This window comes from Olea europaea, chromosome 20 (assembly GCF_002742605.1).
Source record: "Olea europaea var. sylvestris chromosome 20, O_europaea_v1, whole genome shotgun sequence".
NCBI classification, from domain to species: domain Eukaryota; kingdom Viridiplantae; phylum Streptophyta; class Magnoliopsida; order Lamiales; family Oleaceae; genus Olea; species Olea europaea.
The window spans coordinates 19,974,958-20,043,391 of record NC_036256.1 but is presented as its reverse complement, the minus strand read 5'-3'; the positions used below and the strand labels follow the sequence as shown (position 1 = coordinate 20,043,391).

General features: G+C 33.6%; 7 protein-coding genes and 2 long non-coding RNA genes across 14 annotated transcripts; 2 read left to right on the top strand and 7 right to left on the bottom strand.

Annotated features, from left to right (window-relative positions):
• Positions 1-8,449: 8,449 nt before the first annotated feature.
• Positions 8,450-10,580, top strand: LOC111369182 (CBL-interacting serine/threonine-protein kinase 3-like). Its single transcript, XM_022990657.1, has 5 exons — positions 8,450-8,458; positions 8,726-8,839; positions 8,979-9,035; positions 9,128-9,202; positions 10,105-10,580. The coding sequence occupies exons 1-5, from the start codon at positions 8,450-8,452 to the stop codon at positions 10,315-10,317; spliced, it is 468 nt and encodes a 155-aa protein (XP_022846425.1). The 3' UTR covers positions 10,318-10,580.
• A 174-nt stretch (positions 10,581-10,754) lies between these two features.
• Positions 10,755-13,992, bottom strand: LOC111369967. Of its 3 annotated transcripts, XM_022991706.1 has the most exons (6): positions 13,693-13,990; positions 12,855-12,939; positions 12,273-12,313; positions 11,539-11,598; positions 11,336-11,427; positions 10,755-10,933 (listed from the first exon to the last, which is right to left on the bottom strand). In XM_022991706.1, exons 1-5 carry the CDS (start codon positions 13,756-13,758, stop codon positions 11,359-11,361), a joined length of 321 nt encoding a protein of 106 aa, XP_022847474.1. In that variant the 5' UTR covers positions 13,759-13,990; the 3' UTR covers positions 10,755-10,933; positions 11,336-11,358. The 3 variants fall into 3 exon arrangements, with proteins under 3 accessions (XP_022847474.1, XP_022847475.1, XP_022847473.1); XM_022991707.1 differs by lacking the exon at positions 10,755-10,933 and having other exon boundaries at positions 11,146-11,427; positions 12,273-12,310; positions 13,693-13,992; XM_022991705.1 differs by lacking the exon at positions 10,755-10,933 and having other exon boundaries at positions 11,156-11,427; positions 13,693-13,988.
• A 4,009-nt stretch (positions 13,993-18,001) lies between these two features.
• Positions 18,002-24,633, bottom strand: LOC111369966 (GDP-mannose transporter GONST1-like). 2 transcript variants are annotated; one of them, XM_022991703.1, is made up of 10 exons: positions 24,395-24,615; positions 23,280-23,445; positions 21,675-21,908; positions 21,426-21,565; positions 21,017-21,146; positions 20,306-20,404; positions 19,085-19,239; positions 18,665-18,781; positions 18,372-18,469; positions 18,002-18,292 (listed from the first exon to the last, which is right to left on the bottom strand). In XM_022991703.1, exons 3-10 carry the CDS (start codon positions 21,894-21,896, stop codon positions 18,234-18,236), a joined length of 1,020 nt encoding a protein of 339 aa, XP_022847471.1. In that variant the 5' UTR covers positions 21,897-21,908; positions 23,280-23,445; positions 24,395-24,615; the 3' UTR covers positions 18,002-18,233. The 2 variants fall into 2 exon arrangements, with proteins under 2 accessions (XP_022847471.1, XP_022847470.1); XM_022991702.1 differs by lacking the exon at positions 23,280-23,445 and having other exon boundaries at positions 24,395-24,633.
• A 5,419-nt stretch (positions 24,634-30,052) lies between these two features.
• On the bottom strand, positions 30,053-30,680 carry LOC111369260. The gene is made up of 3 exons (XR_002698094.1): positions 30,594-30,680; positions 30,343-30,406; positions 30,053-30,259 (listed from the first exon to the last, which is right to left on the bottom strand). It is a non-coding gene; the product is annotated as an uncharacterized LOC111369260 (long non-coding RNA).
• Positions 30,681-32,386: 1,706 nt separating this feature from the next.
• Positions 32,387-34,413, bottom strand: LOC111369965. Its single transcript, XM_022991701.1, has 2 exons — positions 34,165-34,413; positions 32,387-34,058 (listed from the first exon to the last, which is right to left on the bottom strand). Exon 2 carries the CDS (start codon positions 33,992-33,994, stop codon positions 32,711-32,713), a length of 1,284 nt encoding a protein of 427 aa, XP_022847469.1. The 5' UTR covers positions 33,995-34,058; positions 34,165-34,413; the 3' UTR covers positions 32,387-32,710.
• Positions 34,414-35,328: 915 nt separating this feature from the next.
• LOC111369963 lies at positions 35,329-38,664 on the bottom strand. Of its 2 annotated transcripts, XM_022991699.1 has the most exons (4): positions 38,343-38,660; positions 37,505-37,671; positions 36,634-36,738; positions 35,329-35,966 (listed from the first exon to the last, which is right to left on the bottom strand). In XM_022991699.1, the coding sequence occupies exons 1-4, from the start codon at positions 38,424-38,426 to the stop codon at positions 35,534-35,536; spliced, it is 789 nt and encodes a 262-aa protein (XP_022847467.1). In that variant the 5' UTR covers positions 38,427-38,660; the 3' UTR covers positions 35,329-35,533. The 2 variants fall into 2 exon arrangements, with proteins under 2 accessions (XP_022847467.1, XP_022847468.1); XM_022991700.1 differs by lacking the exon at positions 36,634-36,738 and having other exon boundaries at positions 38,343-38,664.
• Positions 38,665-41,012: 2,348 nt separating this feature from the next.
• Positions 41,013-43,602, top strand: LOC111369962 (reactive oxygen species modulator 1-like). Its single transcript, XM_022991698.1, has 3 exons — positions 41,013-41,243; positions 42,095-42,132; positions 43,235-43,602. The coding sequence occupies exons 1-3, from the start codon at positions 41,171-41,173 to the stop codon at positions 43,346-43,348; spliced, it is 225 nt and encodes a 74-aa protein (XP_022847466.1). The 5' UTR covers positions 41,013-41,170; the 3' UTR covers positions 43,349-43,602.
• Positions 43,603-45,102: 1,500 nt separating this feature from the next.
• Positions 45,103-48,023, bottom strand: LOC111369961 (protein PATRONUS 2). 2 transcript variants are annotated; one of them, XM_022991696.1, is made up of 5 exons: positions 47,968-48,023; positions 47,381-47,478; positions 46,640-46,984; positions 45,872-45,903; positions 45,103-45,777 (listed from the first exon to the last, which is right to left on the bottom strand). In XM_022991696.1, exons 2-5 carry the CDS (start codon positions 47,445-47,447, stop codon positions 45,589-45,591), a joined length of 633 nt encoding a protein of 210 aa, XP_022847464.1. In that variant the 5' UTR covers positions 47,448-47,478; positions 47,968-48,023; the 3' UTR covers positions 45,103-45,588. The 2 variants fall into 2 exon arrangements, with proteins under 2 accessions (XP_022847464.1, XP_022847465.1); XM_022991697.1 differs by having other exon boundaries at positions 46,640-46,978.
• Positions 48,024-60,568: 12,545 nt separating this feature from the next.
• LOC111369960 lies at positions 60,569-62,519 on the bottom strand. The gene is made up of 4 exons (XR_002698337.1): positions 62,374-62,519; positions 62,205-62,268; positions 61,771-61,828; positions 60,569-60,869 (listed from the first exon to the last, which is right to left on the bottom strand). It is a non-coding gene; the product is annotated as an uncharacterized LOC111369960 (long non-coding RNA).
• Positions 62,520-68,434: the final 5,915 nt, after the last annotated feature.

Here is a 68,434-nt window from a genome sequence, read left to right as displayed (position 1 = left end):
ACTACAAGAATTAAATATAAGAATTTCACCAATCATACATGTCTCAATCAGTACAATTATCTATTTACTGGCAAGAATCAAATATAAGAATTTCACCAACACATAATCAAGCAATTGACTGTAGAAAACACAAAATTCGACAAAAGTAAATCAAATCACCTAACAAGAATCTGGCTTAGAATACATTGTTCAACGGAATATCCAAACAGTAAGTTCTCTTAATGCTTCAGATGAACAGCAGCACTAAGTAAGGCCTATTTGTTGGACATCTAAGAACAAGGAAATTGAAACCACAAGATGAATAAAATCTAGAAACTAAACGCTTAAACTAGTTATAAATATAAACCCCAGACCCTGCAATTTCTTTCAACTCCTGCTCATTGATTTTTGTCTTCATAATTTCAGACTACCAACGACATACCAAATGCTATATAAGCCCCACAAAAGATTACAACAATTCATTTTCTTTTGTCTTCAAAACCCAGAAACTCCATAAAACATACCCCTCATCTGGTTTAGACAAAAATCCGAGTTCTAGTAAATTTTGATGAAAGTTAATGAAATTTGTGATTAAAATTGATAAAATTTGTGGGTTCATGAAATGTGTGGTTGAAAATAAGTTTGAGGAAAATGAGTTTTAGTGAATGGAAGCCTAACAGGGTTAAACTAAAAATAAAAATACGATTGAGTTGCTGATTTTTTCCGTTTGGGGTATTACAAATGGAACTGACCAGGGACAAGCCTTTTTTTCTCCCATGGCTGCTCTTTTCTTTACTTTCTCTTGATTCGCTATATCTTGCAAATCTTCCATCAAGGATTCAAGTGGATACTTGCAGTTTCCATCTGTACAGGAACTTTTTCCCATTGTTGAACTGTCTGCCTCATTAAGTGGATGAACATAGTTGGTAAATTGTGCAGTACTGGTTAATCCATTTCCAGGTGTTGGCATGAATAGGAAATCAGATGGTGGTTGCACTTCACATCTAGTATTTCTCAATGACCTCATAGGGCCCTGCTTGGCTTGTGAAAAGGATTAGACATCATATGTGAACACTTTAGTGAAACAAATGAACTTAGCAACTTAATTGAATAATTTGAACTTAGCATCTTGTTTTAACCATTTTGATTATTCTTGAGTTGCCATGGCTTGATCGTTCCATATTCATAGGATCTATAGCACTTCCAAGTCAATCCTAAAATGAGCATAGAAATGAATTGCATTAGATCATATTGTCTCCACAGTAAAAGATCCAGGATTCTCTCCATCAGAAATAAGAGTGGCCAAAATGCATTGCATGTGGCTGTAAAAGGTCAGGATACTTCTGTAGTATAGGAATTACTGGAATCCGATGACAATATTAAATGAACGTGACAAGAAGGGTAATACAGCTGATCATATAGCCACAAGGAAAAGCCTCTTTTAGGTATCAATTTCTTGATATGCTTTTAGCAAGATAAAACCCAATTCTTCTGGTTTTCGATGGTCTTCATTTATCCTACTATTTCAATGATAGTATTTATTTTAATTTTTATTTTCATTTTTATTTTCATTTTGTTTAGATAGTCCTCCATTACAAATTCACTTATGATATAATTCTCTAGTTCTTGAAAGTAGAGGCCTTCATTTCCCTGGGACCCTATTGTCCACAAATTCCTTAGAGCTGACCTTCGGCATACTAAACCTGTTAGAATTTTAGTTGTTCAAAAAAAATAAATAAATAAATAAAAAATAAAATAAAATAAAATATTTTTGGGTTTAACCATGCAGCCGCATGAGGCCCTCCCGAAACTGGGAGGGCCACTTGCATTATAATCATGCGATTGCATGGTTATAGCCCATGCGTTCGCATGGTTATACAAAGTGATCGTTGGGGATTCGTTTTTTACTGTTTTTCTTTTGAATTTGGTGCCTTTTCAACATGATTTTGCACCATTTTGTGGGAACCCTTCATAGCCTATAAATAGGTGTTCCAATTGCAATGAAAAACACTCTTGAGAAAATTAAGAAATTCACCACAAAATTATTCTCTCAAATTATCACATAATCAATCATATATCTATTTTCACTTGTTCTTTGTGAAAGATACACTTTGCTTTTGGTGTTATTCACACAAAGGCTTGTTTAATCCTACAAACTATTTGCCGGAACTTCTCAAAAGTATTGGAAAGGAGGCAAATAACGTTTGAGGATAGCGTTATCATTTTCGTGTTCAAACCTCTTATTATATCTATATTATTTCCTCTTTGGTATTATCAATTTTCTTCTCTTCATTGCTTTAAAATTTTCAACACATTGAGGTGAGTACCCAACTGTAAACTTCAAGATCTCGTGGGATTAGTCAAGGTGCGAGAAAGTGGACACTCATGGTCATAAAAATTAAAAAAAAAAAAAGAAAAAAAGAAAAGAAGAAGAAGATATCCACTTAACAATGACATTGGCGTCTCGATGATTTCTTACAACATTATATCAAGTGAAAATGTTACAACGACCATCAACCTGTAACACATAAAAATAATGTATAATAATCCGGATTAAACTCTAACTTAATGTAGACTTCAACCAAAAGTCAATTTAATTAATCTTTTTTATTATAAAAAGGATTACAGTATATTAGAGTTTATATAAATATAATTAAAATTTTTAAAAATTTCTAAACAACTGGTTCATGACCGGACTGGGCCTCAAATTTTGTTGAGACGGCAGACGGTAAGCAAGGATAATTATCTAATGTCACTAAAAATTATTTTTAATGATGTTACTGCTACTTCGGGAACATTATTTTTACTTTTGATTATAACACCGTTTTTATTACGAGTAGACATGATCCGATTCGAGCTTGATTTCAATAAAAATATGAATGAGTCGAGTATCATTATAAACTCTATACATGGACCAACATGTGTTCATATTAGACTAGAAACATATTCATTTTTCATTAGTTTTCTCTTATGTTGGAAAATGACTTATAAATGAGGTTATTTTTGGCATAATTTTGAGTGGGATCTGTCATCTGTCCAATGGTTTTGGAAGATTAGGGTGGATTCATGTTCTCCTTCGTGAAAATAAGGAAATCATATATTTACTTATGAAAATGATGCTTGGGTGAATGTGAAAATGAAGCTCAAAGTTGATGAATTAGAACAGGTTTGTGTTGGAGGGAAAATTAATTAAGTTTGTCCCACGTGATAAAGGCAAAGACCACTTTATATATGGCCACGCTTCGAAATGGCGTAAGCATGCGTAGTATAGAGGCCCTCTTCATGTGCATGCATGGAGTTACAATTTTCAGGTCGAATTAACACTTCAGACTTTAAATTTGTGTACAAACGCAATCTGCTTACACAAATATCGGATCGAATGGGCCAAAAATTAGCCCATTAGGATGGTCCACTCCAACTCCTAAAATTCATGTCTCAACTCCCAGCCTGTTAATTTTCCGTTAGAAACTACTTATACATTCAGTTGTCCTTCATTCTAGGCCCACGAAAATTTCGTACTTGTACATTCAATTGTCCTTCATTCTAGACTACGAAATTCCTTTTGCATATTATTTTCAGTTTTGAAATTTTTTTAGTTTTGTCTAAGTCTTGACGGCCATGTACAAATATATAATCAGTTCGTCCTTGTAGAAGTTGTAATACTCAGACTCTACTAATTTTTCGTTATATCCTAGGAGACAAAAACTTAAAATGAAATCTCAAGTACCTACGATGAGATGACAAATCTTTTTTAAGAAAACTATGTTTACATAGGCCTCGATTTGCAAATCCGTTTTCTTTTAGCCACTGTTATTTATGCAGTTTTAATTACTTATTATGTTCTTTTTGAATTTAACAAAACATATTATTCTGAATTTGTTCTAACATTTTTTGCATCTAAAAAATTTGTGTGTGGAATACATCTCACTGTTTAAACAAGAGATAGTCTTTATTTTAAATAGTCAACTCTTAACATCATGTCCAAGATACTCTTACAACTAACATTTTAATTTAAAGAGTGAGTTTAGCTCTCTAAATTTTCATTCTTTATAATTAAATGCATTCAAAGTATTTCAAATTTCAATATAAGAAAATAATCTATAGTAAAACTACTTAAAATAGAATATAGAGAAAAAAGTAAGCCCTTGTTTGAGCCACATTATTTTTATAAGAATAAATTTTTAAATAGTGTATTGATGAAAAATGAGTGGCTAAAAAATAACGAAAAATTTTGAATTTGCAGATAATATTATTTTATTGAAGAATGTGGATTGAAAATATATCAAATCACTGTTTAAGAATGTATTTTTTGAAAGAATTTGAATTAAACATGGCCTAAATTTTTTGGGAGTAACAAAATTAGTGTTAAATATAAAGAACTTGTTGAAATATTTCAAAATTTTAACTCTCTAAATTTATAGTTGCTTTCCAAATGATAGAATATGATTTTAAAAAATAGAAAATCCTTTAGAGATGCTCTAAAATGTTGTGTAAAAAGTTTATTCATTTCACTTTCGCACCGTATGTCACATGATAAAATGTTTATTTAAAAAAAATAAAAATCAATTCATCAATTAATGTCATTTAATGGTGCTGCCAAATACATATAACTGTTCGAGTGAATTCCCGCAAGCGTACGGGTTCGTTGACAAGTAATAATTGTGATAAGTAAAGTATCGTCCCACAGGGAATAAGGATTAATTCTAGGATATTTGATAAATTTGAATTCGTGTTTGTGACTAAAACTATCGAATGAATAGTTAACGGATTTTTAAAACTAAAATTTATAAAAGTAATGGAGGTTGATTTAAAACTCGAATATGAGAATGTATTGGATTTCAGACGCCATTGAGTAACGCTTAGTTCTAATTCTCAACTAGTGTTAATTATCTCAATTTATGCAATTGCGACGATCGATAATTCCACAATTATTTATTATTCTTTTCCAAGATATAATAAACCTATGTTTACCACGAGACGATCCTATTCCTAGTTCGAATTCATATGGTAAACATGCATTGACATTTAGGATTATCATATAAGATCGCACACGCCACAAATATTATTCCTAATGTTTATTGCGCGTGTGTCCCAATAATAGTGTTCTACCTATCGTGAGTTTTCCAACACTACGAATAAGCAACTTATTATCCTAATGGTGCGCTAATATTAGAACAATATAAATAAGCATATTAATGGAATCACAACACGATATTTAAAATAAAAACACGTGTCTCAAATTAGAACTAAAAATAAAACAACTTTGTCATCCATCCAATACAGGAGAAAAATTAGCCTAGCATACTGTTGGAATTAAACAAAGAAAAGTGGAAAGAAATCACCAAAACTCGACAGGACATGATTGACTCCACGAATTTGCTTGACTTTTGCACGTGTATTTTGATTTCTCGAGTCACAGGATCAGCTTCCAACTTTCTGTTTATCAAAATATATATGTAGCAGCCGACAACCCTTTGTTTGAATCCAATAAATGGACTTGAAAATTCTGTCTTTTTTTTTTTTTCAATCCACTTGCTGCCACCAACTTTATATATATATATTTCAATCAATTTACCATTAATTCTCCTCCCTTCTCTGCCTCTTTCTGTGGGTATGTATGTATATGAATTAAATCACAAGGCTGCCCCTTTTTTTCTTCCTCCTCGCCGTAGTAGTTTCTCTAGGTAAACTTTCCTCCCTCAGCCGTGTGATGTGTATCTGCCACTGCCCAAGTTTATGTATATATCCCAGCAGCCAATTTCTCTTCTTGCTGTAGGTTTGTATGTATATTAGTCAGCAGTAGCCGTTTTTTTTCTCCCCCCAAGCAGCCTTTTTTTTTTGTGAATTCTGGCCAGCGACTTCTTGTGTATATATCTCACCTCTCTTCCCCTCTAATTGGTGTGTAAAATATATATAAATCAGCCCCCACAATCTCCTCCAGCAGCCGCAACTTCTTTGACTCTCCTGTCGGCAGTTTTTTTAATTCCCTCCGCTCTCTAGGTTTTCTTTTTTTCTCCCCCCTTTATGAAAACTAATCTGCATGGTTTTTAATAGTAAAACCTAGGAAATTTTCAGCTTTGGTCCCTGAAGTTTGGAGAAGCATTTAAAATGACCCCCGATAATTAAAATGGCCCACAAGCGCCCAATTCACTTTTCGCCAATTTTTGCTTCTTTCCTTTCCTTCTTCGTCCAAGCACGAGCTTTACCTAAGAAAATTAATACAATAAAATTTAGATTATATTTTGCCAAAAGAACAATAAAATTATATAGTTTAGAGCACCGAATAAGTGTAGAAAATACACTTATCAATAACAAATCTCAATTCTAAACATAATTTATTCATTAGAAAAAAAGTCTACAATTTCTGACCTCCTAACAAGAATGCATTCACTAGACAAAAAGAAATCGATTAACTAAACTCAACTAGATAGGAAAAAATAAATCTATCGATTTTCTTTCTTCTTTTTCCTTAATTTTGTTTAATTTACCATATCATAAACATAAATATACATAAAGAACATTCACAAATACAAAACTGTGGCAAAAGGAAGACAAAAAAGGAAAAAACATATGTATTTTCAAAAATTAATTTGAGAGAATAGAAAATGAATAATTATAAAACACACACATATATAGAATTTGTTTATATCCAATTATCCCTTGACCAATGCACCTCAGCATAAATTCGGACATGCAATTGTTGTCACTGCCTTGCGTTATGTAGGAACTAGCAATTTCTTTAGATGGTTGTCTGTACTGTGTAATTATGTCCACACAAACTTGAGTCAAATGTTTGAATACATACCGAACTTTGAGTGTGGTCACGTTTTACTCATCGAACTTAAAATTGCACCCCATTACTCGTTGAACTTTATGCATTTGCACTCTATTACACACTGGATAACTTCCGTTTCTAACTCGTGCCTATGTGGATGATGGATGATGGAATGTATACGTGGATGTTAACTCTCTCCATGAACAATCATTTTTCACAAAGCATGACTGCTGCTGTTATTGTATAATCTTGTGGTCTTTGCTGTTATTGTATAATCTTGTGGTCTTTACTTGTACTCTGTATTAAAACATGGCTTCTTCTTTTTTTGGCTATGTTAACTGGGTTCTTCTTGGCTATATTAACTAGTTTTTCCTTTGTTCCATGTTCCCTATTCAAAGAAACATTATAGTTTACAGTGGTAAATATACCTTAACATTAATGAAACTAGTAATTAGTTTATTTGTTTTCAGTTTAACATGGACAACTACATTGGTACAGGTTAAAGTTGAACTAAAAATAAAAGAAGATAACCTATGAGATTTGAGGAACTGTAAGGAGAAATTGGGAAAAGGGAAAATTGATCTATGATCGAGTAACAAAGCTTTTTCTAGCATATTAGAGAAGGCACTTGCAGAGAAAAAGAATATTGAAGTAAACTCATTGAACTTTAGAAAAAACAGGAAGTGACAAATGGTGCAGCATGTAGAAGCATATTCATCACTCATACAATATTCATTACTCAGGAAGTGAAAGAAGTTGCAAAATTTAAACCACCACCATCTAGACAATTCGAAGAACAGCAACATCCAAAGAACATTCTCAACCAAACTAATGCAGACATTCAATGAAGATTGTTCCTAGTAAATTAACATGAAATTAAATCCCAAGACTTTTAATCAATTACATAGGTGAATACATTACGAATCCCTTTCCTTTCGTTTTCCATTCTCTTCCGTATCTCCTTTTCCTTAACGGATGGCTATATTGAGGAATATCTCCACGTCCTCTTCTTCTATACCTTCCTTTCTTCAATTGTATGCTTAGGATTAGATGTCCCCAAACAATTACATCTTGATTCACGTTCGCCGCTAACACCACTGGACCAACCGTCATCTTGTAAGGAGTTTTCTTGGCCGTACGAAATCCATCGCCACAATGTAGACGTCATTTCTTTTTTGGGCATTCCCACAATTGGTTCCGTGACTTTCTACCAAACAACAAAATATTATTTCATTTGATTGCACCTGTTGCTTCTATGAAAATGTTCTACTATGATTCGAGGGAATAAATTTGAGAAATTATGAGCATGCTGTCAACCACTAATAACGAATCATCAAGATCAATACCAGCGTACAACCTTCAATTCTCAAACTGCCCGAAATGGATAGCATTTTCATTATACACATTTCAAATCATCCGACCGCAAAAACATTAAAAATCTAAAAAAGATAAAGAAAATATGTTCCCAAGTATGTAGAAAAAATGTTTTGAAATCAGGGGCAAAGCACATTGGTTATGCTGATGAAACTTATCCAACATTCAACGGATTAAAACTGCTAATTTGAATTTCAACACGTCCTATATATTCCTTTATCACGACGGAGTTTTTGTTGCCATGTTAATCTGAAAGACGGTATTCCGGTCCCACATTAGAAGAAGAAGCACACTGTTGGAATTTCATATACAATCTGTGTAATGGACTTTGTCACTTACAAATTGAGATTTCTATAGAATAACCCAGCATATACTCTATGTTAACTAGGTTTCCTATAACCTGAATAATCGATTGCTCTGCAATTTCTGCGACATCTTTGAGAATCGGGCCATAATCAGCATAAAGCATATCCGCACACCTTAAGCTGTTGATAAGGAAATAATAATTTATAATCTGGCTTAGGGAATTTCTCATGTATATACTATAAAAGATGTGTCCCTTAATTATCTGTTGTTTCCCACTCCATTTGGATAAAGCAATTCAAGAGGGAAACGAGGTTCTCATCTAGATGCCTAGCAAATGAGATAGTCAGTAAAATTGAAGAAGCTGCTGAGCCTCTTGGTTTTGATGTTCGAAAGAAGAGCTACAAGGTATTCAATTTTTTTTAGAGCTTTTTGTAACTGTCATTATAAAAATAGATAATGCAATATCTACCTCAGTAAGGATTTGAAAGTGGCAAACATAAAAAAAAAACTAACAAAATGTTGTCTGCACCCTAATTGATCCCAGATGAGGCTAGAAAATGTGAAAGCTGGAAGAAAAGGAAACCTTAATATTGTCACTGAGGTACCATGAATGCCGATCATCTCATGTGTTCGAGTTCAATTGTAGCTACAAGATTTGCAACAATTTCACATTGTGCAATGTGCTTGAATCAGGTTTTCCAAGTTGCACCTTCTCTGCATATGGTTGAGGTTAGAAAGGCAAAGGGAGACACTCTCGAGTTCCACAAGGTATCCAAGTCTGCTTTGATTTTGTTTTATCATTTATCTTTTGGATAAATTTTATAATGAATTGTCATTTGTGTGAATATGGAGATGCCAAAAAAATGCTGGGCGTGCTAGCCTGTTATCTGTGGTGCATCTCTTCTTCAATATATTTTGCTCAGTAGAATAAATCGGAGCAATATGCTTTAGAAATTCAAAGAGTAGAAGAAAATGAGTTGGCATTGAGCTGAAGTTTGGAACTGATTTAGCGAAGAATAGAAACAGGTTTCTGATATATTTCCTTTCTGAGTGATTGTCTTAACTAAAGCTTTCCTTGTATGAGCATATCTTTCACAGTTTGCCACTTCCTACTAGAGAATGACCTAAACATAGAGTTTATTATGGATTTTTATGATCAATCTTGGTTCCATTAGACAAGAGAATTTGAAGAGGATTCCCCGACGGTGACTGGAAGGATTTGAATGAGAAAATTTGGCTTAAGCAAGTCCACTTTGCAAAATTAAAAAATATTTAGAGAACTACTTGTCCCCCGCTCCCACCCACACCTCATCTTACCATGGCTTCTGGTGCGGAGATGGATGATATTCTGCTAAGTTGGCGTCTAGGGACTAAACTAGCTAGGGCAGAACAATTCTTCAAAATATCAACGAAGATGTCCAAGTTTTTGGAACCTCGAGAAGACATGCTCGTGTGGGTGATGATCTCATCTTTCCTTGGTCTTACAAACTTGGAATGCATTGATATCTTTTTCATGGTGCTCGACTGCTCATCATGATATAAGAATGCCTCGATGCCTCGATTTTAGTATAGTGTTCTTTCAACATCCACAAACAGAAAATGTCATCATCTCTGATTAGCAATTCCAACTTTTGCTGGTACCCTTTTGTTTCTGAATTTCGGGTATGCAGTTCTATAAAAAACTTTCGACGAGCCTCGAGGAGTTTGGAAAACTGAAGATGACATGCAGGAATAAAATTAGTTGTTTTACTTCTATAACGAAGAAAATAAGAGTCACTCTCTTCTGTGGACTGATTAAAAATGATGTAAAGGTTCAGGTTCTTCATTCTTTTGTGTATTTTGTTGTCTTTCGTGGGATTTTTCTCTCCCGTGGAAGAATATAATTCAAAGGGATTTTCCGATTATTTCTGGTGATAAATATTGTAATCCATTTCGCAATGTTATAATAAGAAATTCCCACAATTTGTTTAGGCAGAACTCGCTTCTTGATAACAAGTTTTTTTCTGGTTTACAGTGGCTAGAGAAAAATTATTACTAGACAGTATAATTATGAAAAAGTTTATTTTCTTCAATATTGTTTAGTGCTCGACTGTGGTTGAGTTTATCTGCATGAGACAAATTTCAATTTAGAAACAATGTGGTTGAAAAGAAGATGGAGAAAAATATACTTCGAAAAAAATGGGAATCAAACATGCTCCAAATGGAAAAAAAAAAAAAAAAAAAAAAAAAAAAAATTTATCTAGAATAAAATTTTATTTCTGTTGCCTTTTCCAAAAAAAGGGAAAAAAAAAAAATTTTTTAAAAAAAAAAGAAAAAAATTTAAAAAAAAAAAAAAAAAAAACGCTAAAAGAATAAAGATGGGTGGAAGGTTATGATCCTAATGAATCGACAATGGAGGGAATTGTTAGCTATTATCACCACTCAAATTCCTTCATCGTTGTTGCCCCAACTTCGATGATCAACCCTTGAATCATCATTCACCTTATTTATTTTCAATCCCTGCATAAAAGATAGCCTATATTTGATAAGATTCTTCAAAACTCATTTCAACCACGTTCTCTCAATAAAATAATTTTATACGTAAATCCATAAAATTTTCCTACGTTTCAACCATATATTCTCCATGAACAATCATCTTTCACAAAATCTATTCTTAAAAATCTACTTGAAACAAGCACACAGTGCAAAAAAGCAAAAAATATCTATTAGAAAACCCAAAAATAGGAGAAATAAGTGCATAAAACAAATTATATCATAAACATAACATTCTTTTACTGGGGGAAAAACACACCAATGAACACCAAATAATCATTCAAACAGAGGGCAAGATTTCAAAATAATTATGCCGAGCAACTCAAAATCACTATTTCATGGTTCAAAACAAGTCCAGTTGCAACATACATAAAAGTATTGGCAAATAGCAACTATTTTCCAGAAAATCCTGAAGAGTTTATGAATTTCCGAGCAGCATCTAATGTCAGTTCTTCATACACCTGGATCACAGCAAGAGAAATGGATAATTAAAAGGATGAATTAAAGAAACAGAAATGTGATTGAAATGGCTACTTACCAAGCAAAGAAATGTATCGATTAAGTATACTTACAAGTTTATTATAAACCTGTTGAAATGCCTTGCAAAATCTTTCTGCTTCAGTTGGACCCATCTGAAAACAAGGCACGCATAACAAGTTATTTTGCCATTTCCCATATTATTTAGAATTCTACTGCTTTTGCGAGAAGTGGTAAACGGTTGATTTACCCTACACGCAAATCAAACGAAAACCACCTAAACTTCATGTTGATAGAGGCAGCAATAAATCACAGCTCACTAGAAAATAAGTAGAGAAGTTACTTATTCTGAAACTAGTTATGTTATTGTCAATATTTGCAACTTAATTGTAACTTTGACCTACAATTAATACTTTATAACTTATTTAAAATAAGTAAAAAAAGAAAAGAAAATTAAGCCTCGCCAAGCAAGCTCGTAGTGGAAATCTTTCGACAGTTATCCAATAAGTCTAATGCAAGCTCAAACAACCCGGTAGATATGCTTTCAAGGCAATCATGAAATAAAAGGATTTTCAGAAAGCGAAAAGGCAAGCTTGCATTCGAATGAAGATGCAATTAAATTAAAACAATGGATGCAATCTGCTACATGAACCACAGAGAAAAATGTGACATCATAAACATAAAATTCAAAATTGCTTCAGAATATAGACCATAAATCTAAAAATACTTAAAGAAAGCTCATCAATTTCTAATAAACAAGATAGTGAAGAATTTTGTGTCATTTATTATGAAGAACAGTTCTTATAATACACAAACGATGAAAACATACCTTCTCTGTGGCAGCCAACTTTAGTTTGTTCCAGAATGCTTCTGTCCCATCCCATACATCAGCGTAAAATATGATTTTCATTACAAAAAAGAAAAATCCAATTGAACAGCAATGAAAATGACACTGCATAGAAAACTTATCTGGCCCCAATTTTTTTTCCCCAGAATTTACATTGGTTCCAAGAAATGACTTAAATAAATGGAGAAAAGCATCATAGATAGTTCACTCCATCCAGTTATTAGCTATAGCTGAAGGTATTTAAGCGAAAGATTAAATAAGTATTGATTAAAGTGGAATCAACACTACAGTAAGTGAAGTACTCAAAAGAGGGGAGATAAACAGGAAAATACAGTATCATATAACTAATTAAAATAGATACAGTTAAAATCTCCAAGTTATATCAGAAGCCTTAGAAAACTTAACAAAGACAACTTTCCACAGGTATGTTTCTTCTTTGAGATGTTCAAAACATTCAAGAGAGAAAAGATGCGAGCATATATGTATCATCTTAACAGGTTTGTTTCGTGTTTTCAAATGTTCATCTCAAAATGACAAAAGGTCAAGATTGAATTGGCTTTGTACCTCTTTTATCCCCACTATCCCGTGCATCATGCCCCTCAGTTTTTGCAGACCCAGATGTTGATTGTCTCAAAGAATCCGAGTCCATCTGAAATACAACTGGAAAATTAACATTTAGAATCCCAAAAGGTATTGACAAAGATAATGAGGGGGAACACTTATCCACAGCAAGCCATGTACTCTAGGATAGGCCCGTACAGTCCTCCAATAACTTGTCATTATCACATAATTGGGGCATGAATCCCTCATAAGCAAAAGCATTCTAAATAAAGGTCCAAAACATGCTTTGCTAAATTAATTGATTTAGCAATAAAATATATGCTCTAAATTTTATTTATTTATTTTTTCATTTTAAACAGCATTAATCTACATCTCTCCAAGATGTTCTATGCATATATATGCTCTAAAACAATCTTGGGCAAACAAGATTTGCAGAAAATCTCATATGACCGCCTCTATCTTGAACTGGGGACCATAAAACCAAGTTTTCATTTTCATGAGAACTCACTTCGTCATTTAAATGTAATGGTTTATTAACCTAAGGCCTGCTAAATATGGTTTCTTTTTTTCTTTTTTTTTTCTTTTTTTTCCTCCTCTTTAGGGGTGCTATTTTAAGCCAAATGACTTGAACCAAACCTATCGAAATCAACCATCGAAAGAACCAAAAGTAATACAGAATGTGAGAAAAATACAAATGGGTACTGCAAGAACACAATATGTAAACCAAATAAAAACAGATAACTAAAACCCTAAAATCAAAATTTCCGGAAAACAATCTTAGGCGTACAAAATTAATAAATAAAAATGCACATATATATGTCAGTAGGGTTTGGAGGCTTACGTGATAATCGCGAGATCGGACGACAGGAAAGAGCTCGAGACAGCGTCGAAATTCAGATTCATCCATCGGAATTGCTGCTACAATAATATAATTAGAAATTCTGTAGGGAGAATATCAAAAAAGAAGAAGAAACGGTGCAGTAACAATTGAAATCTGATAATTGGGTTGGCACTTCTCTCCAGTTTCTCCTGCAGTCTTCCGATGCTTACGCGCATTCAACGTTACACGATTTATGTAGTCGCAATTGCAAAATTCTAGGGCAAAATAGCGGTCGAGTCGGCCCAAGGTTGGGCTCTTTCGAACCAATCATACTACATAGCCAGTGAGCAAGTGATAGACTTTTATTTCCAAACAATATCTGTCTGTTTTTTTTGGGAAAAATTCATGATCCTGGTATATTATTTACATTAATTCAAAAATTAAGTAGATGGTTTGCAAATTCAAAATTCAGATATACATTTAATTAATTAAAAATATTTATTAAATAAATATAATTACGTTACAGCTATACGATTAATGTTTACAGATTCATAATTATAGGTCATAGATTTATTTACTGATCACATATCATCAAATTAATTAGTCCCAAATTATTTTATGGTCACAAATCAAAATTTTGTAGATTACAGATTATTTTGATGTCACAAATCATTCAAATTACAAGTCACAGTTTATCTATGGGTACATATTTTTAAATTTATTGGTCATAGATTATCGAATTTTAAGGTCATAGATTAATAATTAGTTCAAATAGTTTGGTCACATGCACCAAACACCCCACCACTGATTCCGATTCAACACTAATATTTGTCACAAATCACCACCACATTGTAAGTATTATGCCCTAGGTCCAATCAACTTTGGACATAAATAATTTTGATATATAATTAATGCAATTTAATGTCAGATCTATTATTTAATTAATAGACAATTAAATAAATAATAGAGTCCGTAAATTCAAATCTTTGCAATTTGTTAATCACAAGGAGTTGTGATTGTGAGAAACAAATTATATATGATTGAATTTTAAATTGTTCGTGGTCATAAGTAGTAACGAGATACGGATATCGTTATTACGGATAGACCATCACGTGTGATATTTCTTACTTGTGAAGTAAGTAGCTGATCTCACAATCTAAAGTGTGGTGACACATAAATGAACACGTGGATGTTCTGTTATAGACCAAAACATTGGAGACCCGTCGAGAGATTCCACATGGATAATCTGAGTGTCAGTGGTTAATCTCTAACATTCGGTACTGAAATTAGTCTTTTGACTTGAGATCCTCATGGTACCTTATATGAGGACTGTTATATTTTGGCGGTGTTGGATGTTGCTCTGCAAAGGGCCGCTAATACGACATCGTTCGGGTACGTCAAGAATCGTATGAAGGTTGTGATTGACCGATAAATGATTCGTCACTCTTAGATAATAGGAGATTATGATCTGCGTTTCATTCAATTAAGTCGATGATGAAATCCTTGGTCAATGTATACTCATAAGTCGAAAAAGAGTTTTCGACTTATTTTGACTTAATAGTGAAGTGAAAGATATGATCGATAATCGAGATTGGCACATCTCTATATCTCGTAATTGATCGGATCATATGGGCGAAGGATTTTAGTTTCACGGTAAACGAACGAGTTTGGTTTTGTCATATCACATGACATTCCCCGTCACATGTATTGCCCTGACACATTGCTAGATGTCAATTTGGGACGACGAGTGTGAATTGGTGATAAATTAAAAGGGTGTTTTAATTTATCAATTTTGATTAGATCAAAATAATATTTCATGTCGTTAGGTATCGTGATTGGGAGCCTGATGGGTCACACACAAAAGAGAATTGGAAGATTGCAATTTATTAATTAATTAATTTAACAATCATTGGATGAATTAATTAATTGGGTTGGTTGGTTATAGGCCCGAATTGATTAATTGGATTAATTAATTCACGGACCGAATTTAATTAAATGGATTAATTAAATATTGGATTGAATCAGACCAGACCCGTTTGGGCTTATATAAATAATGGCTAGAGTTTTCAATTCATATGATTTTTCTCATAATTATTCTTGCTAGGACAAGAGGAGAAAATCCTGGTAGCTGCAATCTTATTCTCTGTGTGGATCACCGTTGGAGGCTGGACAATTGGACAGCTGTGGATGACGAATCAATATTGCAAGAAGAAAAAGAAAAGCAAAAGGTTTGCAGAATTCTTCAAAGGTACAATCTTTATCACGATTTCTAAACACAAAGGAATTCTCAATGGGAATCGAAATAATATTAATTTTCCGCTGTGCATATATAAATAGATTCCCAACAGTAGTTGCTGCTTGCACCACAATATCGCAACCTCACCACCACTGCTGTAGCCCAAAATTGGCATCACAATCACCACTACAACCTCACTGCCAAAGCCAACACCACTACCACCAGCAAAACTACTCTACAATCGCCACAAAATCAAATTCACAACAATGCACAGCTCACGACTCACCACACCCACAGTAAATACCCACACTAGAAATTACCACGACTGCCACCACCAAACACAACAACACTCAACCCACCACCTCACCACAGTCTCCACGACCAACACAACCACCACCAAAAACCACTACAGCCACCAAGACCAAAACCAGAACCATAGCCAAAATCACTACCAATCACACCCAATAATACACCACCTCGTAACCTCACCAATACCACTGCTAGCATGAGCACTGTCGCTACCATCACCACCACCGTCGTCCTACCAGATCCCCTCACCACCATTACCCCACAACGTTACCAACACCACCAACATCCACGCTGCACAGAGAAACTACTGCAATGTGACCACCACATCACCATCGAACACCCCATCAGAACCTCCAACCAAAACTGTTGCCAGATCAAAAAAACCAAAAAACCTCCCCAAAAAGTGCAAATTAGAACTGTAGCTTCTCGTTGCTGCAAACGTCGCCTCCCCCACGCAAAACACAATGTCGTCTCCCCACGCTAGGGTCGGCATCGAAGCATCTCCTTTGTCGCCGTTGCAGTGTTTGAATGGGTCGTCGACGTCGAGTATAGAGAAGCCAACGTTGAGAAGAGAGGAGGAGACGAGATTGAAAATGGGTGAAATGATTAGGATTTTTAATTGAATTGGGTTGATTAATTATATATAATACCTAATTTGTGAATAATAAAACTTTATATCTGATTTTTTAATTGTAATTTTTAAAGACCTTGTATTATGTAATTTCTTCCTTTTTTTTCCTGTTTATTTTCCCTATTTGTTCAGCATTATTCCTTTTGAACACAAAAAAAAAATAATAATAATAATAACGTACCATAACCTCGGCTTGAGCTCCGAGTTGAGTTCAATCAAGTCAAGCTGAGTTACAAGTACTTGATCTTTTATTTATTTATTTATTTATTTTGACTTCTTTAATTTAATAAATAGGTAACGTAATAGGCCACACATGGCATGAACTATATTGGATATTTTTTTTCCCTTCGCGCTAGGGACACATGACTAATTCCTGTTTATTTAACGTCAAATTTCACATTTTTCATTCAAAAAGGATCCATGAAGCAAAAGTTTGAAATGTTAGGGACCAACTTGCGAGAAATCAAAGGTGCGAGACTTATCATCTAACTGTTTAAAAGGTTTGTGACCTAAGTGCTATTTACCCTAAAGTTTTTAGTTACGTTTCTACAATTAAAAAAAAAAAAAAAAAAAAAAAGGGGGGAAAAAGGAAAAGGGGGCAAAAAAAAAAATTAAAAAAAAATTCCCCACATCTTGTCAAAATCCTCAAATCACCATCTCTCTCTTTAGAGAAGAAATCACAGACAGTAATCTTCTTGAATTCATTACATAAAAAAAAAAAAAAAAAAAAAAAAAAAAATGGTGACATAGGACAAAGGGTCTAACATCAACATTCAACAAAATATCTCCATCTAGATAGAATGGACGGCTTAAGAAGCTCGATCCTTTTTATACCTCTACCCATCCATCAATATAAAGGGGAGCAACATCTAAACTTTATGTTTCCCTTAACAAAATGATTACTTATAGAGCAATATGAAGGGGACCACCATGGTAACTTTATGCTTAACAAAATGATTACTTATACATAGAGCTAAATTGTTAGATTGATTCGCTTAGCTTTTACAATAGATCATTCACAAGAAAAAATTAAAATGAATATGTTGCGCATTGTCCCGTGTCCCTCGGGGTAGTATATTAGAGAATAACGTTCAACTTATATTAGCATCCACAAGACGGGGATAACTAATGACTTCCATTGATAACTCAAGGAATAAAATTAAACTAAGATCTTATTTATTGTATTATCTAATCGTATTACACTATTGTGCATCAAACATGAACATAAACTTCGTGGGTATAGAGGAAAAAAATTCACCATCTGCCCACTTACAAAAATGAACCCAAAAATTAGAAAGTATGTTTTCTCGAATAAAAGAGGAGAAATATACACAAATAAAATGGCAAAAAAGCTACTGATTTACAGAGCAAGTTACAGTAAGTCCATCAAGATGAAGATCTTTCATGCATTTTTGCTCTTGCGAATAACACTCCTGCCAACAAGCCTACAAAACGCGGGTCAAGTTAACAGAAGATTCGTAGTCTAACAATGCTATTAGGTTCGCAAAATTTATAGAAATTTACCAAAAAAGATACTAGCAGAATTTTCCATGCTAGTCGGGACTTTAAAGAGAAGGATACCAGCAACAGAAAGAGGTATCTTGTTTAACGATCCCACGAGGCTGCAGGAAACAAAAATTAGCAAGAGTATAGAGCATATCCACGAGTAAAAACTCGAAAACATAATGATCAAAGAGATAGAAGCTTAAAAGGGGGATTTCAAGGATCGTCCAAAATCCAAGCCTGTTTGGCGAAGCTTGGAAATGAGTAAATTTTGAATAGAGAAGGCATGTAATCAGATAAACCGGAAATCTCACCTGTAAGTTGTAGCCCCGGTTTGATGAAGAAACCACATGGAAGAAAAACTGATTGCTAAACCCAAGAATCCACTAAGCGTCAATATCAGCCAGAAGGTTGGCGATCTCAAAAGTGGTCTGCGATAGGCAAGATAAGTACACAAAGTTTAATAAACGTATGATCACGACCTATGCACAACACAAGTTCTTATGCTCGACCTAATTAGAAATCAACAACTAAAGCAAAACATAGCACATGGATCTAGCACTACTACATCCGGAGAAAATACGTAGGATTGTTAAATAGGTTGAATCGAATCTTCATGAAGTATACTGGTGCAAATAATTGTATCTTTAAATTAATTGAATAAATGATCTATGCTTAAATATAGGAATTGGCAGTAAATAATCATAAATTATGAAAAGGAAAACAAAACTCACGTTCTTGAAAGATAATCAACCTCATTGAATACAAAAACGAGCAAAATCCCAAGAGGCAGTGAAAGTGCATTGTTTAGGAGGACCATTGAAAACTCATTCAGGTCTCCAGAGATGGTGACTTGCTTAGCAGTATCCATAACCCTGCGCAAAGTCAACTGCATCACAGGAAAATGGTATCTATTTCAAGATTAATCGGCAACTAATTAAGAAGAAATGGTTAATAATGTGTAGAGAATCCATTAGCTAAATAGTCCTAGAAACTTCTCGTTGTGGTTTTTGCAAAGCCTCGTGTATGATCCCTCTTGGTTATTAGTTCCTTCAAAAAGACATTTGCAGCATGTCTATAGCACAGTACTCAACAACACTGCATAGGACAATGGTCAAAAAACAACAACATTGCATAGGACAATGGTCAAAAAATTAATTTCTTTTTCTTCGCTTAGCATTGTACAATGTACATTTAAATGTAGCAAATGTATCATAATTACTGTGTAAAAATAGGATTATCAAATGGGTGTATAAATTGCCTACACATCTGCTTGAAATGCTTTAAAGCAATTTAATTGAAGATTATGTAATATGAACAAGAAGCTGTTCCTGCGGGCTTAGAGTTAGCTTCCTGAAGGATCTTCTTTCTCGCCCAATGAAATTCCATTGCAGCAACTAGCAAGTATTATCGCTCAATGAAAATCCATCAGCTAAATAGTCCTAGAAACTGCTAGTTGTGGTTTGTTGGAGCTATGGGATTCCAACTGAGCACCTTTTGAGTGAGATTTTGTGGGAGGACTTGAGGTGGTTGTTTACCTTGTGGCGCTGATCCCCAAGGCTTAAACCCAAGTCGATTCTCTGGAACCATCATTTTTAATCCCATGTCATTTATCAACAATTCAGTCCGACAGCTAGCCTGAAATTGCTAGACATGATCTCAGTGTTCCCTACTTCACTCTCTCCTCCTTCAAGTGTAATTTCAACTTTTAATGGTCTTCAAACCCTTCTCATACCAAATGTATTGAGATTCAGCTGAACTTGGAAGCAAGCAAGAATGGAGGTATCTTTACTTTTGTATCACGTAACAGATTAGGGCACTATGAAAATTGCTTGTTATTAAATAATACCACAAAAGTTACAAACGCACAAAAAGATGATAGTGTCAAAATAAGAAAATTTGTCATATTATTCATTGTATTATTAGGAAGCAATGTGAGAAACACGAGTACTCACAGAATATGATGCTGTCAACAAACAATTAATAAACTGCCATGCATATCCAATGGCATGAAAAGAGAGATCTGTAAATCCTCCAGATATTGCTGAAATTATCTGCATTACACAGTGATGAAGGAGGTCATTCGAGAAGATCAGTTAAAGCTAATATTCCAAAAAACTGCTATTAACATGCTGGTTGACTAAGAGCATGTTTGGGAAGTGTTCATAAATGGTTTAAATTATAAATAGAATGAGTGGTGGATAAGTGATAGTACTTGTTAGCCCCTCGACATGTTTGGATAAAAAATGACATGTATCTTTATACAAAACAAATAAACATGAGCAAACATATCCCAAGTTATTATTTTTATTTAATTGGAGAATTTGAGTGTGATTAAAAGCATGTATGTCAACAATACTTTTACCCGCACATTTATTATCTACATATTCAGTATGATTCACAATTTATAAGCACTTAAAAGAACTACCAAACAAGCACTAATTAAGATTATATTATGATCAGTTAGCGTTTGCTATTTAAACTTTGATAGTCAAGATGGATCTGCTGTTTAGCACAACACTTGTGCTGCTGGCCAAGAAAGCTTTATAGAATCAATGGACTGTTAAGCTTTATTAATCAGAACATAGCTTAATTAATAAAGGTTTGATTGAGAGTAGTGTAACTAATTTGAATGAACAAAACATACTCTTAGCCACTTGACATACCATTAGGAAAAGTGCTGCCCAAACTCTATTGTCATGGCGCTTGTTGAAAAGATACATTTCACCGACAGCAGTCATCACATTGGTTACATTCTTCAGAACTGTAACCATTGCAATATTAATGTACTTCAGACTGCAAAGAATTTGGACGATTTGTTAGGCAAAGGAAGAAATGAGAACATAGTAGGAAATTTTCTTCTTACAAGGGATTTCTAGTGGAAACAAATAAAAATAAATTTTCTTCTTACATGGGATTCCTAGTGGAAACAAATAAAAAGAAGCATTAAATCAGGCAAGGATAAGCCAATAGAAAACAGAACTAAATCTTGAGTATCATTAACAATAATACTTCAGTATTATGAAGGTGAAATATAGGGAGAAATAAGATAACTAGATGAAGAAAACTTCATACCTGAACATACTAGTGATCAGCATCCCAACAAATATTACATTAACAGGCAACCAGACCTTTATTAATCTCCATGTGAGTGGTTCCGTTGTAATTATGCCAAGGAAACTCAAAGTGGAAACAACAATTACTGCAACAAAATTCTGCACCAGTAAACAAATATTTGTTAGCTTACCGTAGAGAATTATTTAAATGAATAAAGACTGCAATTTCTCATGGTGAATAAATAAGGAATCTTTTATGGCAGGTAACCTGGTACAGCATTAAAGATATTCCGGCATTAAAGTCATAACTTGAGAGAACAAACTTGTTAACCAGTATCATGCTACAGGAAGAAATACAATACGCAAGGCCAGACAACAAGGCTTGGTTGTGTATTATGTTCACGTTTGTGCTTTTCACTGGTCTCCCTCTATTTTCTTCCAACTTCAAACTTTCAGCATCAATCTGATCGTTACTGTTCAAAGCCTTCATCCAAAAGACGATCTGTGACCAAGTAGAATAAAAGAATGAACAACTAAGATTTTCATTTGAGAAACAACAAATAATCAAAGCAAGTCTGCATTTCAACAGACAGGAAACATATCAGAACTGCATAAGATATTAAAGAAAAGAAAAAGGAAAATCAGAACGTTTATCAGTTGCCCTTATTGCAATATATGTAGGAAACTTAATTTCCACCATAGGTTACCAATCTAGAATTGAAATTTTGATTTCATTTAAGATAGAATGTTTATATATGTAAGAAACTTAATTTCCACCATAGGTCACCAATCTAGAATTGAAATTTTGATTCCATTTCAGATACATTGTGTCGCAACTCCAAAGATATGAATTAAGAGGGGATCTATTCACATAACATACGAATTTTCAGAAAATAGTATGTGGGTAGGTGAGTGTAAACAAAGAATATATACACATAGGGATCTCTGTAATTAACCTTTCGCCAAAACAAGGTTATTGTCAAAAGGAAGGAATTAAATCACGACTCATCATTTGGGCTTGAATGAAATTTAGAGACCATCTTGGAGCATTTATTATCTTCTTTTTTTTCATTTATGTTTGTGGTGCTTTCTGGAAGTGGTTTGAAGAATATGGTTTTATGATTTGAGACAGTGAGCCCGTACGATATTTCATGCACATACAATCAAACAGTCAAAATAATATCGCTGTTAGCTGATGTAGCATGGTGGTAATAAATAGGGTCTGCCCTGTTGCCCATGAAATTCGGATGAAGAATTTGATGGATATATAAGCTTTCTCTTGAAAATGTTGCCTAATTTCAACCAGTGAAGTAAATGTAAAGGGTAACCTTCCTTTGTTTACTACAGCAAAGATCTGGTTTTAGAGCATGTTTGTCAAATCTTACATTATAATTCAAGTTGGTCAAACATACTCTTTATCCACAAATCACATAGGTCCCACAACTTACTACTCACTTATTACTTACATATTCCCCCCAACTAAGTACTTAAACGCATTATCAAACAAGCACTTAGATTTCAATAAAACATACTTCTTGTTTTCTTAAGTTTGCACTGTGTGAATGGAGTTTTCTGGAAACTAAGAAAGGGTATTCTGCAAACAAAGTGACATAAAAAGAGTACACAATTGAAAAAAAAAAAATCATTTCTTGTAAATACTTTGAAACGACTTGACCATCATATTATGCATGGCCAATTATCTGAACCTAACTGACAATGATGACAACTTAAATACACACTAGACATGCACATTTGTCAAAGCACAGATAGAGCCACCTCCGGTGAAACTGGATTTGTAAAACTAAAATGATTTTCATAAAAATGCTATATAAAAGAAAAATTCATTATCACGAAGGCTTCAAACAGAGCATACCTGCTGACTACTTCTCTTCTAACTGAACTAGACTGTGATCTTGCGAGCCGTTAAGCTGATGATTTTTGGAACTACTTTTGCCAATTTGGGACCCTTATTAAGCCTTAGATCTTATTTCTTTCTAAATGGGATCAGCAAATGAAGAGAAGCAACTATAAAAAGTGCACTAAAATAAGGAAAATAATAATGGAATCAGTGTAGATATTCAACGTAAATTATAAAATGTAGTTTCACAAATTCTGTGGCAGTTTGCAAAATTATTACTTACAGTTCCATTCACAAAACAAAGATATCGAATTGTAATATTTCAACAAAACACAAAATAAGGCGATAATGGAGAATGCAAACAGAACTAATTCCCCACATTCAGTGGTTGTAAATTTTTTGAACAAGAACATTTGTCTGACCACAGATTTTTCGAAGTCTTCTGAATCTGTTGAACTAGATTTTTGTTAAATGTTCTAAAAACTTCGACTCTGTTTGTTTAAGCAGGAAATATTTCTTTATAAACTCTCCCTTTGACCTTTCCTTTGACCTAAAATGAATCAGTAAGGGAAATGAATCCTCCAAGAAAAATACTCCCACTACTCATGGAAGAATAAGGGAGTTGCTAGACCATTTCTTGTTGAAACAAAGGAAGAAAAAACCCATTTTACTTTTCGGCGAAATGTAAAAATGGCTCATCAGTTGTCAAATAAATTATGTCATTTTCATATGATCTATAAATAGATATATTGCGCCAGAAGTTGTAATTCAGAATCGAAAATGGAGCAACACACAGACACAGCAAAACTCACTAATAAAACATCAACTATTATATTCCTTCCAAAATCGTAATTTATGATCCAGTGCAACAATTTTCATTAAAAATTAATAAAAAACTGTTTCCAATCAAATTATGGACAAATATGGAATCTTTTTTCGCTAGACTAATAAAACCAAGAATGCTTCTGAGTTCTTCACCAATCAAAGAAACAAGCTCAACAAACATAAAAATAATCGGTCAAAATCAAATAACCGAAATACCCATCTTAATTTTGATATTAAGAATACAACCCTGTATCATCACACACATATATATTGAGACACAGAGAGAGAGAGAGGGAGAGAGTTACCTCTTGACAGATATTATATGCCAAATACACTCAATATAGTGTCTATATATATATATATTTGGGTATGATTTAATCTGCTTAGAAGGGGAGGTAGGTTACTGTTTACAGTTTACCATGAAGTTGGACGTTGGGAAAAATGTCAGAGAGAGAGTGAGAGAGACGAGAAAGGCAAAGATTGGCGAGAAGAAATTTTGCTATTAATAGAATATTGGGATTTGCAGTTTTTTCCGTTTAATTATGAATTTCTAATGAGATTTTCTTGTTTTGGTTTCAAATCCGACCCGGTCACCGGCGTTAAACGGATTGGATAGGCCCACACAGAGATCCAATACCATAATTCTTGCGGATCGGGTCATGCTCTTATTCGATTTTGAAGTTATTTTTTTGAAGAACCGAACAATTGAAAACAACAAGGGTGAGGCCACCTCGAATCTTGACTACTCGACCTACCTTTTCGCTAATGCTTGAAATATTTCTAGTCAAATGTGTTGATAAATAATTTTTAGGCTAAATATATTTACACCATAGTTTTAAATAAATACATTACATTTTAACAGCATAAAAATTTCATAATTTTTACACATTATCATATTTATATCTCAAACTTTTGTCATTGCATTCTCATTCTCAAACTAACATAAATTATTTTCGATTGTGGTTTCTTTCAAAAAAAAAAATAATAATAATAAAATTTAAAAGAGAGTAAAATGACTCATTTATACATTGTATTTTCAAATAAGCAAAACAAAAGAATAATGAAAAATGTGATAAATATTTGACTTTCATTTTAAAGCACGTTAACAATATTTTTTTTCAATCAATAAAGTGTTAAAAATAACAAATAAGAATGTGATTAAGAAAAAAGTTAATAATATAAGTGTGATAATAAATAAAAGTTAATGACCTTTATTTTAATTAAAATGTGATGTATTTATGAAAAGATAAGGTGCAAATATATCCACTTTTATGTTGTGAACTCTAGAGGTGAAGGGCATAAGATTCCATATGTCCGATTTAAAAACTGAAATTTGACAACTAGGGCCCGTTTGGTAGGGATTTTGAGAATTAATTTTTTGACCGTTAGAAGAAAAGTGGGGTCCACATGTGAGAGAAGAAATTAAAAATTACGACTTGAATAGTAAAATAACGGTCAAAAAATCAATTTTTTAGGGCAAAAAATCCCTACCAAACGGGGCCTATATGTGAATATATTTTAATCATGAGATGTTCTCAACTAAGATTTTGATAAATTTTAAAACATTACATATTCTAATAAATTTCATGGATTTAAATAGTTCTATAAAGAATATCATCAAATATGACGAAATATCAAATGACTTGATGATGCGTATTTTTAAGTTTGAAATCTTTATACATTACTAATTATTGAGAATACCTAAATTTTAAAGAATTTTATTGAATTGCATTAAAATCTCAATTTGGGACACCTAATTTTTAATAAATTTCATTAAAATCCATTAAAATATGAATTGAGCACACCAAAATTTAGAAAAATTTAAAATTTTATTAATATCTCAATTGATGACACCAACATACTTTTTATTCATATATTTTATAGATTCACAACTACTATTCACTTTTTATTCGAAAGGATTTATAGCTAATAGTCACTTAAATGTTAATATATTTAAGCAATAACAATATATTTATTTCTTTGTGAAAATTTTGGGTCATTGTGTTTATATTCAAATTAGTTTAATTTTATTTGGATTTGCAATTGAAAAAGTATCTCGTCTTGTGTTACTCATTTCTTTTGAAGGAATGAATGGCTATGACCTTTCTAAAATCATTAATGCTGACTGTGCAGGCCACGTGAAAAAATAATCCTCCACCCCCTTGTTTGTGTATGGCCTGTACAATCCCTGTGAAATAGGTCCGTACTGCCAGCACAACTTTTCTAAAATAATTGCATCGTGATCGTGTATGAGACTTTAAATTTCGATATTTCTTTTCCAGACAACCCTCAAGTGATATTTGCTCACGGATGAACACATGGCAGAATTTCATTCATTTCAATCCAAAAAAAAAAAAAAAAAGTTTCTCCATACTAATGTTAATATGTACTTTTTAAAATATTCTTTTCCTAAAATGAATGTTGTGATTTGTACATGTCTCTGAATGGAAAGGGCACATTTGTAGACTTGTATTTTGGTTACCTATATATGCAAATGGTATTATGCAAGTAATGAAAGAATTATTCATATGTACCAAATGGTGTCCCCCTCTCATAAAGTATGTGAGCCCCACGTGAATTTAAATATGTCGGCATGTGGTCCCCACCGCTGTTGTGAGTGGTTGATAAAATATTTGATAAAAAATTCGGTACATGTGGTATTGCCCTTTTATATGATTTTCTTTTTAATCAATTATGTTACATGTACATTTTGTTTGACATTATTTTTTACATTGTTCCATGTGTCAAAACATGATTGAAAAGTTCTTTTTTTTTTATATATATATTTTTGCCCTAAAAAAAACTTTCCCGTCCACCACTTTTTAAATTTTCACACAATGTCAAATAATGTGTACACCAATCACCAGGGGATCTACACTTGGCATTGGAAAGGGAAAACGGGTCTTACATTAAAGGTCCTATATTTGTAGTTGGTCTCAAAAGGGCGAAAATCAGTAGCATTTGCTTTTTGTTTTTTGCCTCCTTTTGGCCCTCATTAAATTACATTCCAATACAATCTATTTTTCTCACTTCTATTTTCAACCACACAATCTTCCATAAAATAATATTACATGTAAATAAAAAACTTTTCCTTCTTTTTCAATCACTCATTTTACAAAAAAATACTATTCCTCCCATTTTCATTACCAAAAAATAGGGGCCAAACGATTCCAAAGAGGACAAGTGTTTAACGGAGATTGTGAAGAATAAGAAATGAAAGATCAGCAAGAACAGAAATCTCAACTTACAAGATCTTATGTCAGATTAACAATGACAATTCTTAGAAGAAACACATGGCAAAATAACTGCAATTTGCTTATCCATTCTAATCAAATCGATGGTAGAAGTTTTCAATTCTATGCATAATTGTTCACCATGAAAGTACAAACCGCAAGTACATGAATGACGATCAAATAATAAAGTGGATTTTGAGTCCGAATTGTCGGTTTCTCGAGAAATTCTTGAATAATGTTTATTTCTGATTACACATCTTTAATCAATTTAATTTTAACAATTTAAACAAATACACAATAAAGATTTGATTTTAAAAAATTAGGAAAAATAAACTAAAAATTTACAAAATAAGAAAATATAAAGAGGTCGGAAAAAATGTGGTTGTAATCTTCACAAGTCAATTAACAAAATACTCATATATGATGTTAGACCCAATTTTTCAATTTTACTTAATTATCTCTCTCGAGCGAAATTAATACTAATTGATTAGTTTGATCTACTAAATCTCTATGTCGAATAAAATCAAAGAACCACATTAAATCTTTGTGAAAATAGTTCAATAGATCACTTAAAGTTACGGGTATATTTCTATCCCTTACACTAACTTAATGTACTTACTATTTAGTCTAAAATGCACAATCTTTTCTAGAACGATATACAAATTACGAAACTCGATAATTTAATGGCCAAATAAATTAAAGATATTTAACATAATAATAAATACACGTGAAAAATAAGCATTTTAATATTGAATACTAAATACTATAATTAATTAAAGTTAGGTTAAGGAAGGAGGTGGTGGCTAAGTAGAATGTGCATGGTGACTCCATTTTGTTTGTTATGTCAAATATCGAACCAAATATACAAGAATACTCAAGAATTCTTTGCAAAAACCAAGTTACAAAGCAGAAATTTATTCCCTTTCAAGAAAACTCAGATGGAGGCATCAAAGAGAAGATCATTACATTTGGGGCTTAAACTCAATAAAACTAGGATTGTACCCGTCTGTGTGACCACAACATCCACCCAGAAAACCCTTATGCATTCCTCTATCGATTAAAGAATATTCGTTTATGGACCTAAATCACTAACCTGAGGACCACTTTTTAATGACAGTGCAGCTCTTTATATATATGAGAATGTTCTTTATATACTAGGCACTCATTGCTTGTTGGCACTGCCGTAAGACTTGTAGGCCACTCTAATTCATTTAAGCATTACCTGGTACAAGATCAATTGTAGGAAGACTAAAGGTAGAAAACACATTTAATGATTTGCTTTACCACTGATAAGTGTATCATTTGAACTGCACATTTATGGTTATTGTGATACAAGATGGAATGTCTTCTCCACCCATTATTTTCATTAACAATAGTGTAAATAATTTCATTTCTGGTTTACTCTTGTCCTTAATATTCATTAACCATTGAAACATCTTGCAGGTTTAGGATGGAAGTCTTGGAAGAAGCGATAGTTTATCCTTACTCGCACTTCTTTGATTTTCTTCAAGAATGACTCTGTTAGCTTACTTTTATGCATCTGTTCTTTTTATTCTTTGATTTCTGATGATGTGAATTTGATACTTTCTGCTTATTTCCTTCTATTAAGCACACCTAATACTTCTGGCTAGTTCGTATTAGGTTCATTGTTAGTCTTACAGACTTAGCTTTTAATATTTTAATGACTGTACGACTATGGCTTTCCTCTAGAGTGCCCGTCCACAGCGAGGCAGTGAAATAAATCTGACTTTTGGGGGGCATTGATTTAAATAATTCAGGAAGGTATGAATCAACAACACAAATTTGTGGACTCTCTCTCTCTCTCTCTCTCTCTCACTCTTCCCTCTCTTTCCCTGTGCCAAAACTGTTTATGTGTTTCTCTTGCAATATCCTTGAATTTTCTTGTGTTCAGTGTTGTAGTTCGAGAAGATAAGAAGCCACTTACTGTTTTGTTTCCTTATGGACGTGATGGCCGGGCATTTACTCTTAAAGTCCGTAAAAGATCTTTTTCTTTTTCTTGCTGTTTTGAAATTCCAGGCAGAGACATCAGAGGACTTGTATGAGTGGAAGACAGCCCTAGAACACGCTCTTGAACAAGCACCAAGTGCTGCACTTGTGATGGGATATTTAGGAGTAAAACTAGTGATACAGCTGAAGGGTCCTTCCATCAATGTCAGTACATGCTTGTTATCCTTTTCATTTTCTTTCTTCAGGAAATTACGCCTCAGAGCTTTGTAATGCATCTTTCATCTTTTTATAACAATAGTACATAATCCAGCACTGTCATTTGCTATAAGGCGCATCAGTAGCCGTCAAAGCAACATGGAACTTTGGCCACCCTCCCACCTCGTCACCTCATCAGACATCCTCATAAAGTAAGGAAAATGCCACTTTGTCCGAAAAATGTTTGACACTCGGGATGACCGACCCTCACAAAGTGCGCGGGTCTCACGTGAATTAAATAATGCCTGACCCTCGGGATGACCGACCCTCACAAAGTGCGCGGGTCTCACGTGAATTAAATAATGCCTGACCCTCGAGGTGTGTGTGTTCGGTCATCTCCTATATCAACCATTATGTTCCCTTAGCTCGATCCTAAAAGGAACATACAATTCCTCTGAACCACTATGACTACCCATATGGTGCATTACTAGAGTTAAAAAATTATACGTCGCGAAGAAAACCTCCAAAGATAATAACACCAACAGAAAAGACGAACTCCCCATAATTTTCATTGTAATCATCTATCCTATACTGATAATATAAAGCGCTAATTCTTACATATTTTTTCAAAGTCAACCCACAATCCAATTGCTCTATCTAAACATTTTACAAGTATAAACAAAACCAAGCCTTTAATTCCTTCAATTCACTAGTCCCAAAACTCAGTTTTAGAATGAAGATTACACCTTGGCTTCAGCACTTGCAGAAATCGACCTGTCAATACAAAATTAACAAACACATGGAAATAAATTATGGGCTTCAGTAATATTGAATACACTTCAAATAAAGAAAATTACCAGTCCAAAAAAGCCGATTTTGTCAGAAAAATAAAGATTTCCAGTGATCAGTCGAAAATATGAACTGCCAACAAATTACAAGCAAACGAATCTTTTAATCAAAAGAAATATCAAAACCTAAACAAACATTCACTTATTCACAAGCTATTTACATACACAAGATCGTTTATGAAATTTACACTACAATAAGATCAGTAGATAGATATCTCAAATAAATATGAAGTGTGTAAACAGCAGATCTAGGAACATACCAATGGAGAAAAAGATGGGCATTGTTGAAAAATCTCAAAAACTGAAAAAACTAAATTCGAGATACAGAGAGTAAGACACCAAAGTTGTCCGACGCTGGCTTTACGTGACTTCTGCAGAAGGTATGTATGCAATATATTATTCACGCCTCCCATACTTTAAAACTTTCAACTAAAGTCCCTCAAAAGAGATTTCGGTTCATTTATAGACCCAATTTCGAGTGAGGAAAACCGAAAAAGTAGAACCACACTCTCCAACCTTTTCACGTAGTGAAAAATTGGCCATCTAACCTTCAAAAGTAAGACTTTGACTCTTCAACACAATTTTAAAGTTTTTAGATTGGATCTTCATATGGAAATCGACGCTGTGGAAGTTAAATTCGTCTATGACTTTCAAATTCAAGTTAGGAAAATATTAAGCATTTTGACGAATTTACCCTCCAATTTTAACTCACATGAAGTTACATGTGATTTTAATATTCACATTATTGATTTTAGTCACGTGGGATGACTCAAAATCTTACTTTTGAAGATTGATGATATTGTTTGAAAGATTGAGGAGTGAGCCCTAATTTTTCCATCTAAAAATTAGCTATTTGGTCCCAAATATTACACATCCATTCTCGATAAGTAACCATTCAAAATTTAGTAAAATTGCCACTTTAATCTTCACATAAAAATGCCCTACTTCAAATTTTTTTAGGACAACCAATTTGAAAAGCAAAGCCCAACATTTGTAAAGTTGAACAAATGAGGATCACATGATGATTAACATAGAGGTGGAAATTTTTTTATTGTAAGAGACTGATTGTGCAATGATAGGGACTAGCATATACTCAAAACAATATTTCTAGGACTGGTAATGAAATTTCTGCTTCATATATATTGATTGAAAGATTGAATTAATAAAACTAAACAAAGTTAACGAATCATGTCTATTCATGACATGTTTGATAATGGTCATTATTTTGGAAAGGTGGTTTTTTGAATAGTGATTTTTTAGAGAATGTATAATTATAAAGTAGAAAAAAATTTGAATTTACGTGTAAAATATTTTAGTATGTGAATTTGTGGTTGAAACGTGCTATTTGCTTTTCTTTTCAATCTGATCTAATATTGTTCAGTATAACAATAAAATGTCGCTTGAGCTTTGACACTTATGGTCCGTTTGATTGTAAAGATGGAATTGAATTTAATTGAAAAAGAATTTAAGGGAATTGAATTGTTTAGAAATTATTTTCTTGAAAATTGTAAATTATTGTGTTTGATTAGTATAATTTTCCACGTGAAAAATGTTGAAATTTTGAATCTTTTGACTTTCGTTTGATCTTGTTTTTCATGAAAATTGTCAACTAAATGGATAATTTCTTTTACAATTGTTGATAGATTTTGTTTCCATTGCTAAAAAAAATAATAAATCAAAAAATTGAAAAATTGAAAATAAATCAAAATGAAAAGCTGGAAAACCAAATTCCCACCAAAATGGTGGAAGAAAATGTGGAAAACCAAATTCCCACCAAAATGGTGGAGGAAAAGGCACATGTGTGGAGGAAAATGTGGAAATCAAATACCCTAAAAAATTTAGCAATCAAACACTACATTTTGGTTCCATGGAAAATATATCCAATCAAACATGTCCTAAAAAAAGATTAATGGACTGTCCAATGATTGTTCCTTGATTATTTATATCAAAATCACATGAAAATATCTTAAAACACTATTGTTACAATTCGTGACAAAACTAAAAATCTTTGTTATCAATACAATAATAACTATTAATTCAAAAAAAATAAAAATATCCATAAATATCACAACTTAGTACGTCTAGTACAAGATGTGCAAATAATATATGAACATGATAACGTGGAAAATATATCAATACAATACGACAATAACATTAGGTTCTAAAAGAAAGATATGAACAACATGAAACGAACAACATGAAACTACATGTTTCAAGTTATTCTACAGAATCTATGCTCATCACAAGAGTAATGTTATATCAAGCTTAAATTATACTCCTCAATAAACGCAAATAAAACCAGGCTTATTGCTGTTGATTCGACGATCCATGTAACATTTCCGGAAGTACCAGCTAGCTCTAAGTCCGAGTGGCTCTGCTAGAAAAAAGCTCGGCTGCCATAGAAAACCCTGGAATTGTCCTTTTTCTTCTCTTCAATTTTTATATTCTTGTCAAGGTTCTGAATAATATCACCTTGATTGTCAGTTTCAGGTCTATCTAAAGCCATTGGGAGCTTCATTTTGGCCAAAGATTCAGTAAATTGTTGCATGCTTCTCATGTACATATCAACTATCTGCTGCTGCATCGCTGATTCTTCTGCCTCAAGATCAGCACTTCTTGAATGAGTTGAAACTAAATTAGTCTCATTCTCTTCCTTTTTCTCACTTTCCTTCTTTGATGTTGGAGTTTCGGGGCAAGAACTGAACCTTGGATTGGCATCTACCTTCATAATTGAAGCAACATTAGGGAAATTTAAGGTATCAGCAAATGTGTAATTCTTTTTATCCATTGAATCAGCAGAGTTTCGATCATCGCTCAAACTTGTCATCGTAGAACTGAAAAAACCTGAATTCTGAATGCTTCCATCTGGAGAAACTGAATCAGTCCGATACTCCTCAGAAGAATCAGCAGTCATTTCATAGTCCTCAACAGGGGGATTTGGGGCAGACCCGAGTTGAAGAAATGAACCATCGGGCTTCTCGGGCCATGGCCTGAGAAGGGTTCCAGGTTTTGCCAAGAAAAAATATTCTGAAACCATTTGTTGGTTTTCATTAACTACATTAATATCGGGAAAGTCTAAACTGAAATACGCTTCTGGGATCTTTTTATCCACCAAAAGATCAGAAGTTATAGACGAATCACCAACCGAATCAGATAAAGAATTTACAGAGGGAATGAGGGGAGCATTTTGATTTGCACTCAAAGAAAGGGATAATTTGATAGTACCAGCTGGGGAGTGCAACAAATCAGTAGAAGACAGGCTAAAATCTTTAGTCACTTTTCCTTGTCCAATTACCAAAGAAATCGGGAGTAAGGTGAATCCAAGAAGCTGATCATCCATGAAGTTCTTAGCCCGGCTAAGCATCCAGATTTCGCATTTAAGTACAGCGTCGATCTGGTTGATTTTCATGATCAAATCCTCATTGAATTCAGGATTCTTCCCTCCACCGTTGATGATCCTTGTTGACAGAGTCTCGTCCGGATTACAGGTGAGAGAGAATTTTGCATAAACATCTTGGTTGTCATAGATACATATGTTATGAATATTCCTAGCATGATGAACATGGATTTCAAGAATCCCAGAAAAATCTGCATCCCCATCTGGATTTGCAGTCGGGTTGTAGATGAATCCAGGGACTTTATCAAAAGAATCCATGCTCATAAACAAAAAGTCAGAAATTCTACTGGTTGATGATTCGGAATTGTTGAATATGAGAATCTTGACTCTATATGACAATGGAAAGAGATATCCAATCAATCAAGAAACAGAGGCAAATAAAATGAACGAAATCAATGTACTTGAGGTAAATAGATCTGAATCCATATTTTTACTTGAATAGGGCTTAAATGAGTTCTACTATGCAACGTCAAGCAGTTCCACTTTCTCGTCCCAATCTTGCCCCAAGAAATGCACTAACGAGAAGCAGCTCTAGATTCGAAAAAGTCCCTCTAAAGATCAATATGATTTACACAACCTGAAAGGAAAACACCAGATTAGGATTAGCGTACAGATGTTGTGTGTGTTTGAGAGGGAGAGGGAGAGGGGGAGAGAGAGAGAGAGAGAGAGAGAGAGAGAGAGGGTGAGACTTGCAGTGAAAGCTCAGATTCATTCAACAAATGCAAGTTGATAAGTAGGAGGTTAGCAGTAGGTGAAAAGAATGGAAAATAGAATCAAAAGAGTGGATGATGATGTTAGATAGTTGGTACAGAGTGATTTTTCTTTGCTTGAAAATTCAATTTCTTCCACTTCTAGTGATAAAAACTTGCTCCACTTTGGGTGGGGAGACCCCACCAGGACCCATCTTCATCATCAACCTCTCCTCCACGCTTTCCATAATTTCAAGACCATAATTTTTTTGTCCACTATCTTTTTCGACGTCTTTTGGATTATCGATTGTTCTAATGAACAAAACCTCGACATTTCTCATGTCAAGACAATTGAACTTTGACTTCATTTATCATTAGTATTAGCCAGTAAAACGTTGTCCAGCAACGTATAACTTACCTCATGTCCTCAGAATCGTCATCTTTTGAGAGACATGACAAAATCCAAATTAAGAAACATCTAAGCCCTTGTTTGACAACCATTATCCAAGAACTATTTTTTCTACACTCTCATTTTTAATCATATATTCATACAATAAAATATTCTGCATGTAAATAAAAAGCTTTTTCCTTCTTTTTAACCACACATTCTCCAAAAATTCACCATTAAATACCTATTTTATCAAATAATGGCCATCAAACAGCGCATTATTCTTTGATTATCAGGCCATGTTTGATATAGACCCAATACTGAATAGGATTAGACCGCACAAGATTTAGTGTGCCTAGTACTATTAGATCCACCCAACCAAATGTGCCTTAATTCTTTCATTTTTGGGGTGGAATGAAATTCCAGCTCGCATAAGACTAATCCAAATGTTTTAGCATCAACATTCAATCCAACTTTAGAAGACTAATGAATCTGCAAATCTTACAACGAAAACATGAAGAGGAGTCTAAATAAGAAATAATTTAAATAAGTAATTAATGTACAGTACTTGAGAAATTTATTCTTGCTGGGTACAACAGGGGCAATATACACGATACAGCCCATTTTTGTAAGTGAACCTAAGCATCTATAATCCTTATTTCAGAACAGAAGTCAAGGAAATACTTTACAAAGTGCCTGGTCCCAGGCTCTGAGAAGCTTGTTCATTCAACCAGACTTGTGACCTAACCTCATAAAATGTCGTTCGTGTTTTGCTGCAGCAGCCTTGTCAGCAGCTTCCCATTTCAATTCCCTTTTTGCACGTCTGCCAACCATTTCTTTAGCAGTCTCTTTCTTTTTAGGCTGACGAGATGGACCAGCACCTGTATCCTGGAAGTTCGGCCTATGCATTGGTCTTGCTTCTTGCCAACCACCCCGAACATATCCATTATCTCCCCATCTCCAGTTACCGATGCGGAGACTTGAGGAACTGCCATAGTATACATTGTCTAGATCTTCTTCTTCATCCTCGTAATAATAATAATAATCTTCCACATTCACATCCACATGCACCTCCTCTAGATCCACCACAATCAAAGGCTTAAACCATGAGGCTCCTAGAAGAAGGCATACACTCTCCTCAATCATATCATTGTGAACGCTGCTCAAATTCGAATGATTATGTAAGATGAAGATTAAAAAAGAAACATGAAAGGCACAATATTCAAGCTCTTACATCCTGCATTCTAAAAAAGGCCATCCCTCTTCCAAGTAATTTCAAAATTTTCTTTTAACAAAATTATTAATTCTAATCCCAAAACACTTATTATTATTCATCTATGCTTTGATTATAATATGTCAGAACGATATTCATCTATATTTTACAAATTCAACTATTCATCATCTGTCATTAGATGTCACTCTGAAACATAGCAACCACTAAAATCTGTATAAACCTGTTCCCAATTAATTACTCACTTTTTTCCTTGTTTATCTTAGATACTTGTTACATATCCAAGTTTCAGTTTTATCAGTCATCAATTGCATTACATCCAATTATAAACAGTAAATTATGGTTTGAGAAGATCACGTAACCATGTTTAATGCCAACAGCTGCTCCAAAAAAAGATCATAGTACAAATCAAAGGGATTTAATTTTTCTCAACCAGCACAAATACCTAAAATAATTTATGCCAACAGCTGCTCCATTACAATAACCACACAAACATATAATTCACTAATTAGTCAATTAAAGGATGAAGATTGTCATAGGAATTTTAGCCCAGCTCAGAAAAAACATCTGGACATTGAGATAAGAGCTGAAATACCTTCCATCAAGTGAGCGATGGATATTCATAAACTCAAATGGATTTTTACACTGAGGGCACAATGGTTCCTCCTTGTAAGAGGCCCACCGCAGGATGCATGTTACACTGAACAAAAAATATCAAGCAACTTAAATTAAAATCCTAAGGACCCGATATCCACTGTCAATTAGATATTCCAAAAAAATGCACTGATTTGCAAACCAAATAAGCTTCTAACTAGAATCGATAAAAACGATCCATCCAAAATATTTAATTGATCGAAATATAGTAACTACCTATTAGATGGTTATATTCCTAAACATATTAAAAACATTCTTCTCCAAATATGCCAACGTTGCTAGACAAATATGCAAGAAAACTGTTTTCTTAATTATATGAAGCAATCAAAGTTTTTGTACTCTTTACTATAGTCTCAAATGAATGAACATGGAAAATCATTGTAAATGAACTGAACATACATAATTATTGCATTTCATAAATGAAGTAGGACGTGTAGTTTTCAACAAAGTAACAGACAGAGAGGCAGGCTCAAAATACAAAACACAGAAGAAACAGACGAAACATATTCAGTCATGTACAGACCAACAACCAGATATGGGAATTAAAATGGTGATTGGTGAGCCACTGCTAAAGTCAATAGACTGATTAGCTCCGATGGAGGTTGCCTTTATTTTGTGGGACCAGGGGTTATAAAACAATTGGGAAGGTTCTGACTTAGATATGTCTCTAACTAGAAAATGTATAAAAGGACTGAACATTTGTCCTATTAGTCGTACAGTATCAACTAACGTGTCTAACATAAACTTCATTAGCATCGGAAAACACAAGTATTTCAAGAATGCAGGTAAATATACAGGAGATTTGGACAAACCAGTAGGCATGCTTGCAACCTTTTGTCAGAGCTGTTTCCTGAAGAGCTACCTCATCCAAACATATTGCACAGACCCCGTGATGATTAGTGCTGTTAATATTGTTAGTCTCATACCCCACTAGGTGAATTTCCTCTAGTGCTGCTGTACAATCCCCTTTAACTTCACTCTGAAATTGCAGATTCAATTCAATCAATTCACAAGATCAATCCAATTATCTACTGCATTGCATTAATATAATGATTTATAGAGTAGAAAGGAAAATGCCCAAAAAAAGTGAAGGAACTTCTATAAGTTTAACAGACACTGACAGCTAGTAATTAATGGACATTAATACTGCTAGAAAATATCAATTTTGTATTTCTAGAATACTATTCAATTAAAATATGTCTATATAGGACGCTGAGCAGCGCTCAATATCCAATCTCTGGATTCATATTGATCATTTTTAGCCATATACTCGATCAGACGGTCTCCTACATGTTGATCACTCACTTGAACCACATCAAGAAAACCGAGATTAGATACTCCAAAACAGAGACTAATCAACTAACAAAAGTCTATAGGAAAACATATCTACAAACGAGAAATAGAAACAGAAAATCAAGTCCCCATTCGCCTATTCTCGCATTTCAAATATTAATATAAAATTACTAATCTTCATTTGATCTCAGTTGAAATATGATGAAGCAAAAACAGATCTCATCAATCAAATTAGAATAACAGCTTTTTCCCACAATTCATGCGATGAAAAAAATGTAGGGGGAAAAAAATTGACTCCAATTTCAGTATTAATAAAACTGCAAAACAAAATTTTCCAGATTTCTTCTCTCCATTTACCTGAAATACCCAAAAAAGGGCGTTAAAAATTAAAAACGAATAAAGTGAAAAGCTCATTCTGGATCGAGAGATCTCGAACACCATTGATGAGTTGCTGATCAAACATTTCAACTGCTGCGGACATGATAATTTTTTTGAACGTATAAAGCAAAAATCTAAACTTTAACTATGAATTATATACAGAATTTTGGTTAATTTACAGTTGTTATATAAAAAATGAACAAATGTAATTAGAGAAAGAGAGATTCTGGAGAATTATGCTGATTCCATAGGAAAAACAGCGGGGTAATATGGATCACATAAAGCGCGAAGTGTATGCCACGTGCGGAAAATTTATTTACAGATGAAGCCAGATTAAAAACGTAGACTTTGATCAAATTTGTCGACAATTATGGGCTATAATTTAGATTAAAATTAGATTATTTTTTTTAGGAAGCAGAGACTGAGCCCTCGTTTGAGCCACATTATTTTTTAAAATGTATTTTTAAATAGTATATTGATAAATAATATGGATTTAAAAAATAAGTCAAAATTTTGAATTTGCATGTGATATTATGTTATTGAAGAATGTGTGATTAAAATTATGTCAAATCACTGTTAAAGAATGTAATTTTAAAACAATGTGGGTCAAACATGGTTTAGTTTTTTTTTTTTTTTTTTTTTGCTGAAAAAGAAAATAACGACCATTTACTTTAATAATTATATCTAGTGTTTTCATCGAGGGATGGGTATGGATCGGTTCGACCCAATAATGCTATAAGGTAACTATAGAAGTTCTACACTTAATTTATATGCAGTGATGATCAATCAATATGTTCTAGTTCCCATGTGGTTTATTATTATTTTTTTTCAAATATATAGATGGGTGTGTCGATAAAATTGTTCTTAATATCAAGATACTGATCGATTTTTCTATGTGATCGATGGATCAAATCCAATCGAAATTGATTTGCTATAATTCGGCGCAATCTAATTGTTTTGATAGCTCGAGAAAAATCGTCAAGTCTAAATTGTTTATGAAATTTAATTAGTTCAATTTCATGCCTTTATTTTGGGCAATGAAAGTGGTGATTATTTTAAACACAGATTAATTTATGTAAAGCAACTTATTAATGACTAATTTTAAGAATTGTCTCATGCTTAATTAAATTTTAACTGAAATCAAAGAGAAATACCTGATCAATATGATTACAGTGAAAATATATGGAAAGTCAGTAAGTCATTTGGAAAAATTCCAATTAGCTTGCCTTTCAATTTTCATAGATTTTGACCTAATAAAAGGATTATTAGAATTGTAGAAAAGCAATTGTTTGGTAAAGCTTATTTTATATTTTAAGTTAATCAAACTTTATTTTTGATTGAACACATTTCACTGACTCATAACTTTTATTTAATTTTTAATCACAAATTTTTTCAAAATCTATCAACTTATAATTTCAAAGAACTTTGTAAAACGAGGTGTAAATATTCTATTTCCACATCGAAATATGTCTCTTCACACAAAAAAATTGTGTTGGACAATATTATCCTTAAGCGAAACCTAAGGATGAAAAAGAAGTAAAGGTTTTAAGCTTCTTTTATGCAAAACGTAATTTTAATAGTAGCAGCCTGTTTGGCAAAGTTTCAGAAAAGTCAAAATATATTTCTGAGATTAAGAAGTTACTTTTGAAATTATTGAGATAATTTTCTAAAATTGGTTTTTTTTTTTTCTTTTTAAGCTACAAGAGTCTTTGGAAGAAGCTGATTTAAAATCACTTTGTAATGAAACTCTTTTACGCAAGTTGAATTTCAATTAAATTGGCCCTAAGTTACTTTTTAAAACAAAAAAGTAAGTTAAGCAAAAAAAACAAAAACAAAAACAAAAACAAAAAATAGGGTCTTTTAAGAGAAAATTAAGGTTAGACCAGTCAACGATGTAAATAGCATGGTTTTGAGTTCGAACCATCAAGTAAAGTACACTTCATTTAAATTTGTGGAACAAAATCCTAAGTTGATGGAAACAATCAATATAGACGCTAAAAATGCATGTGATTTGCGCAACTCAAATTGGGCATTAAGTGATTCGATAGTTTCAATCTTCAATTTTAATGTTCATATAACCTCATGATACAGATTCACAAATTTAAATAATTCGATAATCTCACTTTTATCCTTATGTAAAAGTTACTTTAAAAAATAAAAATAAAAATAAAAATAAATAAATAAATAAATAAACATTTGTTACTAGCTTCTGAAATCAAAAAGTTACTTTGGGCCCATAAGATAATCTTCTGAAAATTCTTTTCCAGATACATGAAATTTTAAAACAAGTTGACTTCAAGATGACTTTCTCTTGAAGTTATTACACAAAGTAGAAGTTTGACCAAATTACTTTTTACTAATAAAAAGTAAGTTAAACCGGAGAAAATAAAAGTTACATCCATCGGACTATTTAGATAGCATAGTTTTAAGTCATAACCATCAAGATTGTGAGCCCCCAACTTATTTAAATTTATGAATTATGCAAATGAAAAAATTGCATGTAATTTTTATAGCTTAAAGTTGGGCGTTAAGTGATTTGACAATTTTACCCTTTAATTTAAAATCAAGTGAAAATCGTGTAATTTAAATGTCCATATCGCCTCATGTTTCAGATTCAAATATGACATATTTAAATAAGTGAAGGACGCATAACCTCACTTTTAAAGATTTGGATCCAGAAACACACTGATTAAAAAGTTAGGATCCCAACTATAATCTTCCCTAGATCAACTCTGCCTATCTCGCCGAGCAAATTTTGGTATAAATACAGTCATATCTATCCAATCTTGCTATCACTGTAGTGAGAGATGGCAAGGGACAGCTGTATGGCACGAGTGACGGCGGGGGTTGCAGTCGGCGGTGCCGTCGGCGGCGCTGTTGGTAAGTGTCTTAAACCCTAACTGAATTAGTTTCCGTGTTTTTCCTTTAATTTTGTCTATTATAAACCTTTTCTAAAATATTCTCAGACAATTGTTTAATTATCTAACTTGTGATCCAAAAGAAGGTTTCTGATTGTATATTTATGCTTTGAATTTGCAACTAGGATACTGATAGTGTAAGGACGAGTTACAAGTTTGAAGTGGAAGTACAACATTTGCTCCAGATATTGTACTCTGTTCTGTCATTGTTGGTAACAGTTAGAAAAATTAACTTTTTGACAGTAATTTGAGTATAATACTGGTAAGAATAATGACGTATTTGGTTGGAAGGATTGCATTGCACTGCAATGGATTAGAAAAGAAAAAGAAGCTAAAATCTTGTTTCCTATGCTGCGAGGTCCTATTCGTTCAGAAAGTTTCATACACAATTGTCTAGTTGAAACTGAAAAGGAGCTTTCTGATTGTATTTTCATGCTTTGATTTAGCAACTAGGAAACTTATAGTGCAAGGACAGGTACAAGCTTTGAAGCGAAAAGTACAACATTTGCTACGTAGAGATTGTACCTTGATCTTACATGGTTAAGAATCCGACCGAGGAGCAGTAAAATAAACATTTTGACTGTAGGTAAAATATTCATTTAAGTGAAATGATGATGTTATGTAGTGTAATCAAATACGATACCTTCGTTTTCCATTTAATTAATAAAATTTTTTTAATTTTCATTTACAAGAAAATTTGTGCTTGTTTTTAAGTCTCTTGGTCATCAAATCTTGGATATTGCTAGAACTAGTTTAAGATTATTGGCAGTTATTAATAGAGGGAATCTATTTGATGCACGTGTTTATATGCAGGAGCTGTTTATGGAACTTATGAGGCTATTAGATACAAGGTAAAGTTTATGACTTCCTAAAGCTTTAAATTATGTGTTAATGCTTTTGTATGGAGTTATCTTTTTGTCATTTTGAATTTCTAACTATTGGTTGAATTGTGAATTTACATTAGCATAAACTACACGGCATACCGTACTTGTAAAATACGAGAAATATGGAAGAAACTCCTACAATGATTTCTGACAGCAAACTGTTCCATACCTATTAAAGGATTATCTCAAAGATATACAATTTTTGGTTGTATGATCATCTTGTTCTTTTTGGTCATGAATATAATGATGAATGCCGCAAGCAATTAAGAATTTGAGTGTATCGTGCACTATGTTGCTCGGACTCGGGTACTAGTGTTGGAGACAGGTAAATATCTAGGAGTTGGATCATTTTTCTTCTAATACCTCTGACTTGGGGTACCCGTGTCCAAATTTTGGATCATTTTTAGCTGTATCTCAGATTTTAGAAGAGAAAGGATCTGACCAGTAGATATATAATGTATCCGTACCTGAGCCGAGCAACATAGCTAGTTTAATAACTCCGCATTTTATGATCTCGTCATAATTTTACCAATGATCAGAAGTAACTTGCCTGCTTGCAATTTTGCAAAACTTGAGTGTGGAGTTGCATTTAGATGGATTTTTTTATAAGAATTGAAAAGAGGATGACACCTAAATGCCTCAAACTCAACTATTTAAAGACCTGAATTCCGCCAACTCAAGGTTGAACAAATCCATCGGCCCTGTGAAAGAGGACTTTTGAGTAATTCGAGTAATATAATCATTAATATAGTTAACCAATAATCCTATTTAAAATAGTTGGGCTTTTTCATAAACAACTTTATTTACTATACTACTTTAGTTTATCAGTTCTTTGTTGGGCACTTCTTGTTTCGTCCCTCCATCATCATTGTTGTCTATGTCAAATATTCTAAGAACACATTCATCATTTGACAATTGTTTCTCGAGATATCTTAGGCTTGTGAGTGCATGTTTAAGGTCTTTGTTGTAAAGAATAATAAAATCTGAAAGTTTGGACGTTTATCCTACTATATCTCGATATCTAGTTGGGACTTCTATGTAATTTTGTTTTTACCTTCTGAAAATGCAGGTACCAGGCCTTCTAAAAATAAGGTATATTGGAAAAACAACACTGGGGAGCGCTGCTGTTTTCGGTCTTTTCTTGGGAGCTGGAAGCTTGATACACTGTGGGAAATCTTATTAGGTTTTTTCATCTAAGTTCTTCAATAAGTAAAATTTTTGCTGCTTTTGAGAAATAGATGACCTAAATGATTTTCCCAAGAGTGTTACGCATATAATTGTTTGAGTGGAATCAGGATAGTTTCTGCAATAGTTAAACAAGTTCTTGTGAACATAACTTTGATTTCTTCCCCCTTTTGAGCTACAATATGACTGCAGTGTACTGGAATCTTTGAGTCGTAATTGATTTTGCGATATTTTGAGGTGGTTCTTGGTCAAGCTACTTGCTTTAACACTTAAATAAACTAATTACGGTTTCCATGCAAAAAGTTTTCAAATTCAATGGGCTATATTGTTGGTATTAACAGTCCCAATAATCTGAAGAAAAATACAGAAATATAAAATAACACAAGGATTTTTTCGCCTGAAGGCTTGGATGTTCACCCAAAAGGACTACGTCACCACGTTGGGCTTCCACGAAAGTGGTTAACGCTCTAATCCACTAGAAACCTGCAATAGAGTATCAGTACAAGGTTTACAAACTATATATCTAAAAAGATCAGCCCTTAGACCCTATTTTTTTTCCTCACAGATCGAACAAACAGATTACACCAAGTAATCGAGTCTCATTGTTCAACCAAGAACAAATATAATCTCTACACCAAGTTCACGAACTAGATCTCACCAAGAACATTTGATGATTCAGAGATTAAAATAAAAAATTAGAGGTTTTTCGAGAGAGAAAATTACAGAGAGCAAAAATGAAACGATAACCCTAGAAGTCTCTCGAATGACGATAAGTGAAAAGTCTAGGGCCAAGTATAATGAAAAGTCATTTGCATCCAACGGTTCGGCCGACTTCACTTGACACCATCTGATCCATCCAGTTAAAACAAACTAAAATCGCATTTGGAGGAAACACGACTCTGCTCAAGTGGGGGCAAACCGGGTCACAAAACAACTTAGGCTCAAGTGTTGGGTTCCATCATTGGGCCTGCAGGTGTTAAACATTTTATTTAATATATATATCAAAGTATTGATTTTTGTGAATAATTCTTTTTCTCACAAGATAAAGAACTTAAGAGATCTATAAATTTATGAGTTCGACTTTAAAAATTTCAATTGCAAATATAAAGGAAGCATGGGAAGTCTAGATTGATTGGGGACTCGAAGAGAGGCTATTATTGAGAGGTTGCTTTGTGAAAAATGTGCTGCAATTTAGCCTATGTTCAGCTCATGTTAATGAATTGTTTATGAACATTCAAATTACTTTTTATTCCCTTGTGGGATCTACGATTATTATTTACTTATCCACAATTTGTTTTTATTTATTTATTTATAATTTAAACGATTTGTAAGCACTTCAAAACATGTGCATAAATTGTGGAGTATAATCAAAATGTTTAAGTAACGAACTCAATGAAACTTGTTTATGCATCATGCATATTTTAGTGAAGATGTCTTTTATAGCATGTTTAGTTGTGTTTAAAAGTTCTTTAAAAATTGAGACAAGACTTGGTTTCTGATTGTAATTATGGAGGTGTCTCTTATAGCATGATTAGTTGTGTTCAAAAGTTATTTAAAATTTGACACAAGACTTAATTTCTGATTATAATTATGAAGGTAAAGTCGATGCTCCTCCCATTTGTAATTTAATTCTATATCACCTCACTTGAATTTAGCTGATGTTTTGAAACCCAAAAAGAAATTGATGGGACATTCTAAAAAGGTAAGTTTTGTAAGTTAAATCAACGAAGCAATTTAAAAATAAGTTCGGCTTTTAAGCATTGTGATTTCAGTTGAGCTTAGTATTGTACATCAAACAAGAACAGAGTCTCCTCAATTTTCATGATTACACTGAAGCACTACCAACCTACTGTGAAACGAGACATCAAATTTCAAACTCAATGTCATATAATCAAGAAGGCATATTAAGTTTAGGATCTACTAGTTTGATGGAAAGGAAAGTGAGAGATCAATTGACTGTGATATTCCAAAACAAATAAACAAGAACAAACTTTCTAATCTAGACCAATTATAACATTACAAGTAATTCTGCATATAGATGGTTAGAGGCATCAAGAAGATGCGAATCAACATTTGACTGTCGCTGAGAATGCAATCCTGCAATGTTGTTACAGCTTGGTGGTGAATTGTATAGTACTAGATGCTTATCATATGCCTTTGAGGTTTGAAATTAGCTCAGTCGACTTCAAAACCCATGTTTGCTTAATGTACCAAGTAACAAAAAATAGAGAGGATCACTCATACATGACAATCATCTTCTTCCTTCAAAGTAAATTCAACGGACTCGTGCTCCCATGCAAAAGGAGAGGCAGGTGGAGAATCCCAACACGTTGGAGAACGTGGAGGAGATTTCCACCATGACGAAGAGTTCAACCAATCTTCATTTATTTCCTTTAGTTCTGCTAGGCTACTGAAATCGGGATCGATCTAACCACAAAAATAAGCAAAATGTTTAGTCAAGATTTGTCCATCCTCATTTTACATATAGTTTGAGAAAGAACTGAATGTAAAATATTCCCACCTTTGCCAATCTTGGCACTGGACCTGCAGAATCTGGACAAAGGAAACTACATGAATTAGACATCATAAAACTAATACTTCCATGATGAACATTTTTAGGTTTCCAAGCAACTATTTCCTCATGATACCTCCATTATACATGAAGTAGAAACCTTCGAAAACAGATATCTAAGTAAATTTAGAAATGAGTTAAATACAATTATTGGTCAAGCTTTATGAAAATAGTTCTTTCTTGTTCATGTCAGGTTAATTTGAGCTTTAGAATTTAAAATGTCATTAAGAAGAATTCACGGCATAGTGGAGTAGGTCGTTTTTAAGTTCATGCCACTAATATTTCCAAGTTTAAGTTCAAAGCCGACAAGGAATTCCAATAACACTTGGTAGAGCTTTTGAAAAGCTAAAAGTTACTTCTAAAACTAAGAAACTGCTTTTGAACATATTCACATAATTTTTTGGAAGTGTTCTAGTTAGAAGAACTTTTAGAGATAGTTGACTTATGATAACTTCTTCGAAAATCTCTTATATAAGAAGTAGAAACAAAAGCAGAAGTCCTACCAAACAAGTTCTTAATATATAAACTATAGATGGAGCTATGACACAATCAAACATAAGAAAGCAAAATGTGGAATTCAATCATTAACTTTTAGTTTTTCATATTTGAACTATACTAGCTCATTTCAAGCATTCATACTAAAACATTGCCCAATTGTGGAACATAATGAATTATACGAATGTGATGGCATCGTGTTTACAAATTTGAAAAACTTACCATGTCCAGGAAGAACGATATCCCAAAAGTGACGTTCCACAGATGCTTTCTCTGCCTCAATGCATTTGTTGTGATCATGCAAAAACCCCTCTTCTGCGATATTAAGATTCGCGTTTACACTCTTCGTCTTTGAGGATTCTTCAGCCTCAATAACATGATTGTGTAAAGATCCTTCCTCTAAAACATTATGTTTCTTAGTTTGTGAATTCTTTTTCTTCAATGATGCCTCAGGATGAAGGAATGACTTATTTGTAATGTCGTTAAGAGCTCTACGACTTTCAAGTGCTGCTCCACCCTTCTCAGAAATCGGCTTGGAACTCCTTGATTTACCATGAACCACTGCCTCTACAAAGAAAAATTAACTCACTTTCTTCACAAACTCGAGGTTACTAGCATGTTTATCTTAACTTTAAAAAAAGTATGCTAACTTTCTCTTGACAGTAACTCTTCAAAGAAATTTTTTTTTACTGAAATCCAGAAAAGAACTATACTCAAAGACCTCCAACATGTTTGGGCAAAAATATTTAAAAAAGTAACTCTTAAGCTTAGCCAAACATGCTCTAGGTGCCAAGGAGAGTTTAAACAGTTCTAAGTATCAACTTGACCAAATGCATTACATGAGGGAGCATAAACACCAATTTGATAGCCTAGATAGTCTCAGTATCGGTCAGACCGAACAATCCACTTAGAAATTCTAAAAATTGGAAAGACAAATCATTACAAGATGGATAAGTTTTATACTTTTGCGTTGGATGGTCGAATTCTCATCTTGGATGAACAGTGGCTTCTGAGTTAGAGGTTTTTCCATGTTTCTCTTTCACGAACTAATATTACACTATCTGCAGCAAAAAATTGGGAGATTAGCCACAACTCCAAACACAAGGGCAAATCAATTACACACTTTTGAAAGGCAATGTTATCGAAAAATCTAATTTGCTAGGAAAGAAATTTGAAATAAATATATATTAGAATTTAGAAGTGTAAAAAAATTTATGGTTGCAAAGAGAAATGCGAACCCTTCAAATTTCTTATATCAAGTAAAAGAACCCTAATCGCACACTCAAATACTGCTATGGTTATCCAAAATCCTGTATTTTTTTTACAATATTCCCTCAAAATTTTCCACATTTCAATGTTAAAATCATCTTAATTATTTACTGTAACCTCCAAGAAACCCAGAAGCAGGATAATGAAGAATCAATCTCTTCTACAAATATGTTCAAACAATTACAATAGAATCAAGATAAAAAAGGTATTGAAGTTATCAAAAGCAAAGAAAAAATCGCAATGCATAGTGAAACATACATCAAGAACTACTTAATGTTTACCTTCTTGATGTTGAACAGATCGACCAAAATATCACTGCTGCGGGAGAGAGAAAGAGCGCCGTTTAGGCGCATATACTGTAATTTAAAATACAGGGCCTGTTTTGACGGGCCAGTCTGCCTTGTTTGGCCCATCTTAAGATTATACGGGCTAGTTACATAGATGGGCGTTATGCCACTACAAAAGCCCATCAAATTTCTTTAAAGGTCCATTGATTGGAGTGAATTCTTTGAAAACTGTTATATTCGAAGAATTCGTTTTCTACTTTGACTGTTTGATACGAAAGTGAAAATTGAGTTCGAATTTTAAGATACTAACACTTCAAATATGTTTTTTGTCAATTCCATTGAAGATGCATTTCTATGGTTTTGGTGGTTTTTTATTTTCCAACTTATACGAAATTTGTTTGTCTTTTCTATTTTTACAATCAAACGGATCCTAAATAAAAATGAAAGGTTGCTTGTTTGGCTAAGTTTTTAAGTACTTATCTGCGATGAACCAAAACAGATTTATCAAAATCGAAGCACTGATGCATCCATTTTCAACTCAAGAATTGTACTTTTGTTGTTCATTTTTTTTTTCCTTTCTTCATTAAGATAATCACATTTCAAAAAATTAAAAAAAAAAAAAAAAAAGGTATTGTAGCCTTTTAGCCATCTTTTCCTTTGTCATCAATCACTTGAAGTTGCTAGTGTGGACGATCATCTTTATCAATTACTACATATTTGGTACGTTGGACTGAATATGGTTAAAAATAGTTGTTTACACTTCACATAATCAAAAGAAGAGTCGATAATCTTCTTTATGAGTTACCGCATATTGTGTACGTTAGACGAAACATGATTAAAGAAGAGTAGAACAAAAGGACGGTTAATCACCTTTATCATTTTTATTACTTTCCACATTCAAAATCTAACAATTGAAATCCATCAAATCCGTGCATTTTGCCTCCTCATTTTCATAAATATTTGGCTCATACATTTAGAAGGATCCGTAATTATTACAGAATTATTCATCACTTAATTTCTATCTATTTATTCATCTTCTCCACTAATAAAGCCTTTTTTCTTAATGTAACCCTACAAAAATGAAAAATATTCCATATATCTTTAAAAGTTCATTCTTTCAAATTAAAAACAAATAAATTTCTGCGTTATTCTTATACAAATATGCGTTCTAAATTGCTCCTTAATTCCATTTCCTTTTCCTTTTATTGTAAATTATTAATTGTAATCCATATACTGTTTTCTTGATTGTTCTATTTATGACTGAAATAATGGACATAAAAAACCTGAAAAATCCTTATTTCCCACAAAAAGAACGGTTCAAGAATCTTGAGTTTTATGTTTCAATTCTGTCATTTGTATATGAAAGTTGAAGGGAAATTCAGCATCTATGACCATATATCATTTCATTGCAAAATCTTTAAAGTTTTCCACATAAACTTCATCCACTCGAGTAAAAATGGTTTTCTTATGCATTTCTTGTTCTGTCTCTCCAATGGTTTTCTTATGCATTTCTTGTTCTGTCCTTCAATAGTTTTCAGTGTCACTGATGCCAAATTTCGAAGAAAATCAGTGATTTATAGAACAATCTACGTTGATCCATCGGGTTTAGGTAATGTCGAAACCATTCAATCAGCCATTAACTCGGTACTTTCAAACGACAATAGATGGATCTTATATCTTCAAATCTGGTGTTTACAGGTAATGTAGATTAGATATAGAACTTTTCTTTACGGTTAGCCATTCATCTTTAGTTTGGAAAAATCATGATTCTATCGCTGCAAGTGCAACTTTTACTTCTGATGCAGACAATATTATTGTCAAAAGCACGACTTTCAAAGTAAGAAATGTGGACTCAACAGTGTAATGTGTTGGGAATCTACTTATACATGTATAGCGGAAAATTAAAATTATTTCAATTCTCACCGAGAATTTCTTTGTATTTAGATAGAAATCGTGATAAAGATTGTAACTTTGAAGAGTTCTACAAACTTTTCTTTTCGTTCCAACAATTTTGATTCGCCACCCACAGCTGTCTAATTGTCCAACCTCCAACGGTGATCCATACAGAGAAAAAGATTGCAACTACCAGGGTTCCCTCCTCTTGTGCTAGCAAGAATAATTATGAGAATGAAAAACACGTGGATTGAAAACCCTAGCCTTGTATTTATATAAGCTCAAATGGGTCTGACTCGGTCCGGTCCAATATTTAATTAAACCATTTAATTAAATTCGGTCTGTGAATTAATTAATCTAATTAATTAATTCGGACCTATAAATAACCAACACAATTAATTAATTTATCTAACGATTATTAAATTAATTAATTGATAAATTGCAATCTTCCAATTCTCTTTTGTGTACGACCTATCAGGTTCCCGATCACTATGTCTAACGACGTGGAATATTATTTTGATCTAATCAAAATTGATAAATTAAAACACCCTTTTAATTTATCGTCAATTCACACTCGCCGTCCCAAATTGACATCTAACAATGTGTCAGGGTAATACACGTGACGGCAAATGTCATGTGGTATGACAAAACCAAACTCGTTCGTTTACCGTGAAACTATAATCCCTTTGTCAATATGATCCGATCAATTGCGAGATATGAATTGTGTCAATCCCGAATATAGATCATATCTTTCACTCCACTATTAAGTCAATATAAGTCGAAAACTCATTTTCAACTCATGAGTACATCTTGGCCAAGGATTTCGTTATCAACTTAATTGAATGAAACGCAGATCATAATCTCCTACTATCTAAGAGTGACGAATCCTTTATTGGTCAATCACAACCTTCATATGATTCTTGACGTACTCGAACGATGTCGTATTAGCGGCCCTTTGCGGAGCAACATCCACCACCGTCAAAGTATGACTGTCCCCATATAAGGTACCATGACGACCTCAAGTCAAACGACCAATTCCATTACCGAACGTTAGAGATTAACCACTGACACTCAGATAGTTATCAATGTGGAATCTTTCAGCGGGTCTCCAATATTTTGTTCTATAACAAAACATCCACGTGTTCATTTAAGTGTCACCACACTTTAACTTGTGAGATTAGCTACTTACTTCATAAGTAAGAAATGCCACACGTGATGGTCTATCCGTAATAACGATATTCGTATCTTGTTATTACTTACGACCACGGACGATTTAAGATTCAATCAGATGTAATTTGTATCTCACAAACACAACTCCTTATAATTAACAAATTACGAAGATTTGAGTCTACAGACTCTATTATTTATTTAATTGTCTATTAATTAAATAATAGATCTGTCATTAAATTGCATTATTATATATCAAAAGTATTTATGTCCAAAATTGATTGGACCTAGGCATAATACTTACATAATGAACATTATTTTAACTAATTTTATGTGTGATAGATTTGATTTGAAGTTGTGGGTTCATGCAGAATTCCTACAACTGTCCTCCGGGGAGCTTAGATATCCACTTCGAACATGAATTTGATTTACGAGGTAAAAAAAAGTCATATTTATTGTAATATCCACTTCGAACACGAATTTAGTTTATGAGCTTAGATATTATTCATCTTTGCTCCAATGTTATGCAATCCATTTATGAGGTTGGTCTATATTTCAATATTTAACCGATGTGAGATTTATATCTCTTAACATGCCCTCTTAAGATGGTGACTTGTTTAAGCAGACCAATATTGAAATTCGTATGCTCATTTATTAAGTCTTAATTGGAACGAATAACTCGTTGGAGCTTAATGAATTATGATACCATGTTAAGATTTGAGGTTCCATCTTAAAAGGTCAACCTTGTTAAGCGGAGTAGCTCAAAATTTTATAAATTGTTCTATATTTCGGTATTTAACCGATGTGAAATTTATATCCCTTAACACGACTTCAGACATGAATTTGGTTTTTCGGAATTCTTTGCACAGATGTATAATATCATTCATTGCAGGCACTCTAAATGGTGATTCATAACAGTCAAGGACGAACCTCGTGGAAATTAATGATACTCTATGCATCACTTTATTACTTGCGACAATTTGTACACTTGCTAGATAAAATCAATAACAGCTCACACGATGTTAAGTATGTCTTGATCCGAAAATTGAAGCGGTCGACCGTACTCTAATCATCATAAATTGAAGTCATCGATCCTATTCCGATAACTATGGATGAATTGGACATTGTAAGAACCATCACTAACATTGATTGATATAAAATTTCTCTAAGAAAATGTTCCACAATTTAATTAAGGACAAATTTGTTGCTAAACAATGTTGTGAGAGTATTAATGAAATATTTTTATTTTGCAAACTAATATCAATTTCATGAAATAAAAAATAAAAGTGAAAATGTTATCCAAATAGCACCAATTCGAACACAAAACAACTTTAAAATTATGGATTTTAAACAAAAGACATTGCAAACTTCAATCAGCCATCGAACTTTCACACATAAAGGTATTGTAGGTACCTAGGAACGTTTAGAAAACATCGAAAAATCGCAAAGCTAAAATCAAGATTTATAGATCTGAACGAAATAGTAAAGAACACAAACTATTTTTCGTTCGAAGCCCCGAGGTTCAGCGATTGGTTAGATCACCTAGTTCCCGTTGAGCATCTATGAAGGAATAAGCTCGAATCCACTAAAATCATCGGCCAAAACACAGCAGTACTTCGAGTTACAGAAAAAGGAACACACAGTTCACCGACTCAAAACAATGGCACACTGCCACTTCTCAACATCAAGAACTCACACAAGAGTTCATAAATCTCACTCTCTCAACCACTACACAAGATCGAAGAGAGAAATCAAAATTACAGAGAAAACCAAAAAACACTCGAAGAAAGCTGCTCGAATGAAAAATGAAAGAGAGCAGAAACCATAGAGACATTTTTCCTTTTATATGAAAGAGGCTCAATGATTTAATCCAACGGCCCTTATTTTTCCACGCGTTGAAGATCCAGCAAAGTTGTTAATTGACACTTAAAAATACGTTTTATTAACTCGTTTTTCTCCTTTTCCAAATTCTTCCACTTATTAGGTCATTTATTCGGGTCTTGGGCTGGGCATTTCAACTTGGGCTTCACAAAGAATATCAACCCAATTTCTACATTCTCCACCTTTACTGTCTTTTGTGCCTGCTCTTTTGTGGATTCAAAACTTGTCTCCATTTCATTTGCTCTTATTACTTGTAAAAACAAAATAATGAAAATCAGTCTTCTTCAAGATTAATTAATCTTAAAGAATCAACAAACTTACTAATAGGGATTGCCTTGGTTCCGGCATCTGCTGGATTTACCTTAATAGGTATTTTAATCAATCTAATATCGTCCCTATCAATGATATCTCTAATAAAATGAAACTTTACATCTATATGCTTGGATCTATCATGCAAAATAGGATTTTTACTTAGAAAAATAGCACTTTGGTTGTCTGAACACAGCTCCACTTGACTTTCTATAAGTCCTAATTCACTATATAAGCCCTTCAACCACAATCCCTCCTTAACTGCTTCAGTTGCAGTAGTCTATTCAGCCTCGGTTGAAGACAATGCAACAAGTTTTTGAAACTGAAATTTTCAGCTAATGCATGTATCATTTATAACATAAAAATATGCAATTGTTGATTTCCTGTTGAAACAACTTTCTATTTATTCTATCTCTTTTTATTTCTATGCCCAGCTCTTTCATTTCAAATTCAGATTTTAGATTTTCTTTAATTGAGCTAAGTGCAATAGAATTATGACTAGCAAGAAGCATATCATCGACATACAAAAGCAGATAGAAAATCCTTTCCTACCACTTCAAACCCTCTTGGTTGAGTCATATGTATGGTTTCATCTAAAAAACCATACAAGAAGGCAATTTTCACATCGAGTTGTTCTAACTCCAAGTCAAATTGTGTCACTATAGCAAGTAGGACTCTAATGGATGTATATTTAACAGCCGGTGAAAAGATTTCAATGTAATCTATCCCTTCCCCTTTGATTAAAGCCTTTAGCTACAAGTCTTGCCTTAAACATTTTATCACTAGCCTTAGTCTCACCCTCTTTCATCTTATAAACCCATTTACAGTCCATCAATTTACAATATTTTGGTTTTTCAACTAAGGTCCAGTTTTCATTTTTAAAGAGTGAGTTCATTTCATCTTCCATCGCAACAATCTACTTAAAGGATTCTTTGGAGGAAATAGCCTCTTCATAAGAGGCAGGTTCTATGTCAAATAGATCAGATTCAGACTGATTAGATACAAAATCAGCGTACTGATACCTGGAAGGAGGTCTTATTTGCCTCCTTTCTCTGTCCCGAGCAAGCTGGTAGTCCTGCAGGTCTTGTGCAGGCTCCAGATGCTGTTCATCTTCCAATATTTCAACATCAGAGACATTTTGTGGTTCTTCCTGATGTGGCTCCACCTCAAACTGAGCCTAGTCATAAGTATTTTAGCTATCAAGATTAATTTCTGTGATAATAAAGTCATCATTTCCTAATTTTTCACCATATTTGTCACTAAGACAAGGAAAGTCATCTTTATTAAAAATTACAGATCTACTTATTATTACTTTGTAACCCCTTACATCTCTTAACCACAATCTATAGCTTTTAACACCTTCTCCATATCCTAAGAACACACCCTTCAATGATCTAGGGTCCAGTTTTGACTCAATATGATGTGTATAAACTGCACATCCAAAGGTTCTTATGTGAGAATAATCTGGCATTGAACCAGACCAGATTTGTTCAAGAATTTTGTTATCTAGAGAGCTGGAAGGATATCTATTGATAAGATAACAAGCTATTTTTACAGCCTCGCCCCAGAAAATTTTTGGAAGGCCAGAACTGATTAACATACATTCGGTCCTTTCAAGAATTGTTCTATTAAACCTCTCGACAAGCCCATTTTGTTGTGGGGGTATAGCTCACAGTTTTATATATCATTATCCCTTGTTTACTGTAATATTGATCAAATTCGGTATTGCAAAATTCAAACCCATTATCAGTTCTTAAAATTTTTATCTTCTTGCTAGTCTGATTTTCAATCTGTACAATCTATTCTTTGAAAATTGTGAAGGTATCAGATTTAGATTTTAATAAGAAAATCCATGTTTTCTTTGAATAGTTATCAATTGTAAGAAAGTAATATCTGTAACCAGGTACAGTAAGAACAGGTGCATGTCCCCATAAATCAGATGTATGTATTCAAGGACATCTTGGGATTTGTGCAGCCCTACCTTGAAAGGCAGTCTGACTTGTTTTCCCATTATACAGTGATCACAAAAGTCAATTTTTGAACACTGTCTTTCCCAAATGCCCCTTGATATAATAGAGTTTTTAAACCCTTTTCAATTAAATGGCCAAGTCTTTTATGCCATAATTTTGATTTATCGGGATGTGTAACAGAATTCACAGAATCTTTAGGTGAAATTATTTCAGCACCTATTACATAAATTCCATTGAGCTTAGGTGAACTGACAATAAGTTCTTGATTTCTTGTTATATTTGTAGAGCCATTTTTAATACCAATTTGGTAATTTTCATCATCAAGAACTCCTAGGGATGTGAGATTTCTTCTAAGTGCTGGTACATATCTTGTATGTTTTAACAACATGTGATGGTTATTTTTAAATTTCAGCAGTACATTTCCAATTCCCTTCACTTGGCATGACTCATCATTCTCAAATTTTACAAATCCACCATTCAGACTAGAAAAGTCTGAAATGCAGCCAATATTGGGTGTCCTATGAAAGGAACAACCTAAATCCAGGACCGAGTCCTGATCATTATTTTCAGATAGAGACACATAGGCAACCCCAATATTGGCTCCCACTTTTTTATAATTAGCATCAACTATTAAAGAAGCATTTTCAGTATTAGACCCATTTTTTTGGTCATTTGCCTTTTTAAAATAATCTTTAATAAAGCGGCCAGTTTTTTCACAGTAAAAATATTTTCTGTTACTGTTGCTGTTCGCTTTTTCTTTAATTGGTTTCTTGCCTTTTCCTTTGGTGTTATTTCGTTACCTTTTGTTAAAAATTTTATTCTTGTTACAATTGGAATGACTGAAGTTACTTACTCCTTTAACATTTGGTTTTTGATTTGATGACACACCCTCAACATGAAACACTTTTTTGTGCTCAAATTTTAATTCAAGTTTTTTGTTCAGAAGAGAACTGTGAATTATTTCAATAGTGAGATCACTCTTGCCATACTCTAGAGCATTTCTTATGTTATAATCTCCTAGAGTATTAAGCAGGCCAACTACCTTCTGTTCATCAGAATTTTTCTCATCACTGTTTGCTAAGTCTTGTGTGATCCTATTAAATCTATCCATATTATCTCTCGTGTCAAGATTAGGATCAAACTTAAAACTAAAGAACTGTCTCCAAAGAAGGCATTTATTTGGTACAGTCTTAGTGAGGTAGTGTTTTTCTAAGGCAGTCCACAATTCTACAGCAGTTTTAGTCTCTTCTACTTTCCTAATCACAGAATCAGATAAGCGCAGAAACAAGGTGCTCTAGGCCAGTTCATCTTGTTCAGTTTTCCTAGCTTCAGATAAGGTTTCTGACCAAGATTTATCAATGACCTTAGCATATTTTAACCGTAACATGAGTGCTTTTATTTTCTGACGCTAGAGATTAAAGTCTCCTTTACCATCCCAAATTTGGACATCTACCTTAGAGTTCATGGTGTGCAGTAATGTGAAATTGTTCACAAGTATGATAAAAACAAGTATATCACAATTGTAATTCAGTCAACAGTATGTCACAAAGATCACTGTCTTATTATTTCAATTTCAAATTATGTATAGGTTGTGCTTAGGTGTGATGTGTGCAAAAATATATCACACATATTAAGGCACAGTCAATATCACCAAGCATGCAATGGAATTCAAACACATAAACTTACACACACAGTAAACTATCAAAGGAGTAACTGCAATGTATGTACCTTTGAGGCAATTATTCTCAGGCAGTTCAACACCTGAGAAGATCAATTTTGAGTATTAGTACAATTCACACAGAATGTACAACAATTTAACTATGAAAATATAATTTTTGGTTTTATTATCCACACACACAGTGAAAGGTTTCAAAAACAGTTTTTAGAGAATTACTGGTTTCTTGAACCGAAACCCTAATCTCCAAAGTTTCTAGGATTCTCTCTGGGAACCCTAGACAGAGGTAGAGTTAGAGGAGGTTTAGTGAAACCCTAGTTTTTGAAAAAAAAGATTTTTTATTGCAAAAATAATACTTCCAAGAATAAATGTATCAACAATACTCAAAAATGTCTAATTATTCATAAATACAATGTCTCTAGACTACTATAGGTACCACAACACACAAACAAGAAACGCCTGTGAATTTCACCAAGGAAACAGGTTAGCCTAGACCACTGTACAACTCACAATATATTGAAAGGTTATCATCACACTGCAGAATTTACGGAATACACAATAGTCTTCATTTATTTTATAGAGAATAATCACCAACAGCACACTCAACACTGTCAAGAAAATTTCAGTCTTATGCGAGGAAGAAAAAAATAAAAAAAATGTTGGCAGATCTTTCAAGACCTGCCGTTTTCCTTTCGACTGGTGACTCGAGTTTCTGACCCTCGACTAAAGGGGACTGAAAACAACAAAAAAATATTTCCAAACTCTGATACCAATGTAGGTACCTAGGAATGTTTAGAAAACATTGAAAAATCGCAAAGCTAAAATCAAGATTTGTATATCTGAATGAAACAGTAAAGAACACAAACAATTTTTTGGCTGAACCCTCGAGATTCAGTGATTGGCTAGATCGCCTAGTCCTCGTTGAGCATCCATGAAGGAATAAGCTCAAATCCAAAAATCACCGACCAAAACACAGCAGTACTTCGAGTTACAGAAAAAAGAACACACAATTCATCGACTCAAAACAATGGCACACAGCCACTTCTCAACATCAAGAACTCACACAAGAGTTCATAAATCTCACTCTCTCAACCACTACACAAGATCGAAGAGAGAAATCAAAATTACAGAGAAAATAAAAAAAAAACTCGAAGAAAGCTGCTCGAATGATAAACGAAAGAGAGTAGAAACCCTAGAGACATTTTTCCTTTTATATGAAAGAGGCTGAATGATTTAATCCAAAGGACCTTATTTTGCCATGCGTCGAAGATCCAGTAAAGTTGTTAATTGACACTTAAAAACGCGTTTCGTTAACTCGTTTTTCTACTTTCCAGATTCTTCCACTTATTGGGTCATTTATCCGGGTCTTGGGCTGGGCATTTCAACTTGGGCTTCACAAAGAACAGCAACCCAATTTCTACAGGTATGTTAAAAAAATTTATTATTGGACTTTTTTTTTATGACCATTATTATTGGACTTTTGTTCAATACTACGTTCCATATTCATTAAGAAACCCATATGCTGTAGAAACCTCCGCCTTGTCCAAGTCCTATATCGCAGACGGGACAATTGGGATCAGTGCAATGTACACAAGGATAATCGCATTCATTAAGTTTCCTCGATGTTTTCGGTGTTGGTCGTACCTTTACTTCGATTCCTACCAAATTTCGATCTGGTAAAACTGCAAATGCATACAATAATCAATTAATTAATTAGTTGTTTCAACTCAACTCATCAAACTTTACCCCATAATAATGCTAGTGTCGTTAATTATAATATTGTGTGTGAGAGAAGAGTGGCAATATGTCGAGCTCGACTCGTGTCCAAATCCTAAGCTTCAACCCTTTTGCTGTGGGGCCTCACCAGTCAAGTCACCCATGAGTTCGCTCATTTTTTTTATTTTTTTATTTTTAACAAAAATAGCCCTAAAATTTTTTTATATTATAAAAAATGTAAAAAATTGTATAGCCAAAAATGAGCTGACACACAAGCTAGCTCGCGAAAAATAAAAATAAAAATAAGTTCAGCTCGGTCCATGACTCGTCTCAAAACAAGCCTGAGTCTGAGCAACTAGACCTGTTTCTCACCCTTATGGGTGGGAGGGAGGGGAGCTAACCAGTGGGTGCAAGCAGGAGGAGAGTTAAGAGAGCGATCTTAAGTAAAGCACTCTCCATGTTTAGCTTTGATGGAATTCTAGGGTATAGATGGGAGATGAATTTAATTTATACAAGTAAATTTTGTATTATTCAATGCCAAGATGGAATAAACAAAGGTTTCTACAAAATGGAGAGCAAACCTAGGACGCATTGTACGGCTCAATAAATGGATAATATCAATATTTTTCTTTTTGGGTATAGTTGATATAGCTTATTATAGAATAAAAATACAATAATTATTTCTTAATGTCATGAGTTGATGTTAACTACCCCCCTAGCAAGCTAGGCGTTCGACCAAATTACAATACAAGAAAATGATATTGCATGTAAACAAGTTGAGAATTGTTTGACTTTTGAGAAGTTAGAAGGAACTTTTGAAATAAAAAGTTACTTTTGGACTCATTTGATTAATTTTGTAAAAATGATTCTTTTAATTAAAAAGAGTTTTCAGACGAAGTTGATTCAATGTTGCATCCTCTAAAAATTCTTTCGGATGAGAAAGTTCTTTTGGAAATTAATTTTTCAATATTAATTAAGATAAAAAACCTTTCTATAAAAAGCATAAGCAGAAAAAAAGGGTCCGATCAAACGGGCTTAAATATTTCATTCTCTTCGATGTATGCGATTCTTTCTCGCATAATTCTCATGACAACCTTATAATATACTCAACAACTCGATAAAATTTATTCCAATTAACTTAAATATGTTTGACTTCAACATTAAACATGCACTAAGTTTTCTAGATCCAACAAATTTTGATGCATTATTGGAGGTTTACTTTTATTAATGACATACAATATACAATCAACTGATTAAGTGTATAATTTTTAATGACCATGTGCTTCTACACACATTTAGCCATCATATAAAAGAATGCGGCTCAATATTTCTAGTTTAAAAATTTCTTCTTGGAGGAGGTTATCATGTCACGCCTCTAATGCGACTACCTTGTTATAACTTCACTTCTGTCATTAGTCTTGTCTTCGACATCTCTTTTTTTGCAGTTAAAGTAACGACTTCGAACATGGCTAGTTCTCGTAGTGTGACAAGCACAAGTACAAATAATTGTGGTAGGAAAATAGGTTTTTTAAAAAAGAATTGGCGAATGATGTGTTGTCACGTGGTGCAATATAAACAATAATGTTAAATACGATGTAAATATAGTATGATTAATTTATTAAAAACAAAACTCGATTTGTACGTTGTTGTTTGTGAATAGTCATCTTACAAGTATAACAACTTGTCTGCAGGTAAATATTCAACCTCAACAGCAGTAACTTGATTCTTTTGGTTAATTACTGGCCATCCTCGGTGCAAGCACTAGATCTACAAGGAATTATCGGCTATATCTTCGGATCAAAGGCTGGGAATGACACGACCCGTCCCGACTCAACCTAATTGACTCGACGCGTGTCGTGCGCCGATGGTAAATGCCAGCTAAATGCCAAACCCACCACCTAGGCAAACTTGACCTAATTTGACTATGCTAAATTTCTATGAAAATTTTGACAGAGTTTCCCCTTAAAAATGGACAAAACCAACCTGAAAAATCATCAAGACCTCGAATAGACATTCAAACCAAAAGTTTTGGAAACCACCACTTCCACTAATACCACCACAACTAAAACAAATATAACAAATTTCGACTGAGTACTTCTGCAACAACATCATGTCTACGTGCAAGCATTACATCAATTACAAACCCTTCTACAAAGTGCATGACACCCCAAATATTAGACAAAATACTTAACAAACATGAGTCCCCCAACTATTCATTACATACTATGAAACGGTCTCTTTCGCTTCAGCAGGCTTTTCCAAGTATCTCAAAAATCAACGGTCTCCTAAAAGGAAAAACATGACAAAAATATGAGTTTGTAACTCGTTGAGTGGATGATTTGCAAATAAGTAAACTTTTTCCATTTATGCATATTTTCTAAAAATTTTAACTTTATTAAATCCTTGAGAATTTCTGAATCTAGTAATGCCTTTAAAAACTAAATAAGATTACATTATAAAATTCTTTGTTCTAACTTCTAGATAAGTATCTGTAAGGTATAACAATTATAAACAATCTGATATTCATGAAAATCTATGAAATATTGCTGCTACTTAATACGAGAAGCTGAAAACTTTATTCTGAAAACTGAATTAACTGAATTCCATAATCTGAAATCTGAGAACTGAATAAGTACTGAAAAATCACACTAAAAATAGTACCCAATGAATAGCCTTACTCATGTACAGAGTAATCTCGATGTACAAGGTAAAGCCATTCAAATTTGATAATTTGATAATCTGGTCATACGTACGCAGAGCTGCCCCAAAGGCTAATCACCCTAGTACACGGCCCAAAGCCTATGTGTGTATGAGAGTGGGTCCCAAAAATCATTGATAATCTGGTCATACACTATGAAAACACATTCACGATAGTGCAAAGCGAGTAAAATCACTATAACTAGTCATATATTATGGAAACACATTCACATCAGTGCAAACTGGGGTAAAATCATCTGGGTACTTTCTGGTGGTTTTTAGAAATAACTTTAACTATACTGAAATATGTAATAAGAATATAATACATGCTACTAAAATAATTTAACTGAACTGAATTTAACTTTAAAAGCAATTGATAATAAAGTCCATTTTATTCTGAAAATCATGCTATGAAGTCAACTTTATAAAATAAATAACATTAAAATTTAAAGAAGACTTATTTCTTAAAAATAAGTTTTATCCACTTACAAGGTAGGAGCTACAAGCTAGATTGCCTGATAAACGTTTCCAATTTCCTCGTCACCACCTGAAATACGATATTAATAACCAATTTATCCTCTATCTAATCAACAAACTTTAATATCTAATGATAGAACTTAATTTAAATTCTCGTGACACTTGAATAAATTCTCAAATTTTCCTTTATTAATTGGAGCTAATCACACTTTATAATCTCTTGACTAATAACTAATTATCAACATAACCTTCTTCCCAAGTTTAAAACTAATTTTACTCTCCAATCAAGTGAAACTAGTAACCATAATTCCACCCATTTAATCTACATTTTGTTCCATAAAATCAACTCCCAAGTGAAATATTCCATTTATATAATCATTTCCACAAATAATCCATGCTCAATCATCAAATTTAAAAACTAAGGTTCGCCATTTTTATCTCCTTACCTTAGTGTAGATAGAAATTCAAGAATCAATAACCTGAACTCCAAGTAGGATTCCTCTCAAAAATCTGAAAATTTTCGAGCGAAAATAAAACCCTAAAATTTAACATAAAATATATCTACCTCTTGAAGAAAATAAAAAGAGAGGAAAAATGAAATGAACCTTGAACTACCTCTTTCCTTTCTTTTTCTTCTTCCTTTTTTCCTTTTTCTTCTTCTTTTTCTTCCCTCTTTTCTTTCCCTTTTCTTCTTCTCTGCCGGTTCTTTCTTTCTTCTAGTGTGTGTATGTGTGATTTATGAGAGAAAAAGTGATGGTCAAAGGCATTAAAAACCCACTAATTCCAATTTGCACAAAAAGTCTCTCTTTTCTAATATGAGCTAACATTTAAATCCTAAACTTCTCAAAAATATATAACTAAATTTTCAACTTCCAATTGTCTCCAATATAACCCTCATATATTGTCAATTGCAAAATAAATCCCAATAAAATATTTTAGTCAATTCAAGTCCCAATAAAGTCATTTATTTCATTTAAGTCCCTATATGAATTTGACTTTGAAAATTCAACTCTTGACTTTTGACTAAATAATGTGGGTTGTAACAGGGAAGTCTTAAGATGATCTGAAGAAGTTCAATTATCTACATGCAGCCTTATCAGAATCACTTTGACTGCTTCCACCAGTGCCAATGAATTCAAGATCAACCATATCTGATGATATCTTAAGCAGTGGCATACATGTAAGAAAAGGTTGGTTTGCTGATTACTCTGCTAATGCAATGGGGAGAATGAGGAGGCTATGGGGTCCTGATTGCACGAAGTGCAGGCTGGAGATATGGTTGGATGATGATGAGTTTTCCAGCTGGGTGATCAGTTTAAGTTTCCGGTGTTCCATTGTAGACCTCAGGTGTGACTCGGGAAGGAAATGGCTTATGTGCGAATGAAGATTATTGCTGCAGCTGTCATGTATGAATTTGAGGTCGTGGCTATTTGATGCAAATATTCCAAGTATGAGCGCTGGAAGAAGAGCCGTGCTGGAAGATAATGATCAGCTGGAACTTTGGTGGTTGACACCCTTGGGATAATTGAATTTGAATATGTTTGGTTTTGTTATTATCCATTTGTTTTACTTTATTATTATCTTTCCCAGATTTATGCATTTAGTAGTTATTTGTTACCAAGATATCTAAGAATAAATAGCTGGGTAGGAGGAGTCTTTACGTTAGTTTTGTTTGGATTGCAGAACTTTGTGGTCCCTCGGAGTGATTCCAAGATCCATTTCCATTGTTAGTCCCATCAATTGAAATAAATTATGTGCTTCATTTTGGTATCAGAGCAGGCTATGCCTGTCACCCGTAGTAAAAGCTTATATACCATGTCATCACCTTGCAATTCAAACCCTGCCCAAATGCAAGCCAACCCTCCACCACCACCTCCTCCTATTGACCCCAAAACCATCCAACCCACGCAAACCATACTCCAGAATACCAAGACCACAATCTTCAGCCCTCACCCAATGATACCACATTTATTATCAACCTCTTGGAGAACTTTACCCAATGTCTTACTGTGTTGGAAAGTCGTGTCCACCATGACGTCTGCACGATCTCTCGAACGTGATGTGCCTCCGGACGTGAGTGAGGAGGACGAGAATCACTTTGATGAAGCCTTGGATCATGGATTGGGTTGCCGTCATCGTGACCATTGAGAAAACCATGTTCCAAGGTGTGGGGTTCATCGCCATGAGTTTGATTATTCTAGGCGTGTGTAGTTGGAGATCCCAAATTTTTATGGCAAATTTGGCCCTAAGGCTTTTGAGGACTGGTTGCTAGCCATTGAAGATTACTTTGATTGGTTTGACATTCCCGAAGATTGTAAGGTTTGTTACGTTCGAATCAAATTGAAGGCGCATGCGAGAGCTTGGTAGAATAGTATGGAAGAGCAGCCGAGGCGTACTCAACGTTCTCCGATTCAACATTGCGAAGTGATGAAGTAGAGGTTGCGAGACAAGTACTTGCCTTTGGAGTATGAGCAGATTATGTAAGAGGACATGTGGCATTTTCAGCAAGGTAACTTGACGGTAGCGAAGTATACTGAGCGATTCCATGAGCATAGTGTTCGAAGTCGTATTGTTGAGCATGAACAACAGACGTCGTCTCGTTATCTTTTGGGGTTGCATAGTGAATTGCAGAAAGAAATGTTGACGGCCCGTTTAATTAATGTTGATGAAGCATATCAAATGGCTCTACTTTTAGAACACCTCAATGGTCAATCCAGTGGGCAACGTGTCATGGCAACAGAATCCACTTCTACTCGTCCGTTTGTTGACAGTGGTCGGCCACCAGCAGAAATCAGTCGTGTTTATTCCAACGGTGGTGATGTGAAGGCAAGGCTACTTGGGAAGACAGTGGACCGCAATGTTATAAATGTAAGGAGTTTGGGCATTATGCTATAGTATGGCCTACGCACGATAAAAAATTAGCTGTAGAAATTGGGTTGCTGCTAACCAAAGTGCTATTTTTTTAAGTAAAAATCCTATTTTGCATGATAGATCCAAACATATAGATGTAAAGTTCTATTTTATTAGAGGTATCATTGATAGGGGTGATATTAGATTGATCAAAATACATACTAAGGTAAATCCAGTAGATGCCCGAACTAAGGTAATCTCTATTAGTAAGTCTCTTGATTCTTTAAGATTAATTAATCTTGGAGAAGACTGATTTTCATTATTTTGTTTTTACAGGTAATAAGAGCAAATGAAATGAAGTTAAGTTTTGAATCCACAAAAGTAGACACAAAAGACAGCAAATGTGAAGAATGTAGAAATTGGGTTGCTGCCTTTGTGAAGCCCAAAGTTAATATGCCCAACCCATGACCCGGTTAAATGGCCCATCAGGAAGAATAATCTGGAAGCTCAATTGGGTTAAAGAAAAACACGTTTTTTCAATTGTGAAAAAACGACTTTCACCTGATCTTGACACTTGGCAATTACTGGACCATTGGATCAAATGATTTGTTTCTTTCATATAAAAGAAACTAAAACTCCTAGGGTTTGGAGGCTCTCATTTTTACGCAGCTTTCATTTTGAGTTAAAAATTTCTCTCTGTACTTTGACTCTCTCATCTTGGATCTTGTCGATTTTCTGTTATTGATCGAGAGTATGCGTGATGTTATGAACTCTTGTGTGAGTTCTTCGTGTTGTTGAGGGGATTTTGTTGTTGTTGTGGCTAGAACTATGTGTTCCGTTTGTAATTCAAAATTGCTGTAATTTGGGCCGATGTTTTGTAGTGGATTCGAGCTTATTCCTTCATGGATGCTCAACGGGGACTAGGCGATCTGATAAATCGTTGAACCTCGGGGCTTCGGCCAAAAATCGCTTGTGTTCTTTTTATTAGTTTTTCAAATCTACAAATCTTGATTTTTAGTCTTGCGATTTTCGATGGTTTTGAAACGTTCCTAGGGTTCCTACAGTGGTATCAGAGCTTGGAATATTTTTTTTTGCTGTTTTCAGTCACCTTTTTAGTCGAGGATTTGAAATATCGTTCACTGGCCGAGAGGAAAACGGCAGAACTTGAAAGATTCGCCAACATTATTTTTTTAAATTTTCTTCTTTTTATTTCGAGTAACACTGAAATTATTTTTCTTTGGCACTGTATGGTGTGCTTCTTTCACCCTTACAAAATCAGTGTGGGTGTCGCTATTCTTTAAGAAATTGAAATGTTCTTGTTGGTTGTGGAGTCCTCTTAATTTCGGTTGGTGCTATTCTTAAGACTGGAAAGAAATTCCTTGATACTGTAGGACTTGATCACCTGCAGTGTTGGTGTTGATCTTCGTTTACAAAATAAATGAAGCCTATTGTGTTTTGTAAATGCTGCAGTACAGTGATAATTTTTGAGTATATTGTAAGCAGTAAACTAACTTGTTTCTTGGTGAAATTCACAGATGCCTCTTGTCTGTTTTGCGGTACCTGCAGTCTGCAGACATTGAATTTGTGATTTATCAGTTTTTTGCATTGTATTGCTGGTACATTTAGTTCTTGGAAGTATTTTTTTGGTAATAAAATCATTTTTCAAAACTAGGGTTTCACAGATGCTCCTCTAACTCTACCTCTGTCTAAGGTTCCCTAAGAGAACCCTAGAAACTTTGGGGATTAGGGCTTCGGTTCAAGAACCCTATAATCTTCAAAACTGTTCTTTAAAAATTCTCACTGTGTGTGGATAATAAAACCAAAAATTACATTTTTATAGTTAAATTCTTGTACATTCTGTGTGAACTGTACTAATATTCAAATTGATCTTCTCAGGTGTTGAATTGCCTAAGAATAATTGCTTCAAAGGTACATACATTGCATTTACAATTTTTGGTAACTTACTGTGTGTAAGCTTATGTGATTAAATTCATTGCATGCTTAGTGATCTGAATATTGAATGTGTCTTAATTTGGTTGAAATATTTCTGTACACATCACACTAAAGCACAATCTATATATAATCTGAAATTGGAATAATAAGACAGTGATCTTTGTGACATACTGTTGACTGAATTACTACTGTGATATATCTGTTTTATCATACTTGTGAACAATTGCACACTATAGCACACCATGAATTCTAAGGTAGATGTCCAAATTTGGGATGGCAAATGAGACTTTAGTCTCTGGTGTCAGAAAATAAAAGCACTCATGTTACAGTTAAAATGTGCTAAGGCTATTGATGAATCTTGGCCAGAAACGTTATCTTAGGCTAGGAAAACTAAACAAGGTGAACTAGCTTGGAGCACTTTGTTTCTACACTTATCTGATACTGTGATTAAGAAAGTAGGAGAAACTAAAACTGCTGTAGAATTGTGGAATGCCTTAGAAAAACACTACCTCACTAAGACTGTACCAAATAAATGTTTTCTTTGGAGACAGTTTTTAGTTTTAAGTTTGATCCTAATCTTGATACGGGAGATAATATGGATAGATTTAATAGGATCACATAAGACTTAGCAAACTGTGATGAGAAAATTTCTGATGAACAAAAGGTAGTTGGCCCACTTAATGCTCTAGGAGATAAATATAAAGACATAAGAAATGCTCTAGAGTATGGTAGGAGTGATCTCACTGTTGAAATAATTCACAGTTCTCTTCTGAATAAAGAACTTGAATTAAAATCTGAACACAAAGAAGTGTTCTATGTTGAGGGTTTTTCATCAAACCAAAAACCACATGTTAAAGGAGTAAGTAACTTCGGTCATTCCAATTTTAACAAGAACAAAAATTTTAACAAAAGGCAATGGAATAACACCAAAGGAAAAGGCAAGAAACCAATTAAAGAAAAAGCGAACGGCAACAGTAACAGAAAATGTTTTTACTAAGGAAAGACAGACCACTTTATTAAAGACTGTTTTAAAAAGGCAAATGACCAAAAGAATGAGTCAAACACTGAAAATGCTTCTTTAGCAGCTACTGCTAATTATAAAGAAGTAGGTGCAAATATTGGAGTTGCCTATGTGTCTCTATCTGAAAATATTGATCAGGACTGGGTCCTGGATTTAGGTTGTTCATTTCATATGACACCCAATATAGGTTGCATTTCAGACTTTTGTAGTCTGGATGGAGGATTTGTAAAACTTGGTAATGATGAGTCATGCCAAGTGAAGGGAATTGGAAATTTGCTGTTAAAATTTAAAAATGGTCATCGCATGTTAAAACATCCAAGATATGTACCAGCATTTAGAAGAAATCTCATATCCCTAGGAGTTCTTGATGATGAAAATTACCAAATTGGTATTAAAAATGGCTTTACAAATATAATAAGAAATCAAGAACTCATTGTCAGTTCACCTAAGCTTAATGGAATTTATGTAATAGGCGCTGAAATAATTTCACCAAAAAAATCTGTAAATTCTATCACATATCCCGATAAATCAGAACTGTGGCATAAAAGACTTGGCTACCTAAGTGAAAAAGGTTTAAAAACACTATCATATCAAGGGGTTTTTGGAAAGGATAGTGTTCAAAAATTGACTTTTTGTGAACACTGTATCATGGGAAAACAAGTCAGACTGCCTTTTAAGGTAGGGCTATACAAATCCCAAGATGTCCTTGAATACATACATTCAGATTTATGGGGACCTGCACCTGTTTCTACTGTATCTGGTTACAGATATTATCTTCTTATAACCGATGACTATTCAAGAAAGACATGAATTTTCTTACTAAAATCTAAATCTGATACCTTTGCGATTTTC

What these genes read in the sequence shown, in the direction of transcription:
- LOC111369182 (XM_022990657.1), top strand. An exon ending in TTCGAAAGAAGAGCTACAAG is followed by an intron (nt 8,840 to 8,978) that starts GTATTCAATTTT and finishes AATTGATCCCAG; the next exon opens with ATGAGGCTAGAAAATGTGAA. An exon ending in ACCTTAATATTGTCACTGAG is followed by an intron (nt 9,036 to 9,127) that starts GTACCATGAATG and finishes TGCTTGAATCAG; the next exon opens with GTTTTCCAAGTTGCACCTTC.
- LOC111369967 (XM_022991706.1), bottom strand. Translation starts at nt 13,758, where the DNA reads ATGGATGAATCTGAATTTCGACGCTGTCTCGAGCTCTTTCCTGTCGTC. An exon ending in AGTTGGCTGCCACAGAGAAG is followed by an intron (nt 11,599 to 12,272) that starts GTATGTTTTCAT and finishes CCTTGTTTTCAG; the next exon opens with ATGGGTCCAACTGAAGCAGA. An exon ending in AACAGGTTTATAATAAACTT is followed by an intron (nt 11,428 to 11,538) that starts GTAAGTATACTT and finishes GCTGTGATCCAG; the next exon opens with GTGTATGAAGAACTGACATT.
- LOC111369966 (XM_022991702.1), bottom strand. Translation starts at nt 21,896, where the DNA reads ATGAAGGCTTTGAACAGTAACGATCAGATTGATGCTGAAAGTTTGAAG. An exon ending in ACCGGGGCTACAACTTACAG is followed by an intron (nt 18,470 to 18,664) that starts GTGAGATTTCCG and finishes TGTTTCCTGCAG; the next exon opens with CCTCGTGGGATCGTTAAACA. An exon ending in TTCTGCTAGTATCTTTTTTG is followed by an intron (nt 18,293 to 18,371) that starts GTAAATTTCTAT and finishes CGCGTTTTGTAG; the next exon opens with GCTTGTTGGCAGGAGTGTTA.
- LOC111369965 (XM_022991701.1), bottom strand. Translation starts at nt 33,994, where the DNA reads ATGAGCATGGATTCTTTTGATAAAGTCCCTGGATTCATCTACAACCCG.
- LOC111369963 (XM_022991699.1), bottom strand. Translation starts at nt 38,426, where the DNA reads ATGGTGTTCGAGATCTCTCGATCCAGAATGAGCTTTTCACTTTATTCG. An exon ending in CCCTTTTTTGGGTATTTCAG is followed by an intron (nt 37,672 to 38,342) that starts GTAAATGGAGAG and finishes CTGCAATTTCAG; the next exon opens with AGTGAAGTTAAAGGGGATTG. An exon ending in GGTTGCAAGCATGCCTACTG is followed by an intron (nt 36,739 to 37,504) that starts GTTTGTCCAAAT and finishes TTTTTTGTTCAG; the next exon opens with TGTAACATGCATCCTGCGGT.
- LOC111369962 (XM_022991698.1), top strand. Translation starts at nt 41,171, where the DNA reads ATGGCAAGGGACAGCTGTATGGCACGAGTGACGGCGGGGGTTGCAGTC. An exon ending in TGCCGTCGGCGGCGCTGTTG is followed by an intron (nt 41,244 to 42,094) that starts GTAAGTGTCTTA and finishes GTTTATATGCAG; the next exon opens with GAGCTGTTTATGGAACTTAT. An exon ending in ATGAGGCTATTAGATACAAG is followed by an intron (nt 42,133 to 43,234) that starts GTAAAGTTTATG and finishes CTGAAAATGCAG; the next exon opens with GTACCAGGCCTTCTAAAAAT.
- LOC111369961 (XM_022991696.1), bottom strand. Translation starts at nt 47,447, where the DNA reads ATGGAAAAACCTCTAACTCAGAAGCCACTGTTCATCCAAGATGAGAAT. An exon ending in TTCGACCATCCAACGCAAAA is followed by an intron (nt 46,985 to 47,380) that starts GTATAAAACTTA and finishes TTTTCTTTGTAG; the next exon opens with AGGCAGTGGTTCATGGTAAA. An exon ending in TATCGTTCTTCCTGGACATG is followed by an intron (nt 45,904 to 46,639) that starts GTAAGTTTTTCA and finishes TCCTTTGTCCAG; the next exon opens with ATTCTGCAGGTCCAGTGCCA.